Consider the following 70,480-nt stretch of genomic DNA (forward strand, 5'->3'; position numbering starts at 1 on the left):
CTTTCTCTATAGTATACTTTTCTTACCTTGATTGGGAAGCATTGGTTCTGGTGAATTAAAAAGTTTAGTATTTACACAAGTCTCTTTATATATGAAACTGAAACATTGAATTTAAGGCTGAAGTTCTATTTGATATTTCTTTGTTCCCTACCTCCTTAAAGATAACCTTTTTAGTTATTTTATTGTGCATTTACAAGCATGTCTATGTACCTATAGAAATTAGGTAGTATCGATTGTGTTAAAAGAAATTATTTTTAAATAAATGAGATCATAGTGTGGAAAAAAAAAAGAAAGGGACTGGTGACAAGAACTCATTTTGAATAAGTAAATTTGATGATAATTTTTGGGGTTCTTAAGCACGTATGCCATCAGGTGAGCAGACCAACCACCAATGTACCAATCCCCTTGATAAAGGACTCAGAATATATACAAAATGAATGAAATTTGTGAGGATTCTTTCCATGGCTTTACAAAATAAACCTAGATAGAGTAACAAAAGTAGAAGGGAAAAGTAGAAGCCTGAAAACTTTAAAAAGAAGAGAGAGATTCATGTATTTTTAAATATATAACCATGAGAAATTAGGAACGGCTTATAAAGAGCTTTCTGACTTTTAGAAACCTGTTCTGCTTTATTTTTGCCCCCGCAGACTTCACCATATACAAATCTATGGGTCCTCTTGGGGAAGTCTCAGGGGTGGGTCAGAATGACAACAGGAGCAAGAAGGAAAATAGTGGCGCTAAATATCATGAGATTTGGGGCAAAGTTTCTAGCTGCGTATCTTTTAGTGGGAAATATTTACTGCTCAAGACATCTAGGGCAATCACAGTTTTTCAGCAATGATTTTAGGGGTTGGGATTTCCCTTCCCAAGACTAGGTATAGAGTATAATTTCAAAATTTCCATTGAGTATAGCATTTATTAACTGTATCTCTAGACTGCTTTAGGTATTTACAGAGAAAAATCCTCCACAGCTATTAACATGCCTTTTGTATTTCACTTGAGATGAAATTCTACAGCAAGTGTTTTCCAATGTTCCATATGAGGAAACAAGAACAGCAGGCAAATCAGTTACAAAGAGAGACAAGAGAGAAGGCAAGTATATGTCTCTAGAATTATAAGTGCACATATTTCTATAGGCCTATGTATTGAATTATATATACAGCACTCTCATTTTAGTATTTGTCAAAATGGCTACCTGTGTGGCATAGACAAATTGAGATATGAAGGAAAGGTTGTCTGAAAACCTCTCTATCACCTTCAAGTCTATGGTCTAAAATGTGTCTATTCTGTTTTGTGGGGAGGGGATCCTTGAAATTCATGTGTCAAGGAGATTCTTCCTTTCTGGAGACTGTTCAAAGGACAGGAACTGGAATTACAAGTAGTGGTTACTGTTCCTGACCACAGGAGCCCTGAGAAGTGTAATAACTTTGTACCGAACACACTTTATAGTTCCACGTGCATGATCTGGTTTGATACTTTGCTTAGCCCTTGGGGAGAACTAGTGCAATCAGCGTACCATTCAATGGGTAAGACCCAGGCTAAAGAATCACTTGCCCTAGGCACACCGGTGGAAATAATGAAAATGAAAAATACACTCTTCCGCAAAGCGGCTTTATATTATTATTTTTTAAGTAGCAGTTTAAGAATTAAGACAATTATTTGATCATAGGTCATAAAGATAGAATTTTATATCAGACTTACCTACAGGCAGCATTTGTGTACCAGCAGTAACAAAAGTGCCCTGGGCAGCAGAGAAATGAGCACTGTGTTGGAATTTTGCATACAGATGTGAATTCTAATTCCCAAGGTTTGTTTCCCATAACATCTGCCTGGGCTCCAGCCTCTGCAGTCAGCAACTAGCTGATGCCTGTCTGCATTGATATGCAAACTTTCAAATACACATTCTCAGTGTGGTTGGATCCTATATTAGCATTTAAACACTTAAAATATGGACCCAAAATGCTCATAATATGTGCTTATATAAATTTTTCTCTTCAATTTTTTCCCCCATGGATTTCATCAAAGGAGCCAGTGTTGCTGGGTATTCTACTGAACCAAGATTTCTCCTTGGCAGCATGGATAGAGTGTCCACTAATGGTAATGCAAATGGATATCATTGGAGTTGGGTTATAAGTAATACCTTTTCTTCCTTTGCCTGAGTTTAGAACCAAATGTGAGACTGAGCTAAGGATCCTACAGATGGAGCTCAGACTATCTTCTCAGGAAAACTTGGCTGGATAACATGGGTGCTTCACTTCGAATTAGCATGAGTGCCTAATCACTGGTGAGGGTTAGGATGCCCATGGTTCCCCCATAGCCCACCACGAGAGAGTTTGCTTCCGTAACATTCACAGCATAGAGGAGAAGATCAGAATGTTTGTTGTCTGCAGGCAGACAGATGCCAGAGAGAGAGAGAGAGAGAGACAGAGAGAGAAAGTGAGAGAGAGGGAGAGAGAGGAAGGAACTGACTGTAGGAACCTGATTCCTCCTCCCAAACTTAACAGTGAAGTCCCTTGTTCCCCCTGGATGTGGGGACTGGTGAGGGACTGAGCACATTCCTGAAGTGATACTCCAGAGGAGTTCTCTTCATCCCTGCCATGGGGAGTGTGGGAAAATGCTCCCCTTCAGCTGATGAGCAAAGGCTCATCTCACAGACCTGGTTATGGTGGGAGCAGACCAGCTCCCAAGACAGGAAGAACTATCATCTAATGAAGCATTTTTTTCTCTAGACAGATTTAAAGATTTAAGAGGAAAAATAGGCTAACTATGTCACTGTCAAAGCTGGCAAATATGTGGTCTTTCCTGGGCATAGGAATATGAACTAGGTCAGTGTTTCTCAACACTGACCATGAATCAACCATGGAGAGGAGGTTGAGACCTGGGAAGAGATTATAAACCCTTATTTCTGGAATCCACCAGGAGTTTCTAAAAGTGGAATCCAGGGTTCTGCACATTTTTGCATATTGTACCAGTGACTTGCCTACAGACAGCATTTGGAACCAATGACCTAGATGGGTTTTGGAGATTAATTTACCACAGAATTCTCTTTATTTATTTTTTTTAAGTTTATTTATTTTGAGAGACTGGGGGGGGGGTGGGGTGGGGAGGGTCAGAGAGAGAGCGAGGGAGAGAGAGAATCCCAACCAGGCTCCAGTGGAGCCTGATGTGGGGCTCAAACTCATGAACTGTAAGACATGACCTGAGCTGAAATCAAGAGTCAGATGCTTAACCTATTGAGCCACCCAGGCACCCCCACAGAATTCTCTTTAAAATGAATACTTATAATATTCCTGAATCTTAATTTTGTGAAATCATAAATTAAATACAGTCGAGCATCTCTTTGGTACCTGGGTCTACACTGGGAGAAGTGAAAGGCTGACTTTATACTGAGAACCACACATGGGCTACAATGATTTCATCAATACAGTCCACATCATGTCATTTTTTCACTAAAAATGATGACATCATTTAAAAAAAATTTTTTTTTAACATTTATTTATTTTTGAGACAGAGAGAGACAGAGCATGAACAGGGGAGGGTCAGAGAGAGGGAGACACAGAATCTGAAACAGGCTCCAGGCTCTGAGCTGTCAGCACAGAGCCCGACGCGGGGCTCGAACTCACGGACTGCGAGATCATGACCTGAGCCAAAGTCGGCTGCTTAACCGACTGAGCCACCCAGGCGCCCCCATGACATCATTTATTAAAAAGTCCACTTTTGCTCCAGTGATCTGAGACACCCTCTTTATCTTATACTAAATTCCCATATGTCCTGGGTCTATGGCTGGACTTTCTATCCTAACCACTAGCCTACTGGCTTCTATACAACAGTACTGTACTGTTTTCATTACAGAGGCTGGAATACTATGTTTTAATGCCTTATGGGACTAGTCCCTATTTTGTAGTTTTTGTTTTTTCGGTGTTTTCCTGGTGACTTTTGCATGTTTGTTTTTGCACATGAATTTTAGTATCAACTTGTGTAACTTCATTAGGGCCTGTTGATATTTTTATTAGCATTGTATTAAATTTATAATATAATATTCACTTTGGGAAAACTGATGGTAAGTCATTCTGTGTTGGAAATGGGAATGTCTTTCCATTTCTTCAAGTTACTTTTGGCTCTTTCAGTATGTGATTTTTCTCCCTAATAGGAGCTTGACTCAGTGCTTGGCCACCTTCTAAGTACAAAATGGATTTATTTTCCTGTATCTTCCCAGACCCCCAAGGTATATAATGGCCAGTCTACACTAAGTTTGGAGGCCTTTCCTTTTATTTATTTATTAAAAAAAATTTTTTTTTAACGTTTATTTATTTTTGAGACAGAGAGAGACAGAGCATGAACGGGGGAGGAGCAGAGAGAGAGGGAGACACAGAATTGGAAGCAGACTCCAGGCTCTGGGCCATCAGCCCAGAGCCCGACGCGGGGCTTGAACTCACGGACCGTGAGATCGTGACCTGAGCTGAAGTCGGACGCTTAACTAACTGAGCCACCCAGGGGCCCCTCCTTTTATTTTTTTAAGTTTATTTATTTATTTGGAGAGAGAGAGCACACACTGGGGGTGGGTCGCAGAGAGAGAGGGAGAGAGGGAGAATCCCAAGCAGGCTCTGCACTGTCAGCTCTGAGCCTGATCCAGGACCTGAGCCTAGAAACCATGAGATCTTGACCTGGGCAGAAACCAAGAGTTGGATGCCCAACTGACTGAGCCACCCACGTGCCCCTCCTTTTTTTTTTTTTAATGTATATATACACAGAGGATCACATTATAAATTGATCATTACACTCATCTAGATAATCTATGATGTTGGGTTTCTAGGAGCCTCACAATTAGAAGAAACATGTAGGTTAGAAAACTTCCCTTGGGACTATAATGTCAGGTTGAATAATTTGAATGCACTGTTTCTTTGTAGATCAAAAATAGTTAAATATTGGGATACCTGGGTGACTCAGTTGGTTGAGCGTACGACTCTTAGTTTTGACTCAGGTCATGATCTCACAGTTTGTGAGTTTGAGTTTGAACCCCACATTGGGCTCTGCACTGATAGCATGGAGCCTGCTTGGGATTCTCTCTCTCCCTCTCTCTCTGCCTCTCTCTCTCTCTCTCTCTCAAAATAAAATAAACTTTAAAAAATATTTTTAAAAATGGTCAAATATCTCCAATTTCGTATGGTTCAACCTCAACCAATTTCATATGGTTCAATCATTCAGGGGTCTCTGCTTAATGGTGTGGGTCATAAACCTGAGTCCAGGCTTCCTGCAGAGTGTAGATGCCTTTGTAAGGATGTCACTTCTCTCCATTCACAAAACCGGAGGCAGCTGATTAAAAAGTCCTTATGTTTATGTGGACATAAGCAAATGTTTCCTTTGTTCAGCTGTCTTCTTTGGAATTTCATTTCTTACTGTGGTTTTAAAATAGGTCCTCAAATTCTTTGATAGCCTTCCCTTTGAAAGGTGGGGCTTAATCCCCCACCCCTTGTGTGTGGGCGGGCTGGACTTAATGACTTGCTTCTAATGAGTAGAACGTGACAGAAATGATGGTGTGCTACTTCATAGATTAGGTCATAAAAGACATTGTGGTTTCTGCCCGGCTATCTCTTGAATTGCTCACTCTGGGGAAAGTCAGTTGCCATGTTGTGAGGACATTCCAGCAGTGTCCACTCACTTAAGGAGAGGCCCTTGTGGTGAGAAACTGAGCCCTCCTGCCCACAGCCAGTGAGGAGGTGAGGCCTTCTCACTCAGCTGTGAGTGAGCCATCGTGGAAGCAGACCCTTTGGTGCCAGTCAGTCGTCAAATGACTACAATCTTGGATGACAGATCAGGCTTAGTTGGGTGGTTCTGGCTCAGAGTCTCTCATGAAGTTGTAGTCAAGAGTCTTCAAGATTCCTTCTCTCACTCAAGACCTAGTTATTGATCTCCTACCCAGTGAGAGGTGCTGTGCCAGGAGAAGAGAGTTGAAAAAGGCATTTGTGTTCTCCAAGTGCTCACCACTAATAGGAAGTCAGTGTCATCAGTAATTATTAGCTATAAATATACTAAAATGGAAAGTACTTAAAAAGTGCTTCAGGTTGTATTTGCATGGAGCTTTGGGACGACAAAAGAGAGGCAGATCTGCTTACTAAGGTTTTTGAGTAGAGAGAGTGAATTGAGAAGAGACCCAAGAAACCCCTGCAGACATAGTGAAGGTCCCATCACACCAGAAAAGGAGGCTGACGAGGCCCCTCTTCAGAGGCCAGGAGCTGCTCTGATGCTGTTCTGCTGGACTAAGAAATCCAGACCACACAAATTTTCCTTAGCAAAAGGGACCATTCCCCCTAAAAATTAATGGTAAAAAGGGTTGGGTAGGAAGAGGGGTGACGAAATGATTTTTTTGAGAAGTAAAGTCTTGTAAAAAGTGTGCACAGGTGTGCAGCAAGTTCAAGCTACCATGGATGTTAGCTCTGCTGAAAGGAACCTAGTTCTTGGTTAGCAGTGCAACACTAAGGTGCTATTAATAGAACCAATCAAAGTCTCATTTCAATGCTGGGGAGAGAGAGAGAGAGAGAGAGAGAGAGAGAGAGAGAGAGAGAGAGAGAGATTATAATTTAAAACTTCAACTTTTCCCTGAACACAAAGCCAAAATTTATTGGTTTTGGGCTTATCAAACACAACTTTACCAGGCCCAGGATGTGACTGATTGGCACTGGGATTGAATCTGCATCATGGATGTGGGGATTTGCTTTCTCCCGTAATGGGCTGCTGTTTCTCTCATAGTTAATGGCTTTCTACAGTTGAAATGAAGTTTGGAAACTGACTGTATTTGACAAAACATGGTGATTGTGCTTATTTTGTCCTGCAGAAAAAAAAAATCCAACAAATGATCAAAATCATAACCCATATTGATGATAAGTGTAGACAGTGGTTCTTAATTATGGTTTTGGTTTTTGTGGAACAGAGACAAGGAAAGTAAAAATTTGTGTTTAAGTGATAAGTCTATCTTTTTTACACCTTTATGAAAGAGCAAAAGGCGAATTCAATCCATTCAATCACTAACTCTATATTGTCCAGAGTTTTCTGTGTGTCTGTGGTTGTTTATCTCTTGACTCTGATTTGACAGCCTAACATTTCCAAAGTCAAGTAATTATGACTCATGTTAAGTTGGGAACTTTTTCTCTTTTCTAAGCCAGATTGAATAAGGAACAAATTTCTCTCTTTCCCCAGAAATAATTAAGACCTCAATAGGCTGTTATCACACACCCTGCCAGTGTTAACCACTTTGCCTCATTCCCACTTCTTTGAGAACTAGGCTAAGGCAGATTCACCAATCTCAAGTCAAAAATGCCTCTCAGGTCAAAGGCATCTGGGCCTGGGAGGCCCCAGCCTTGAAGACTTCTGGGGACAACAGGGTTTGTTACTTCTCACTCTTCCTCATTCCCTTTTTAATAGCCCTACTTTCTAAGTGCTAAACTGTTAGTCTCCATATGTCTTTGGAGCTCCTACCCATTGGTTCTGCCTTGCTCCTGGAACCTCTCAGAACATCTCCTAACCCCTTTCCAGGGCCATTCTTGTATTGGGCAAAGACAGCTCTCCCAGTTTCCTAGTCCTCTCCATGCTAAACTCACTCAGGCCCTTTGACAAGGTCTCATATGCAAATGAGTCAAAGATAGCCAACGGCAGAGTTAGCATGCTAATATTTCTGATTTTCAATGCTGCCTGTTTCTACTAAACTTTTCTTCAGCCCCTCTCCCAATAAATGCATATTTCAGTGTAGTTCATTTTTCTGTCTTGCCCTTGCAATTTAAGAAACATTTTTATAGTATTTGGTGGTTTATAAACTGTTTCCATGAACATTGTGCTGTCTGTGAGGTAGGTCTTATTTCTATCTTATGCTAGTGGGAAACTTGAGTCAGAGGGGTCAGCAACTGACTGAAAGATTCTCTCGTTCTCTAAGGTGGTCCCTGACCAGCAGCATCAGTGTTACTTTGGGTGGGGCGGGGAGGGGGGGGGGTGTCTGTGAGAAATTCACATTCTCAGGCCTCCTCAGACTTACTGATTCAGAAACTCAAGGGTGGGACCGAATGATTGATCTCTCAAGGTCTCCTGGTGATTTGGATGCACACTCATGTGTGAGAACCATGGCCTCAGTCTACGGGTGGGTCACCCAGGAATTTGTCAGATTTAAAAAATAATAACAAAACACTGATATACGTTTGGACTTTTCTCCAAAATTCTTCCTAACTCCTCACTTTGATTCTAGAGGAAGTTATTTTATTTATTTAGTTTTATTTATTTTTGAGAGAGAGAGAGAGAACAAGCCTGGGACAGGGCAGAGGGCAGAGGGAGAGAGAGAATCCCAAGCAGGCTCCACACCCAGTGTAGAGACTGATGTGGAACTCGATCCCACAACCCTGGGATCATGACCTGAGCCAAAATCAAGAATCAGACTCTCAACTGACTGAGCCTCTAGTGGGAGTTGTTTTTATCATAAAAATAGAACTAATCAGGGGAACCTGGCTGGCTCAGTCAGTAGAGCACGAAGGTCTTGATATCAGGGTTGTGAGTTTGAGCCCCATGTTGAGCATAAAGATTACTTAAAAATAAAATCTTAAGAGGGTGCCTGGGTGGCTCAGTCAGTTGAGTGTCCAACTCTTGATTTTGGCTCACGTCATGATCCCAGGGTCGTGGTATTGAGCCCCACATTGAGCTCCATGCTAAGCATGAAGCCTGCTTAAGATTGTCTCTCTCTTTCTGCTCCTCTTCCCTGCTCACATTTCTCTCTCTCTCTAAAATAAATCGAATCAAATCAAATCAAATCAAATCAAATCAAATCAAATCTTAGGGGCACCTGAATGTCTCAGTTGGTTAAGTGTCTGACTCTTGATCTCAACTCAGGTCTTGATCTCAGGGTCATGAGTTCAAGCCCCACACTGGGCTCCATTCCATGCTGAGTGTGAAACCTACTTTAAAAACATAGAAAAATAAAAAATTAAAATCTTTTTTTAATTGAAAAAACATTTTAACGTTTATTTATTTTTGAGAGACAGAGAGAGACAGAGCACAAGCAGGGGAGGGTCAGAGAGAGACACAGAATCTGAAGCAAGCTCCAGGCTCTGAGCTGTCAGCACAGAGCCTGATGCGGGGTTCAAACCCACGAACTGTGAGATCATGACCTGAGCCAAAGTCGGCCGCTTAACCAACTGAGCCACCCAGGTGCCCCCAAAACAAAATCTTAAAAAAAAGAACTAATCACAGGCCATTGGCTATTTTTAGATGAACACATTTTGTTTTCTGTCCTTCTGTAGGTCACGTTTCAGAGAAGAGGAATAGAAAATCCTTTCTATTCAGCAGGGATATAAATGAGCAATTTAGTACTGAAGATAATGAAACACTTCCAGAAGCAGTGAGGACAGGTAATAATCTATATAGTGTAAGCTAAATAAGATACTTAAATACAGATAACCTCAGAATGCATCTGTTTGCCTTTCATGGTATTTTAACAGAGTAGATGTCAGCATACCTTTAATTTTCCCACAAAAGCATACAATCTGCCATGAAAAAATATGAATTAAACTAACTCTGGGAATTTTACCACCCTTGCAAGAAGATGCTACTTTTATGTTGCTCATTTGTAACATGGACATCATCTTCTGAGCCTCTGCCATTACTGCACACAGAGGCTTTCTAATAAGCAGGAGGGATGAAAGCCAAATATTAACCTAGCCCCTAATATTCAGCCTTGGATAACCTGGGCCCATTCAGTACAGGTAGAAACTTGCCTGTCATGGGGCGCCTGGGTGGCTCAGTCGGTTAGGCGTCCGACTTCGGCTCAGGTCATGATCTCGCGGTCCGTGAGTTCAAGCCCCGCTTCGGGCTCTGTGCTGACAGCTCAGAGCCTGGAGCCTGTTTCAGATTCTGTGTCTCCCTCTCTCTCTGACCTTCCCCCATTCATGCTCTGTCTCTCTCTGTCTCAAAAAATGAATAAACGTTAAAAAAATGTTAAAAAAAAAAAAAAAAGAAACTTGCCTGTCATGACAATTGCAGGTACCAAGCCCACACTCCCTCCATGTAGCTTCCTGTTATCAAAAGTATACCTGGTTGTCACTTTCTAACTCAAAGAAATTAAATGCTGACTTATTCCAGCAGAGTCCTTAGCGTTCCTTGGTGGTGCTGCCTCTTGCTGTAGCATACACGGAAGTGGGAAGTTGGACATTTCCAATTTTCTCCCCATAACCCAAGATGGCCCTTGACCAGCATCTCCCTGCCTGCATTGCTGGGCCCCCCTCAGTGGTTCTCCACACTAAACCATCCCCGTCCTGTCATGGAGCCTCAGTACCCCATTTCCCTGATTCCATTTTTGGTCACATTACAAATGGAGTGGAGGAGCTTTAGGAGTCCCTGATGTCAGCTATGGTCTCAGCTAAGATTGCCTTGTGCTTCCAAGCCCACAGTCAGTGGCATTCTGAATCTACCTTCAAGATTTCTGCAAGTCCCTAGATGCCATAAGAAGTCAAGATCATCTCTGGCATCATGTTTACCTTGTGCATGAAATTCCCCCAAACCTACTCACATGAGGTGGATTATATATATGGGAGAACTTCCTGAAGGTGGGAGGGTAGGGCGATGGGGGCAACTTCAAACTGAATATTTGACTCCATTGTTCTTAACGGCCATCACAGTAGAACTTTCCATCCCTTCCATCTGACCTCTCCTCTATTATTCTCACCTCCTGAAATCTGTGCTTAGTCATTCCTTCTTTTTGGTTGCTTTGCTGCTTGCCAGCTCATAGCCTCGGCATCTCACCTCCACCACCAAACAGCATCTCATGTCACTGGCAAGAAGCTTATGAGTGTATTTTCCTAAACAAAGCCAGCTTCTTCCCCAAGAGGACTTCTGGAGCCAGCAGCTAAGTTGCTAAGGTTTTCATTTCTGCTAAAAGCAGAACTAACAAGTTGTCCCTGCAGTTCTGTATGGGGTTGTCTCTTTCTATTTACTCTGCCATTTGTCTTTTCATTTAGATACACAAAATAAGGATGTACCATGCGCGCAGCTTCTGGACTTCCTCCAGAGGAACATCATCATTGCTGCTGCCTCGGTGGCGGGAATCCTCGTGGTCACAGTGTTGTTGTTGCTGGTGTTGACTGCATGCATCAGGAGGAAAAAGCCATTGTGAGCGGCTCTTCAGTCCCACCTTCCTACCCATGAAGAACTCATGGGTATTTGTATGAGGTTGCCCCAGATCTTCCTGCTGATCCTGGAGTTAGGAGGAAGGCAGGGACTCCTAAGCCTGGTTGTGTATTCATAGAATACAGACGACCCAGGCTGTCAGTTTTTAACACTGCCTTGGTGGTTCTGATGCACAGCTAAGTATTGCAATTCCTGGCTTGGACCACGCTCACCTCTAAAGACTCCTGTAGGTTAGGCCACACCTACTGAGAAAATGGTACAAAGACTGGCTGAAAGACTGGAAAATAGGCATATGAAGGCAGGGAGGGATGAAGCCATGGAGGAGATGAGCACAGGGCTGATACTTGGCTGTTACACTGGTTGTTAGGTTGTTAGAATATTGAAAGATCCCTCTGTTGGTTGGTAAACAGCACCTTCCCAGAACCTCCCACAGACTTTCCAGTCTTCCCCATGATCCTGCAAATGAAGGGTTAATGTCTGGCCCAGCAGTGGCCCTCCAGGGCTCCATTCTGATGGTGGCCACTTTGACTAGTCAGTGGCTGTCTGTACCACTTGTTAAAAATGTCTATTATCCCTTGGATGAGAGGGTTCCAGCACAGTGGCCATAACCCTGAGTAGGCATGAGACAGTAAATGGCTTATAAGATTATGCATTTTCAGGAACTGCATCTTGAAATTTTGTGTGTTCATCTGCATCCCTTGAGACACACTTCTTCATCACAGGGAAAACAGCTTCCCAAGACCTCTCAGGTCCTGCCTAACACTGTGTTGTGTTTGCAGCTTGACCACAGAGAAAGGGGGCTGTGGCATGCCATGGAGGGTGAAGTTTCCATCCCTCTGCCCATGCCTTCCCCCTAACTCTGAGTCTGTGGTACTTAAATTTACCCACAAGAGTGACATTGCTTTCCTTAAAGGGGTTCTTTTAAGTTTATTTGTTTTGAGGGAGGGAGGGAGGGAGGGAGGGAGAGAGAGAACATGAGTTGGGTAAGGGCAGAGAGAGAGGGGGAGAGAATTCCAAGCAGGCTCTGTGCTATCAGCACAGAACCTGATGTGGCGTTTGAACTCACAAACCATGAGATCAGGACCTGAGCTGAAATCAAGAGCTGGAGGCTTAACCAACTGAACCACTCAGGCACCCCTAAAGGGGTTCTTTTAAAAGCCAACATTCTTGGGACTGGTAAACCATTTAGGGCAGCCACTATCACCTCACATCCAGCTTTCTCCTCTGAGACAGGAGTGGGTCCCATGAAGTGAAAGGGGGGCCTGGAATGTGGCAGAAGTTAGAGATGGAAGATTTAAAGAGCTTCTGGAAATGAGGTTGACCCATCTCACAATTCTGACTGGGGCTTATCCATTGGATTTGTCATTTCCCTTCTGTGCCTCTTGGAGGTATAGGAAGAAGTGGTCAAGACTGTGGCTCCATCCCATAAAGGTGAATTAAAGCTGCCAAGAGCCTGTGTTAGTTATCAGAAAGTGAAGGGAAAGGAATTTCCCAGAGGCTTTCTGGGTGTCCAGAGACAAAATGAATTTCACACATGAGAAGCCTTCCTTTTTTTTTTTTAAGTTTATTTTGAGAGAGAGAGACAGAGACAGAGAGAGAGAGAGAGAGAGAGAGAGCACAAGCAGGGGAGGGGCAGACAGAGAGGGAGAGAGAGAGTCCCAAGCAGGCTCTGCACTGTCAGCACAGAGCCCAATGCAGAGCTTGATCTCATGAACCCTGAGATCATGACCTGAGCTGAAATCAGTAGTCAGACACTTAATCGACTGAGCCCCCAGGTACCCCAAGCCTTTCTGAAAGAGAAGTAGAATCCCCACCCTGCAGAAACATCAGCCTCTACCACCACCCAACGAGTAGACAGTAGGAATTCCTACTCATGTAATCGTGCAATAAGGTTTTCTGCATTTTGTTTTAGATATCCTCCAGCAAACATGACATATAATATTTTTATACTGAGTGGGAAGACTTGGTGGCAAAAGTATCAAGAAAAGAACCCCAGAAAACAAAAGGGAAAACAGAAACAGTTGAAGTCCAAGTCCTGCGTCTAAGCCAGGTGGTGGGGCCACCAAACCAGGACTTAACGCTGCAATGCCAGGCAGTTCTCAATCCAAACACCATGGAGAGGCATTTGGATTTCTGGCTGTGAGATGTGCTCTGCAAAATGTTTACCTTCTCGTCTCAATTTTGAATGGACCAAGAAACAAATGTTCACCACAGGATGCTCACAGTGTGGTATGGCACTAATGGCTAGTGTGGGAGACTTAGCACATTTGCCCAAAGACAAACCCTTTCAAGCTATGGATGTATTTATTTATTAAAGCATTGATTCTCTGATTCAGCCATTCATTGAACAGATATTAATTGAACACCAAATACATAGACAATATCAAAATACATGAGGCAAGCAAAGATATTGGAAGCAGGCCTGGTCCTCGCCGGTTTCTGAGGACAGGGCAGGCAGCCGGCTGAAGCTCTTCGGTAGTGGATTGAGGCCTCTACACTCTGATTGCTAACGGGGTCCAGGGGGGAGAGGGGTTGGGGGGGCGGCACCTGGTGTTGCAGGAGTGAGGCTGCCAGTGTAGCTCAGGCAACCTACGTTGGCAGGCGAGGTCAGGAGAGAGGGGATGATCTCATGGTTCGTGGGTTTGAGACCCACATCAATCTCTGTGCTGACAGCATGGAGCCTCTCTCTCTTCCTCTCTCTCTGCTTCTCCCCTGCTCTTGCTCTCTCTCTCTCTCTCCCTCAAAAAACAAAAACAAAAACAAAAAGCCCTTAAAAAAAAACGCCCCAAACAAAAAGCATGCTATTTTTTTCTTTGAACCAAACTCTTCCAAGCTCTGAGGACTTGGACTTGGGCCATTGACTATAGGAAGGGACCCTTCTAAACACAGACTGTGAGAGATGCCTGCTCACGTCAGGTTTGGTGGGGGGCAGCTGATGGGGCTGTCTGAGGGCACATGTAGCTCAGATGCCCAAAGGTGGCTGCCGGTCCTGTGTGGGCAAGGAGTCCTAGGGCTCTGAGAGCCCTGGGCCTGTCTTGTGCTGGCAGGGCAACATCCTCCCAAGCCCCCAACAGTGTCACCACTGAGCATGGAGGGAGGGAGGGGCTTCACAGCTCCAGATATTTCCCACACATGGTCCCCTGGGAAGCTGGGCCCAGCTGGACTCCAGTACTGGTCCTGCCTTGACCTTCTCTGAGCCTCAGTTTCCTCAAATTTGCCATGGGGGTTGGAATTTACCTCCTTTACAGTGCTGTAGGTGGTTCATTCAGCAAGGACCATTTATGGAGCACCTGCTGTATGCCAGGCACTGTGCTGGGTGCTGGGGACATGATGGAGATCAGGTAGAGCAGTCTTCCCTGTAGTAGGTTGCTGGTGTCCTCTTGAGCTTGGAAGGAGGGAGATGAGGCTGTCAGCGCTTAGGTATACAGCAGGCACACCATAAATACCAGATTCTTCCTTGAGCTACTGATAGATTGCACCCCCACCCTCATCCTGTCCTCATCCCAACCTCTTAGGACCCTAGAACGGAGAGGCAGCCCACCCCCCTGTTGACCTCCCACCCCCACCTCAGGCTTCCATGTGAGGCACAAGTTAGGGTCAGCCACCTCTAGCTTCTGCCAGTGGTCTCCTCATTGCCTGTGGGCCCACTGGGAGCCTTCCTTTTCATTTACCTCTTTCTCTATGAGAGAAGTGTTCTTAGTCTGCTCTCATGCTGGGGACTTCCGCCTTCAGCTCAGTGGTTGGTTTAGCCAACCTGAACCCTGGCTTGATGAGGGGCGGGCACCAGACAGCACAGGGGATTTCACAGTTGAGTTCTGTGGAGGCTCTGGGCTCCCAGAGTAGTAGCCAGCTCTACTAGCTGCGAAATCTCAAGCCTCAGTTTCCTCTTGGCCTCAATTTCTCTATCTGTAAAATGGGGCTAACCTACTCTGTGGGGTGGTTGTGAGCATTGCATCTTTACTGGGGCCAAGACACAGCAGTGCTTAATAGGAATAAGTGAATCTTAGCTATTATGATTATTCTGCAAAACTTTGGCTCTTTGCCTGCCCAGCATCCTTTCTCCTCCTTCGAGCCATAGCTCCTGACTTCCCTTGGGTTCTTCTCCCCCATCTCAATGTGGTGGGTGTGAGGTATGTTACCTTGTCCTAAGCCTCTCTCACATCCCATCCACTGGCTTCAGGGACAGGTTTGGGGATGGACATGTGATCTCACTCAGCCAATGAACTGTGTTGGAGTTTTTGCTGGGTAAATTGAGAGATAGATTCTTTATCCTCCTCCTCCTTTTTTCAATAAATGGTATATATATTTATATATATATACATTTCCATCCGTCATCTGTTTGCTCTTTCCTCTGAACATTCAAAAGACCCACCTACCTCTCTTGACTCCCTTTTGGCGAAACACATGGCCTTATCTGCAAGCCAATCTCAAACGGAGTCTGAGCACCGCAGGGCCTCTGTAGTTTCAGAAAGCAACCTCTAGGACCCACAAGGGGCTAGGAGGGTGGCTGAACCAGTGCCACACAGGGACTAGGAGTCCTCTTCTCAGGCCTGATGTTCCCAGAGTCTGGAGGCCCCAAATGCTGCTGCCTTGCAGGTTCTCTGCGTGTAGCCTGCTCACCTTCTAGTCTTTTCCTTCTCCTGTGTCCACCAGTGGGTGGTCTATGGGCCCAGACTGCCTGGGCTTCACTCCTGCCTGGCCATTTGGCCTCTCTGGGCTTCTCTCAACTCATTTGGAAAATGGATTAAATGGGTTATATGGATTAAATTGTAAACTGCTTGCGATGTCGTCTGGCACGTAGTAAAGGACTCAGTAAGTGCTATTATCACTGCAGATTGTGTGATTCTGATGCCATTATTTCTCCTCTCCTCACTCTGCTGGGGCATTCTTCTCTCCCTCCAGAAAGGATTATCCAGTGTGGAAGCAGATTTTTTTTTCTGCATCCTGAGTTTCACGGTGCCTGTGGGGGAAGATAAATTTTCTAACAAAAACAGTTTGGGGGGAATCCATGTAGGAGAAAAGTATCCCAGCCTGGAACCCAGAAACAAAGATTTCTTGAGTGGGGAGAGGGGGATTTAGGGAACTGGGGGGGACAGTAGGGACTGGAGAGAGGTCCTCAGGAAAGAAGGCCTGGGGTGGAGCATTGAGGAACCATCAGGCAGGTTGTGGGGCTGGGCGCACACCCCCCAGGGTGGCAGGACCCAGAGAAGAAATGTTCTTGGGGTCTCTTGTGGGTCTAGGATGGCCCCACACCATCCCTGAGGCCATGCTTGTGGACAAGCCACTGAAGACATCCCCATGCATCCAAGAGGGCAAGGAAGTGGTGGGGGAGAGAGCCCCCTGAGGCCTTGCAGCCCCTGGAGGGAGAGAAGAGACGTGGACACCAAGCATGGGCAGTGGCCATGCAGCAGGGAGTAGATGTGAGGTGTGGCCACTCAGTCATCATGGGTGTGGATGAGTGGGAGGGAAGGGAGGAAAAGAGAATGAGGAGGAGGTTGTGGCCAGAGCAGGAGGTGGTGATCAGCCAGGTGCAGTGTGTGGGGAAGGTTCGAGGTGGGGTGGGCTGGGAGCAGGTGGGCATTGGGAGACACAGTCTCTGTGTCTTGGTGAAATGACTGATCCCTCTCTGAATCCTTCTGACACCACCCATGTGCGTTGGGGCTCCTCTGAATACACATAGTGCCCAGGCTTCCACCGCCCCAGACCTGATCTCCCTGTTGACTCAGCTGCCTCCTCTTCCAGCCTGTGACCCATTTAGGGCAGGGACAGGGTTGTCATTGCTGTCCCAATGCCTGGCACACAGTAGAGGTGCTCTGAACTTTTGAGGTATGGCTCTACTTAGCAAATTTCTCCTCTCTCCAGCTTTCACCTGCCTGTGAAATAAATAAATCACTTTTAGGAGCAGTTCAGCGGGCAGGCCTTGGGTCCTTGCCACCTTGGGAGGGGGAAGTAGGGGCATTCCTGTTTCCCACGAGTCCTGGGGATCAGCCTCCCTCTGCCCCTGCTCTGCCCCCCCCCCCTTCTGTCACTCCCTGCCCCTGGCTTTGGGGGTGCTCTTGGAGTTGTCACTTTGCCTGCCGGTGCAACCCTACAGCTAGCCTCAGTTTCCCCCAGCAAGGGGCAGGCACTGCTCGGCGCAGGAAATACCCTGTGCCCTCCCTGGAGCATGTGACTTTTGATTTTCCTTGAACGCAGCACTTTGTGACTTTGGCGTAGACTTCAGACGCAGCCCCCTTTCCTGTCTTCACATGAAGGAAATAAGTTGAGTTTCGGAGAAACCAGCTGCTGAGAGCACACCAGGCCTTCCGGGCCTGGCCCCTGCCAGCTTGGGCCTTTGCGCTGCTGCTGGTGTGTCCAGGTGAGTGGCCGTTCTTCGGCCTTCTGCCCCTGTCCTGCCACTGCAGCCACACCCCAGGGGACTCAAGGCAGCTGGCAGAGGGTGAAGATCCCCTGGGGTGTGGCCTACTTACACTCGGCCTGGGCATGTGAGGGGGTGGTTAGCCGCAGGGCCTCACGCTGGGGGCTTGGACTGCACAGAGACCCATGTTAGTTTCTTGGGCCCTAATTCTTCATCTAGAGCCAGCTGTTGACGTTGGGGACCAGAGACCTTGCAGGCGGCCCGTTTGCCTCGATATCATCGACACAACTCCAGGTAAGTCATCCTGGACGGAACAGCACCCGCTCACCATTTCCACGGGGAGCCTTGGTCTGGTGGAGGAGGACAGAGTCAGGAGGCCACTGGGAATGACCGGGAGGGGCCGTCAGATTGGGATGATGGGTGGTGTCCAGCTGGAAAAGGAAGCAGACATGGCTTCCAGCCACCCTGAGGGAAACAGATTCCTTGCCAGAGTGTCAGCTGAGCGGTAGTGTCCAGGGGACACAGAGATGCCTGCTCAGTCCCTCACCTCCTCCTGGGCCCCCATCAGGGTGACACCCTTGGCTCCAGGAAGCAGAGAATCCTCTAGAGAAAGCAAACATGTTGTCTTCCCCCTCCCCCAACTCAGCCCTGTGAATATGAGGGTGGCTCAACAGGGCTGTGAACCTGAACAAAAAATTCCTCTCAGGGGACGCAGGGCAGGCTTGAGCCACTTGTAGGGGAGCTCAGGTTAGAGAGGGGCCCAGAGAAGCGAAGGAGAAAACAGTCTGAATCCTACTCAACTGCGGTGTGTCGGCAAGTTGGGTGGACTTTCTGAGCAAACTGAGGTTTGCACGTCTGTTAAATGCAGGTGCAAATATGGGCACCTTGCAGGCGCCTGGCTCTTGTGTCTTGGGTGAGAGGTTGGGAAAAATGTCCAAGGCAGGGGTTCCTATGGTAAACAACTCAAGGTGAGTTTCGTTACTCTTATCTCAGCCAGGATGGCGAGCACACAGGAGGTACTTAATGAGGCTTTGCTGAGAGATTAGGGCCAGGGACTCCCGGGATGAAAAAAATCTTTGCCGCGTCTGAAGGCTCTTCTCCAGTGCAGCGTCTCTTCTTCCTTTTCACACCTGTCCTCCTGCCTCATGCACATGGCACCGGCCAGGACACAGGGCAGGCAGGCGGCCTGGATAGCGGGACGTGCACACTCTGGAGCCAGGCGGTCTAGACCTGCGTCCTGGCCCTGCCACCTGCTGTGTGTGCTGTGGGACCTCAGGCAAGTCACTGCACCTCTGTGTGCATCAGGTCCTGGCTCCATAAATCCTTCACTCACAAGGTTCTTGTGAGGATTAGGGGAACTAATATAGTTGGCCCTGGAACAGCATGGGGGTTAAAGGTGCCGAAACCCAGATGCAGTTGAAAATCTGCACAGAACTTTTGACTGCCCCCAAATTAGCTACTAATAGCCTACTGTTGACTGGAAACCTTCCAATAATATAGACAGTGTAACACGTATTTTGTATGTTACATGTGGTACTACTGTATTCTTACAGTAAAGTAACCTAGACAAAATGAAATAGTATGGAGAAATTCACAAGAAATTCACAAGCTAATTATCATTATTAGCTCTGGGCGGTCAGGCTCTGGACTTTGCAGCTTCTGGAGACTCTCCCAGGGGCTGCAGCAGTCAGACCTCTCCATGATGACCACTCCCTTCCCCAAAGCATAGGTCAAGGCTGTGGTTCTCAAAGGGAGCCAATTTTGGCACCCCTTTTGCCCCCCAGGGACATTTGACAATGTCTGGAGACATTTTTGGTTATGACTCAGGGGCTGTTGCTGGCATCTAGTAGATACAGGCTAGGAAAGATGCTAAACACCCTGCAATCCCACAGTGCACAGGACAGCACCCCCCTGTCCCCATGTCTCTATAGGCTCTGTCCTCCCGACTCATCATCTCACCTCTCCCACCCCCTAAGCCTTTCCTTGTCTCCCTTTCACAGCCACAGAGCCTGACATCCAGAGAGGGAAAGCTCCTTGCTGAGGTCACACAGCCCTTAAAACCAAGGCAGCAGAGGTTGAGGTGGGAGGGGAGGGGGAACTGCTCTTCTGGAATTGTCCAGTCGATCAACAGACACTTAGCGAATCTGCTGGATGCAAGGTCCTATCCCCAACCCCACAACAGCCTAGCACTCTGGGCCCTGACAGTCCCAGGCCAGCCTGGGGTGAAAGCCCCTAGAGATCTAGCTCAGAACAATGGATTCTGTCTCCTAAAGGACATTCACTGAAGTGGTGAGTGCAGATTGCTGGGTCTGAGACCTGCATTCAAATCGTGACTGCCACTTGCAGGTTCCATGATTTTGAACATGACATTAACCTCTTTGAGCCTCAGTTGCGTTAGCCGAGGAATGGGGGTAACAATTTCCATTTAATGGAGTTGAGGTGAGGTTTAGATTAAATGGATTATGCTCATAGTAAAGTCCCTGGCACTAACCTGTTTGACATGTACTTATTGGAAGGAAGCAGGGGCTGCGGGAGAAAACAAGATGGCCATAGGCTCTGCTTTGGGGAGCTCAGCTTGGTGAGAGGCAGAGGAGTCAACAGACTGTGGTCATACGTGGCTGTCAGGGCTGTGATGTGGGAGGATGGGCCCTGGGAAAACAATGGAGGTCTCTCACTCAGCCTGGAGAGGGTGGAGCAGAAATCATGGAACACTTCTAGGAGGGGACAATGGAGGGGACCTGAAGCATGTGGCCAGGAGAAGGGTATGGGCACCTATTATGTATGTACACCTTGCTGACATAGGCAGGGTAACAAGACAGAGTCTCCACTGTCATGGTGCTTACATTCAAGCAGGGGGCAAAGTCCTATGTCAACAAGTTGGTGGATAAACCACATTTTTGGTGGTGAAGAACAATAAAGCTGGGTCAGGGATAGAGAGAGAAGGGGAGGTGATTTTAGAGAGGGAGATCAGGGAAGAACTCTTGGAGGAGGAGGTGATATTTAGGCAGAGACTCAAATAAAGTGAGGGATTTTGAGGGAAGAGTGTCCAGGCAGAGGGAACAGACAGTGCAAAGGCCCCAAGGTTGGACCATGCCTGATTTGATCAATTGACCTGAACAAGTAACATAAGGAGGCCCATGTGGCTGGTGAGGAGTGAATGAGGACAAAGTGGTGTAGGAGCAGATTGTATAAGGACTTGGGGGCCACGGCGAGCACCTGGGCTTTAACCCTGAGTCAGGTGGGAGTCCTGGAAGGCTGAGAGCAAGAGAAGGACATGATAACACAATGGTGGGCCAGGTGCTGTGCTTGGTGCTCCATGAGTCTTATCTCAGGGAATCCCCACAATTTCCCAGTATTAGGCACCTTTGCTTCCACCATTTTACAGGTGGGGTCTGGCGAGCTTACCTCACGGCCCAGGGCCACACTACTGTGATACAGTAGATCTCTGATTCTATGGTTGGAATCTGATCCCCTGGTGTCAGGGAAAAGATATGAAAGAGCCTATTGCCACCTGTGGCACATTGACAACTGCTGTCATTATGACTTAGAACGTAACCACGGTAGCATTTTATTGGCTGAAATTGCCTGTGCTACCTCTGTTGGTAGGCAAAAGGGGAACCCCACCATGGCCTGCAGACTAGAGAGCAGGAAACTTCAGGGGGGACTTGGGGTCTCAGGCAGGGAACTGGGGTCAGCGAAAGGAGGCTTGGGCAGAAGGGTTGGGCCCCCATTTCAGCAGTGCCCTTGGTGGAGGCACTTCTGATGTCTGGCTGAGGATGGCATATGGAGCCCCCAGGCCTGGCTGGTGCCACTGCTACCCCCTCTCACCAAGTCCAGTTGGATGGGCTCGTTCCCTCTGTAGCCTGACTGCCTTAGTCTTCCCTCTGGATCTCCCGATGGACATCTAATTGGGGCTTTTGATGCTCAGAGTATGTTCTATGGAATAGTAGACCCTCAAGGCTCTGCTACTTAGGAGTGGGGATAAAACAAAACTAAACCATCCTTCCGTGCGGGTCTTCTCAGAGCCTTTAATATGCTAATATGCTTTCCACAGCTTCGGAAAATGTGTTTGACCTCTTGAGCCTTTTTTTTCCTTTGAAGTATGTTTGGAGTATCATGTCTTTCTGGAATAGATATAAGTGAACCCTACCTTTACCCAAGGAGGATCCTTGAATGGTTGAATTTCAGGTAGATCATTTTGACCAAGGACCACAGGTTTCCTCCTTTCCTCCCAGGGCCTGGGCTGTGAAAACAAGACTGGTGTCCCATCATCTCTCAGTTGAACTGAAAACTCTGGCTGGGAAGGCCAAATTAGGATCTCTGAACTCACAGCTCATGAGGCTAGACGGGGTCAGTCTAGGCAGGACTGGGGTGGGGAGTCTAATGGTGGGCTTGTCTCCTGGGAAAGCCACTGAGTCTGTGGGGACATAGCTCAGGAGAGAAACATCTGACCTTCCCATCCATGTCCTACCAGGAAGCTGCAGACTGGCCCAGCTCCTCTGAAAGCAAAGGCTCCATGCTGGGCTGGCTTGCAGTGGTGCTGCATGGACAAATATTCCAGCCTCCTGTCTACCTGGCTCACCATCTTCTGCCTCCTGCTGTCCACTTCCTCTGGCCTCCCCAGCATTTCTGACCCACAGGGTCACTGGAAAGTTGATCACTCCGACTCTCACCCCCTATTTTACTAGTGAGGACAGCCCAGAAAGGCATAGGGAGACAAAAGCAGACACAGGGCTGGGTAACCCCTGGACCCACCTGCCGTGCAGTGTCGTGTTATTATTACTGTTGTCATTATTGGCAGTGAGACAGGGAGGTTGTGATAAAGCTGAGAATGCACGGGTGATGGTCCTGCCTCTGGCATACCTTGGCCTTTGGTCTGAGGTGGCCAATCATGGCTTGTGGTCCTGAACTGGGCCCCAAGGGCCAGCCTCTCCCCACCCCCCTTCTGCCTTAATCTGTCTCTGGCTACCCACGTTGCACCTGTGGCCACTGTGGGGAGGAGCTTCTCAAACTGTGTTGCCGACAATTTCCTGCCACAGCTTCCTGCCCCAGAGACCAGCATCACTACCCCCACCACTCCCCACAGCTCCATGGACAAGCCCCCACCTTGCTGCCTGGTCCTGTGTCCTGTGTATAGGGAGTGACTATATGAGTCTTTGAGGCAGGGATGGCTGTCTTTGGGAGGATGGAGAGGAGTGGGGAGGGTGTACCCAGTGAAGAGCACTGCATGGATAAAAGTATGGAAGTGAATTTGAAAGAAGGCTAATAGCACAACCCAGGTGGAGCAGAGGAAGGGTTGAAGAATTTAGTTAGTTCAATGAAGTGAGCTGGAGGGAGCCACAGTAAGTTCTTGAGCAAGGGAGTCTTTGGGGGAAAAACTGCCGAGAAGCAACTCGCAGACCCTAGAGCTCAGCTCATGGGAAACAGACTGTGGGGTTTAGCCAACCACAAACACTATGTGAGTTAGATCTGGATCTCAGATTTTATTAATAGAAACAGCAGGTAGAGATCAAAGGAGGTGATGCCAGCACAAACAGAGAGGTCTGAACTAGACAGGTGAACATGGTGGCATGTTTATAGCCACAGACAGAATGGCCCAAGTAGGGCTACCAGGGCTGGGGGAGGAGAGGTGGCAGGAACCATCAGAGAGGGAGGAGGCATATCAGGGAGCCTGTGAAGGACCGAAGAGAGCCAAGAAGCTCAAGCAGGAGGAAAGGGTCACTTGTGTCCATCATTCAGGGGATCCAGCATTGAGGAGGGCTTGCCTGGTGCCCACCAGGTGGTGATATCAGTGTTTCCTCTCTGGCCTGGAGAGTATCCTGGTGGGGGTGGGGGGCAGACTGTGAGGCTGGATGAGGGGGTAGGAGTCAAGAAAGTAGAGCAGGGGTGTAGACAGCACTTTCTTTCCTATTTCAGTTATTATTTTTAGTGCCTGGTTTGTCTATAGTTTCCAACTCCTTTAGTTAAGAACCCAACAACTAAGGTATAATTTACATACAGTAAAATTCACCCATTTTAGTGAACACTTCCGTGAGATTTGACAAATACACATAGCCAAGAAACTATCATCTCAATTGAGATACTGACTATTCTCCCAAATTCCCTCATGTCTCTTCTAGTCAATCCTTCTCCTTGGCCCCCAGCCTCTGGCAACCGCTGATGCTTTGTTCTCCACTGATACAGTTTTGAATGGAATTATACAGTTTGTAGCCTTTGGAGTTTGGCTTCGTTCACTCAGCATGATGCCTTTGAGATTCATCCATGTGTTGTGGACATTTCCTTTCATTTTATTGCTGGGTAGTATCCCATGGTGGTGATGTACCATAGTTATCTATTCATCTGTTGAGATACATTTGTTTCCAAAATTTGGCAGTTGTGAGTAGAGCCGCTATAAACATTTCCTGTGTAGGTTTTTGTGTGAATACAAGTTTCCATTTCTCTAGGGTAAATACCCAGGAACCCTTTTTTGCTTCTTAAACACTCTGATGGAATGGTGACCTATATCTCCAGGTGGGACACAAATGCAGTCTCTGATTAATCACCTACCTGTAACTGTTGGGACATCCAGGAACCCTCTCAAGCCTGGCCTTCCCAAACCAAATGTCAGGAACCGTCTGGTTAGAATGCAGATTCTGGTTCCTCCTCTGGCTACCCTGACTCAGATCTCACCTGATTCCCATTCCAGTATCTTCCTTTCAGCCCCTGTGCCTATCCTTGCCTGTCCCTGGACACCCAGAGGTAAGGCAGCCTTTTCCAACCCACACAGGCCTTCTTTGCACCCCCTGCTTACTTTTGCTTAACTAAGAAAGGCACCCAAGGATCTTCCCCTGAATGTAACCTATGCCTGGGTGGTCTTGCTGGGCCCACCCTAGAGAAATGTTTGGAAATTGTTATAGGGAGATGAGTTTTTTCAATACTGTATAAAAACTTCCAAATATACAGCAAAATGGGAAGAATTATATACCCATTAACCATCCCATAGTTCTACAATTAATATTATTATATTCACTTTATCACATACAGTCTATCCTCATTATTAGGACGTTCTGTATTTAGCCTACTTGCTAAAATTTATTTATAACCCCCAAACTAATACTCAAGGCCCTTTCACAGTCATTCAAGAACATACCCAGAGAAGCAAGAAATTTGAGTCAACTGACATGCGCATTCCCACTGAGGTCAAACAAGGTGACAATTTTCTCTACCTTTTTGTTTTACTTCTCATACTGTAAACAAGTGTCCTTCTCTCTATTTGGTGCACATTTTTTTGTGCTTTTTGTTGGTGATTTCACTGTTTAAAGGGCAGTGCAGTGCTGAAGTGCTATCTTGTATTCCTACATGCAAGAAGGCTGTGATGTGCCTTACAGGAAAAGTCTGGGTTGTCAGATAATCTTAGCTATAGCACTATTGGTTGAGCATTCAATGTTAATGAATCAACAGTATATATCAAATAAAGTGTCTTTAAGCAGAAACAAGGTTAAGTACTGATCAGTTGATGAAAATATTGACCAGAGAGTGGGGGGGCTTAGGCTGGCTCAGTTGGTAGAACATGTGAGTCTTAATCTTGGGGTCATGAGTTCAAGTCACGTTGAGTGTGGAGCCTACTTAAAAAATTTTTAAGTTATGGGGTGCCTGGCTGGCTCAGTCAGAAGAGCATGCAACTCTTGATCATGGGGTGGTGAGTTTGAGCCCCACATTGGGTGCAGAGATAACTGAAAAAAAAAAAAAAAAAGAAAGAAAAGAAAAAAGAAAAAGAGAAAAAAGAAAAAAGAAAAAAGAAAGTGTTGTGACCAGAAACTTGAAGGAACCTAACCCTGGATTCCTCTAGGAGCGATCATTTAGTATTTGCTAATTAAGTGTTTGCAATGACTTTACAGAACTACTCTGAATAATAAGACTTATCTGTTCACCTGTTTATCCATCAATCAATGTTATTTTTTCTGGATGCCTTTCAAAGTAAATTACAGCCATCAGAGGTAAATATTTCCACATACAGATCATTAACTAGCGTTCAATATTTTCTTTTCTTTTTTTTAAAATGAGGGGTCCAAATATAATGAAATGAACAAATTTTAGCACATTCTTAGAGGAATTGAGACACTTGTATAACCCAAAGCTTATCAAGATATCAGCCATTGTACCATCACCCCAGAAAATTAAAAGCAGGTAATTTTAGGTTATCTGCCTTACCAGATAGTTATCTAAATATCCTTAATTCCTTCCCCCTCTCCCCCTCCCCCATCACACATCTCATTTTATTTAGTGGCTGTATCAAAGTTCACGTTGGAGTTAAACCCTAATGTATTTAGCCAATATCCTATTGATGGATATTCAAATTAATTTATGCTTTCTAGAAATTTGTCCGTGAAGGCAGAGGGGGCAGGGTAAAGCGTAATTCCTAAGGCCAGGGGGACTCAGTGGAAAGGAAGAAGGGAAGGTTAATAGAGAAAGGTTCTTTTGAAGAACAAAACTTGTTCCAGCTTTGTTCCCTCTGCCTGATGTTCTCTCTTCCACGATTTTTGAAAAGCTGGTTCATCCTCATCCTTCAGATCTCAATTCAAATGCTACTACCTCAGACAAGGCGACCTTCCCAGCTACAGTGGCCTCTTCTCTCTCCTAATAGCACTCTATTTCCTTTATAACACTGGTCTCAGTCTGTAATTACTATTTTTGCCTGTTTCCTTGTTTAATGTATCTCTCCCCCCCCCCCCCCCCCCTCAGATTTTTCAGTATTCAGGAGGGCAGGGCCTGTCTTATTCACTCATATCCAGCGCTGAGCTGAAACACAATAATTCAACACGTGTTTGGGAAATGAATGAATGGTTCCAGGTTCTGGTGTGTGTGGGCCCGTGGGGGTGTCTGGGCGTTCCACACAAAGTCTCCGAAAAGTCAGAGGAGGATTGGGGATCCTCCGATCTGAGCCCAGCCGGCGGGGGCTCCTCTCCAAGTTTATTCTGGCATAAAGAGGCTCTGCACTATGACACTGATGCCCCTCAATGCGTCCTCTCTCCCACTATCTCTGGGCCCAGTGGACTGAGTTCAAGAAGGCAAGCCGAGACCCTGACGTGCCCTCCATCTTGTTCTGAACCCGCAGGGTCTGGCGAAGCACAGGGGCGGCGGCGGCGATGCCGGACCCCGCGGCGCACCTGCCCTTCTTCTATGGCAGCATCTCGCGCGCCGAGGCGGAGGAGCACCTGAAGCTGGCGGGCATGGCCGACGGGCTCTTCCTGCTGCGCCAGTGCCTGCGCTCGCTGGGCGGCTACGTGCTCTCGCTCGTGCACGATGTGCGTTTCCACCACTTCCCCATCGAGCGCCAGCTCAACGGCACTTACGCCATCGCTGGCGGTAAGGCGCACTGCGGCCCCGCCGAGCTCTGCGAGTTCTACTCGCGCGATCCCGACGGTCTGCCCTGCAACCTGCGCAAGCCGTGCAACCGGCCGTCCGGGCTCGAGCCTCAGCCCGGGGTCTTCGATTGCCTGCGCGACGCCATGGTGCGCGACTACGTGCGCCAGACGTGGAAGCTGGAGGTGAGAGCGCGGGCCCGAGGGGGCGGGGCCGGGGAGAACAGGCCCTTGAGGGCGAGAGAGCCTTGGGGACTGGGGAGAGCGATTGCATTCTTCAGCCTGCGCTTTGCTGTGCTTCGTCAGATTTGGAAGCTGGAGGGGTGGATGCGGTCCTGGTTGGGGGCAGGACCTAAGAGGTGGCCTCGTAGGGAGGGCGCTGAGTGACGCCTTGGTGCAAGCCTATGCCAGACAGCTGTTGAAGGTTGCCCTGGGCCTGGGCTGGGGGCGGGCCAGGACCATAGGGGCGCTGCCAGCGCGGGCCCAGGCTGTGGTCTTCAACAGCCTGCAATACCCGACAACCAGTGTCAGATCTTCGAGCTGAAGATGAGCTTGGACCGCCTGTAAGGCGGGGTCTGGGGCGTGGCCCTAGATGGGCGGGAGGTTGGAGAAGGACCTTGGAGATGGCGGGGGCGGGGGCAGGGGCGGGGGTAGGAGGGGGGGTGTCTGGAGAGGGGGGCTGTCCTCAACAACCTGAAGGACTCACTCTAGGTGGGTCTAGGGTGAAGGGTCTCATAGGGACAGAGGAAATTAGGAAGGTCCAGAGGAGGGAAGAGGGTTCCTGTGGTCATGCCCCTGGTGACAGTTATCAGTCTCCTGGCTCCTCCATCCTCCCTTCCCTAGGGTGAGGCCCTGGAGCAGGCCATCATCAGCCAGGCTCCCCAGGTGGAGAAGCTCATTGCCACAACAGCTCACGAGAGGATGCCCTGGTACCACAGCAGCCTGACTCGAGAGGAGGCAGAGCGCAAACTCTATTCGGGCTCGCAGACCGACGGCAAGTTCCTGTATGTGGGGCTTGAGGCCTGGGACTTTAGGGCGGTGAGGCTGGGGCTTGTTGGCCAGAATCCTGGAGGCTGGGGCAGACCTCAGTGTGCAGTGTGCAGGGAGGGCTGCGCCTGTGCTAACACGTGCAAGTGGCTAGTGTGTTTCTGAGTGTGTGGTAGGGACATTATATGAGAAAGGATCTGTAGTGGTTAGGACTCCAGAGCTGGACTGTCTGGGTGGGAATCCAGGCTCTGCTATTTATCAGCTCAGGTCGCTGGGCAAGTAGCTGAACTTCTGCCTGCTTCAATTTCCTCTCCTTCATTCAGCAAATATTTACTGAACATCTACTATGTGCCAGGCATGTTTCAGGCACTGAGGACATAGCAGTGAACAAAACGGACACAAATCCCTGTCCTTGTGGAGCAGGAAGACACAAAACAAATCCAGGGAACCCAGGCTGTGCTACCTGCCAGCTGCTGTCCCCACCCTAGCTCAGCTTTGACCTCTTTCATATCTTAAGCTTCCATGGAAGATGTTTGACAACGAATTCCTCTGCCCCAAGGAAAAGTCTGCAAACTTTCTGCAGAGTTTATGACAATTAATTGGTCTACTGAGGTTAGAGGAGTCTCAGGAGAGCCTAGGCCAAGGGCTTTGACCAGCTATGGGTGCCTTGGATATCAAACTTGAAGTCACAGAGGCAGGTAGGGTCAACATGAGCCATGGGACACTGAGGCTGAGGGAACAAGGATCAGGTACAATATAGAGACTGAACTGGCACTGAGGTTCAGAACCAGGTAGAGCAGTGACAGTATCAAGGACAGTGACTTAACACTGGGCAATGTCAGGAGACCAGAAGCAGCTACTTTGAGCCAGGCTATTGGAAAATTAGGCAAGGCATGCTTTGGACAGAAGCTATTGTAGATTGCTTTTGTGGTTCCTGCAGTCAATAACTGCTTTCTCAATATGGGGATAGTTAGGGTCTGAAGGTCAAAGCTACAGGGGATAGTTAGGGGCCAAGGGTCAAAGCTGTAGGCATAGAACCTTGCATGGGGCTGGGAGGAGGGGAACACCCCTGGTGGGTCATGATGCCTGGCACAAGCCCAGAACTGGTCCAGTTCTGAGATAAGGGTGTAGAGTATGATAGGAAGATGCATGTTACTCAGGCCTGGAATTAAAACCAGGGCCACGCTTAACTATTGACCACAGGTCAGAGCTGCTGAAGAATGGATGGAATTGTACCTCATGCTGTTTGTTGCCAAAGCTTTCTTTATAATCTCAGGGTTTATGGAGTGGTTGATTCAACTTGAAAAGAAACCTGACCTCTGGAAAGGGCCTTTAAGATTATATTGTTAAGTGTTTCCTAACCTCTTCTGGATCACAGACCCTTGTGGGAATCTTACCAAAGCTGAACCCCTTTCTCGACCCCAAACATGTTTACTCCAGAGATTTTGCACACAAGAAGCTACAGAAGATCGTAGTTGAACCTAAGCCTCATTCTTGGAACCCTTTTTGGGTTAAGAACCTCTGATTTAGTTCAACTGTCTCATTTTACATGTGAGGAAACTGAGAGGATAAGTGACTTTCTCAGGGTGGCACAGATAATCGTGTGACAGAGCTGGCTGTCAGTCCTATTAGCAATTAATTGATTGGAATTGATTTGAATCCTGGCTCGACTTCTAACCAGTTGTGCAATCTAATACCTCAGTTTCCTCATCTGCAAAATGGGGACAATAATAGTACCTACCTTGTGGGGAATGCTGTGAAGGTCAAATGGCAACTATGTGAAGAATTTAGAACCAGTATCTCAATAAATGGTAGCTCTTATATTACTGTTACCAGGTTCTGTATATTCGGAAGTAGAGATACACATTGATTTCTTAGCTGGCACTTCTAGCTTAAGTTAAGTTTGAACTGCAGAGGCAAAGAACTGCGACCACCTACTGGGTTTTTTTGGTAAATAAAGTAGAATTTGTGGCATTGAAATATACATGGTGACCACATCAATGTCTTTGGCCTATGTGGTTATTATGTGGGAATTGGTCGCTGTTCTTTTATGAATTCACATATCTCTTTCCAAAGAGAGTGTTATCAGTTAGCCTTTGCTATGTAACAAGCCGTCCTAAAATATCATGGCTTAAAACAACATTATTTATTCCCCCCTTGATTCAGGGGGTCGGCAGTGTGGGCTTAGTTCAACTGGGTGATTCTTGTACTGGTTTCCTTTGAGCTCGCTCATGTGGCTGCAGTTAGACGTGGTGGGGTGTGGACTGGGGCTGAATGGTCTAGGATGGCCTCACTTACATGTCCGGCAGTTGGCAGCCTGGCGTGCCTGGGTTCTCCTTCCTGGGGCTTCTCCAACAGGCTAACCTGGACTCATTCCAATGGTGGCAGGGTTGCCAGGACAAGCAAGAGAGGGCAAGCGAGCCCACTGCTTGACCACTTTCCAAGCCTCACCTTGTGTCATGTTTGCTAATGTCTTATTGGCCCAAGCGAGTCATGTGATAAGGCCCGGATGCAGGAGATACAGAATGAGACTTCTTCTATGTTTTTTTTCTTTTAAGTTTATTTATTTTGAGAGAGAGAGAGAGAGAGAGAGAGAGAGAGAGAGAGAGAGTGTGTGTGTGCATGCACACATGAGGGAAGGGCAGAGAGAGAGGGAGAGTGAGAATCCCAAGCAGTCTCTACACTGTCAGTGCAGAGCCAGATGCGGGGGGCTCCATCATGACCTGAGCCAAAATCAAGAGTCAGCCACTTGACCGACTGAGCCGCCCAGGTGCCCTGAGACTCCATCTGTTGATGGGAAGGAATGCCTCATATTGTGGTGGTGTTTTCAATTTTACATATACGTTTGCTGGTGAGCGCTGGGTGTTGAGTTTCTGCTGTTAGTTCAAAACTTAAGATGTGGACCTGAGGGAGGTCTTTTTTACTACTCAAAAGAAGAGAACTAGTAATTAGAAACCATAACCTCCAAGCTACCCCACCAGTCTAGTTATGGAAGTGCTTTCCTTTCTGTGGGACATTTGCATTTTAGTTTGTTGTGGGTTCTCTTCTCTGCCCTTGAGGCTCCCCTATCACCCTGTACCCTGGTTTCCTATCTCTTCAGGCATCCCTAGTTCTGGGCCAGCCTAGGAATCATATCTTGCTTCATTGCATTGTTCTCCTGGGAACTTGCTGCCCTTCTGTCCCAGTCTCAGGTTTTGCCATGGCAATTTAGAGGATATTTTCCCCATCCCTTTGACCTAAGGGAGGGCTTGATTACAAGGTGGGCTCACATCTCTCTTGTTTACTACTGTATCTCTGCCCTTAGAACAGTGCCTGAGACATGGTTAACATTCAGTAAACATTTATCTGTGGGCCAAAGCCCTGTCAGAGAGTTTACACCACCTGCAGGCCATCCTGATGCCTACTTCCTGCTGCCTGCCAACAACCAGCTCTTCTGCAACGTAATACAATTCCTCAGATTATGGGTCAGCTGCCTACAACTTCTTGTACAAGACTTGAGACCCCCAGGACCAGTTGGTGTCCATCCTCCATTGGAAATTTACACTTAACTCTGGAGTAGAACCTTGTGCCAGTGACTCGAAACAAAATTGTTTTGTGGGAGGTGTTGGTTGGTTTCACTGTGGGATGAGGGGGTGCAGGCATCTGGCTCTAAGTTGGCCTGTGTGTGTGTGTGTGTGTGTGTGTGTGTGTGTGGACAAGGTCTTACCACACAAAGCCCCCATTCTTTGAGGGGCTTAATTCCCATTCATAGACTAGGAAGATTTGTGTACTTATTTTGGCAAATTTCCAGCAGAGGACAATCAAAGTTCTCACTCTGTCAAAGGTCAGTCTTTACAGTAACTAGCGGGTCTGTTGTGATGACAAGGTGACCTACTCTGATTTGTACAAAGGTGCCCCAGGAGCGAGCCATGGAGTTGTGCTTACCTCTGTGGCTCTTCATGGAAAAGTGGCTTTCTCTCCCCAAGAGAATATTTTAAGTCTACCTGCAGAGACATCTGTGGCCTCTGTGGGTGGCTGAGTGTCTACCATAGATAGCTCGATATCCTGTGGATGGCCAAGTATCCCCGGTGAATGGCTGAGTGTCTCCTAAGGAAGGCCACAGACTCTGCTGTGGAGGACCCGGTGTCTGCTTGTGGCTGGTTCAGTGTTCTCCCCTGGATGGCCACGTGTTCAGCCGTGTGAGCCTCAGGCTATTCTGGGCTGAGTGTCCACCGTGGGAGGCCCAGTATTCCCCCGTGGATGGTCACATATTGGCCGTTGGACAGCTGTGTCTCCCTGTGGACACTGCCATTCTCCTCTCATTTCCCTCCCCGACTCCACCCTACCACCTGTTACCAGTAGGTCTGGAGGTTGAGTCGTGCCTGACCTTGGCTCCCCTAGTCCCTGACACTTCTCTGTGAGACTGTCAGGGTCAGAGCCCATGTGTGTGTGTGTGTGTGTGTGTGTGTGTGTGTGTGTGTGTGTGTGAGATCTGGGGCCCGGCAGGGGGTCACCACAGGAGAACTCAGGTGGTTATAGGAGTGATACCCTCTCCTTCCCCCTGCCAGGCTGAGGCCCCGGAAGGAGCAGGGCACGTACGCACTGTCCCTGATCTACGGGAAAACCGTATACCACTACCTCATCAGCCAGGACAAGGCAGGCAAATACTGTATTCCTGAGGGGACCAAGTTTGACACGCTCTGGCAGGTAAGCTGCCCATCTACCTTGCTGTTGAGGGGATGTGGTGGGGGGTTGCTTGGGGTTCTGGGGGAGGGAAGAGCCCAGGCCCTGATGCCGCCTCCTGCAGCTGGTAGAGTACCTGAAGCTGAAGGCTGATGGGCTCATCTACTGCCTGAAGGATGCCTGCCCCAACTCCAGCGCCAGCGCCAGCTCAGGTGAGTGGGGCTGTGGGGAACGGGGGCGGGGTGAGCGAAGACCCCGTGCCCCACCCCCTCACTATCACTTCTGCTCCCCCAGAGGCTGCTGCTCCCACACTCCCAGCTCACCCATCCACTTTCACCCATGTGAGTTAGCTGGCATCTCAAAGTTGGGTCGTGAGGGATGGAGCTGGGCGGGTGGGTGATGGGTCCTTTTCCCAGGGCGAGGCTGGGATGGAGAGTGGGGCTGCCATGGACCAGAAGAGGGTACCCCCCAGAACCGTCCCTGGGAGTCCTCAGAGAATATGGGTCTCAGGGGCTGGGTGCCCCCAGCTCAGGTCCTGCTGACCCTTGTTGACCCCATGACCTTTAGGCTCAGAGACGGATTGATACCCTTAACTCAGATGGATATACCCCTGAACCAGGTGAGCTGACAAAGCTGGAGGTGTATGTGTGGGGTTCCTGCCAGGCTGTGATCAAGGTCCCTGGCTGGGCTCCAGGGTGTGGCAGGGGAGGGATGTGGGCCAGGCCTGACTTGTGACTGCAGACGTCCACGTGGGTGCACATCCATCACGCCTGCCTATGTGCTTGTGCATGGGGTGCATGCAGACACGCAGGGGAGTACATCTGGCTGTGCCTGAGCCACAGACACACATGTGTTCAGTACCTACAATGTGCCAGTCACGCCCCATGCTCGTGTGTGTCTGAGCTTGTCGAATGCTTCTGATGTGCCATATTAGTCATGCCAGTTAGTCATGATGATTATTGTCAGTTTACAGATGAGAAAGGAGGGCAAGTAACTTAATAAGGTCCTGCGGTTAGGCAATAGTGGAACTGGGATTTGAACCCAGGCAGGCAGGCTCTGGAGCCCCTGTTTTTAAAATGCCTGGCTGCAGATGCTAATGTGTTTGATGTGTAGATGCAAGCCCATCCCGTGTGCATGCACAGAGAAAATACAGGATTGCGTGTGCACACAGAGGCTCACCTTTGGAGCCCTTGTAAACATGGCTGTGTGGTGCATGCAGAGACATGGGCAGACATGGACATAGGTGCACACACACGCACAGAGGTCTTCCTGTAGCCGGCACACTAACAGTTTCTCATGCAGATGTGCCTTTGGACCCCCATCACACACAGACGTGGGTGCAAGTATACGTGGGTGCGTTTGTGTGAATGCATGGGCACACGTGGTTACATGTGCACATAGTCTCATACGCCTTTAGAGCCCATTGGATGTGGCTTTCCAGTCCCCCCCAGAGGGGACCAGGAGTGTACACAAGTGCACGCATGCACACGAGCACACACGTGTACCCACGTGCCTGTGCATGCTCTGGATGGTGCACCGTTGTCTGGGGTGTGTGCTTTGCGGGTGCCAAGGCTGCTGTGCCCTCCCTGTCCCTTGTCCCACTCCCTCATCCTGACTTGGGAGCACACACGTGTGTGTATGCCCAGCACGCCTAGTGTCCACAGAGAAGCCAAGGCCAATGCCCATGGACACAAGTGTGTACGAGAGCCCCTACAGTGACCCTGAGGAGCTCAAGGACAAGAAGCTCTTCCTGAAGCGTGAGAACCTCCTCATCGCTGACATAGAACTTGGCTGTGGCAACTTTGGCTCAGTGCGCCAGGGCGTCTATCGCATGCGCAAGTATGGCTGCTCCTGCCGTGGTCTGGGGCATCACCGTGGTGGGGGGACAGAGGAGGGAGTGGCCTCACCAGGCCTTGGGGGTTGGGGCCAGGATGCGATATCAGTTTGCCAGGGAGACAGACCCTGGGCCAGAAAAGTACATGCTAGGGGGTTACCTGGGAGGGCTCGGGTCAGCACCTGAGAGGGTGTGGGAGAAGCAGGCTGGGACAGGGAGAGGGTGGGCTGAGCCGCAGTTGCAACAGAGGCCTTAACCGACCCAGGGGAGCTGCAGAGGGGCCCCCCTTTGTAGCCTTGCTACTGGATACAGGCAGCCCCTGGGGGCGGGTGTAGCTTTGAGGTGTTTTTTTTCAGCGAGGGGCAGTTCTCGGTGAGGGACTTGGGAGCGAGCTGTCCCTGGCCGACACTCCTGGCACCTGAGCAAGTGGGTGCCTGGACCCTGAAGGGAGATCCAGGTGGCAACCCACGGTGTCCACCACACATGGCCAGAGAGAAGAGAGGCGGGTTGGGTGGGCACAAGGGGCCGAGCGGGGCCCGTGCTGACCAGGTGCACGTCATGGCAGGAAGCAGATTGACGTCGCCATCAAGGTGTTGAAGCACAGCACGGAGAAGACAGACAAGGATGAGATGATGCGCGAGGCGCAGATTATGCACCAGCTGGACAACCCCTACATCGTGCGGCTCATCGGCGTCTGCCAGGCCGAGGCCCTCATGCTCGTCATGGAGATGGCGGGCGGCGGGCCCCTGCACAAGTTCCTGCTTGGGAAGAAGTGAGCTCCGGGCGGGCTGGGCACTTGGAACTTGTGGGCCCAGCAGGCTCATCCGTCCTTATGGGTGTGCTCCAGCCACGAGGGCACACTTGTTTTCACACGACTGTAGACACACTCACTCCTGCCGCCCTGCGCGCCCACACTCACACCCATGGGGCGGAGCTGTTACCAGCACAGCCGTCAGAGTCTGACCTCCAGATCTGAACTGCAGCCCTGCCACTGACTAGTGTGACCCCGGGCAGGTCTCTCAGTTTGTCTGTGCCTCAGTTTCCTCACTCGTACCACAGTGCTGATCACAGTATTTACCTCAGGGGGCTCTTGTGAGGCTCACATGAGTTGATATTTGTAAAGTGCTTAGAACAGTGTCTGGCCCTGCTTGTAAGAGCTTTAGAAATTTTGCCCTCGTGAGATTGTCCATAGTCGATTGTCTTTGACCTAAGACACTGTCAGCAAACTGCAGCCCACAGTGTTGTTTGGTACTGCATGGCTTGGCATTTTTAAAGGGTTGTAAAAGAAAAAAAGAAGCAGAAGAGTATGTGGTAGAGACCACACGTGGCCTGCAAAGGCTAAAATATTTACTATCTGGCCCTTTACTGAAAAAATTTGCTGACCCTCAATCTAAAGAAACTGTGATTTCGTTTGTTTTCTCGTGCCTCAAACTCTTACCCTCATAGACATGGTCTTTTACACTCACTGAGGCGTGTGACCATCAACTCATATTCTCACTGGTGCATGTACATTCACAGCGTACCCCAGCTCGTGCGTGCGTTTGTGCTGACTCATACATGCAGTTATTCCACAGGTTTTGCTGGGCAATTTCTCTGTAATCGGGACTGTTACTAGCATTTGGGATTCATCGGTGAACAAAAGGGACAAAGGTCTCTGTCCTATATTCTGGTTGGGAAAAAAGAGGCTTTCAGTGATAATTATAATACAATGTAGAATATGTTGGAAGAGAAATACTATAGAAAAGAGGATTGGGAGTGTCACGGTGGGAGGTGAAAAGTGAGAAGGCGAGGTCTGTGCAAACTGAGGGAGGCAGCCAAGTGCAGCTGTGGGGGAAGAAGCCAGTGCAAAGGCCCTGAGGTGTGCCTGTGCTCACTGTGGTGAGAGAACTGTGAGGAAGGTCCCATGGCTGCGACAGAGTGAATGAAGAGGAGAGGGGGAGCCGATAAGGGTAGGGAAGTGATGGGGCAGGTCATGCAGGACCTTGTGAGCCATGGGGAGACCTTGGACTTCCACCCCAAGTGTGGTGGGAGCCCTGGGAGGCTCTAAACAGGGGGAGTGGCAGGACTGGGCTTCTGTGCTCAGGGAGGATGGGCGATGGGGAATGAGGGTGGTGGTGCCTGTTCGTTCTGGTCCAGGCTTACAATGATGAAGGCTGGACTGGGGTGGCAGAAGCAGAGGTGGAGAGAAGTAGAAGGATTCTGGAAGGATTCTGAAGGCAGAGCTGCCGGGGTGTGTTGACAGATTAGAAGCCAGGTGTGAGAAAGAGGAGCTGAGGGTGAGGCTGGTGCTTCTGGCCCAAGTCAATGAAAGGATGTGGTTGTTGGAGAAGAAAGGGACAGTGGGGGGAGCTGGGTATGTGTGTGAACAACCAGGAACTTAGCTTTATCTTTATTTTTATTATTTTCAAGTTTATTTATTTATTTTGAGAGAGACAAGAGTAGGAGAGGGGCAGAGAGAGAGAGAATCCCAAGCAGACCCAAGCCCAGCACAGAGCCTGACATAGGGCTCGATCCCACAACCCTGGGATCATGACCTGAGCTGAAATCAAGAGTCAGATGCTTAACTGACTGAGCCACCCGGGTGCCTCTGTCTTTATTATTTTTGAGATGCCCATGAGACACCCCCCCCCCCCCACCAGGGGCACATAGAGGATTCAGGTAAATGTGTAAGTTTGGGAATCATAGTATGTGGGAGACATTGAAAGTCTTGAGACCAGAGGAGGACAGAGGGTTTTGCCTCTTCTGTTCACACCTGCCCTCCTTCCTGTATCTCCAGCCCTGTGCCTGGGCACACAATAAGCACCTGCTGACTACATGCTCAGCTGGGTCAGAGGTGTGGGCTTTGCTCCCTTAGGAACTGGGGCTGTCCCCTCCCACCTGACCCTGCTTTCCCCTGCACCCCAGGGAGGAGATCCCCATCAGCAACGTGGCGGAGCTGCTGCACCAGGTGTCCATGGGGATGAAGTACCTGGAGGAGAAAAATTTTGTGCACCGTGACCTGGCAGCCCGCAACGTCCTGCTGGTCAACCGGCACTATGCCAAGATCAGCGACTTCGGTCTCTCCAAGGCACTGGGTGCCGACGACAGCTACTATACTGTGAGCCCCCACCCCTTTGGTGCCCAGGTGGATGAGGTTGGTGGGTGGAGGGTCCCTGAGCCCTGCCCTGGCAACATCTCCCCCTTTTCAGGCCCGCTCGGCAGGGAAGTGGCCGCTCAAGTGGTATGCGCCCGAGTGTTTCAACTTCCGCAAGTTCTCCAGCCGCAGTGATGTTTGGAGCTATGGGGTCACCATGTGGGAGGCCTTCTCCTATGGCCAGAAGCCCTACAAGGCAGGCGTGGGCAGAGGCGGGTGGGCAGGTGGCTGGGTGAGAAGCGGGGTGAGGGTGAGGTGGCCTTGGTTACTCATGTTGCACTTGGTTCTGGCTCGAGCAGAAGATGAAGGGCCCTGAAGTCATAGCCTTCATCGAGCAGGGCAAGAGGATGGAGTGCCCGCCAGACTGTCCACCTGAAATGTACACACTCATGAGTGACTGCTGGATCTACAAGTGAGTGCCAGTGGGTGGGAAGGGTACCCAGCTGAGCCGACACTGGGCCGGGGACCAGAGGTCATGGTGACCAATAGTCCAAAACTCATCCCGCCCAAGACCCACCCAGTTCACAGTCTTTCTCACACGCAGTAGCTTTACTCTCTGCACCTATGCTAAATACCTCAACACATGGACCCTATAGTGCTCCAATGGGCCAACACCCCAACACTCTACCTGTAAACACCTAGTGCTCCAGCATCTAAAACCTCAGGCCCCCACCAGCCAACACTCAACACGTTGATCCTGCAATACTCAAACAAGGCAGTACTCTTTTACCCAAAATATAGAACCAATGGTCAGGACATGTGATAATACTCCACTCTCATTCCTCAGTCCCCCGCTGTCCAACATTCAACACCTATTTATCCTGACAAGCCAATACTACAGCACCCAAATACTCAATATATTCAAAACCTCCACCTCTGTCCAGTGTTCAAGCTCAACACTTGAACAGCCCAACTTTTAACACCATCAGCATTTCAACTTCCCATCAGAAAATAGGCAACACACACCCAAACAAGATATTGTCCTACACTGAGCCACTGTCATCCACTGAGCATGGATATTCCAACATTTGATACCTTTTCTACCCGGACATCCATTATTCCATTGGCCAGCACCTATGACATTGACACCTAAACACCCAAGCAACCCGATGTATAGATACCCTATTTATGATAAATAATACATGATCAGTCCATCCAACATGTGTTGACCTGGTCTCCATTGGGAAGTACTCAGTACACCAACACCCCAATACCGAAAGAGGCTCGCATCCAATGCTATACATGGATATTTCACACACAGTACCATTCATAGCCCAACTCTTCACTAACTGAACCCACCATCAATGCTCCAATGTTCTGCTAGACTAGGGGCAGCATACTTGCACCCATAAAAGCCCGCACCTGGCATCCAAATACACTGGCCCTTGGCACATGTGCAGTACCTCAGCCTTCAATATCCCAGGCCCCCTTCGTTGATAGTTGTAACCCCGACACTCAGTGAATTCAGTTCCCTAAATCTTCACCAGTTAACCCTCAACAGATGGTTCCCCCAACCTCCTGTATGTCGGCAGCTCTTCTATTACATGGTACAGAACCACCCGAATTCTAGTACTCACATCCAAGAGACGTCTCCATTTCCCAAAAACTCTACCACCCTGACAGCCCCACTGATTTTATTTTTTTTAATGTTTATTTATTTCGAGAGAGACAAAGCCAAGCGGGGGAGGGGCAGAGAGGGAGAGAGAGAGAGAGAATCTCAGTGCAGAGCCTGACATGGGGCTTGATCTCACCAACCGTGAGATCGTGACCTGAGCTGAAACCAAGAGCTGTATGCTTGACTGAGCCACCCAGGTGCCTCCCCGCCACACACTGATTTTTTGAGCCCCATGCATGTCTGCCCTCCAGCTGAAGCTGGGTTCTGGGGATATGGTCAGTGGCCTGGATCTACCTGAACCCCCACAGGTGGGAAGACCGCCCAGACTTCCTGGCTGTGGAGCAGCGCATGCGGACCTACTATTACAGCTTGGCGAGCAAGACTGAGGACCCCCCGGGGCCTGGAAAGGGAACCGAGACTGCTTTTGCCTGAGCTCCAGCCAGCCTGGGGCCTGCAAGCCACGATGCCCCAGCTTCAGCCCCATCCTAGGACCTCCAGTTTGGCTGGCTTCACTTCAGCTTTTCTGCCCAAACCAGCTGGGCTGTATAAGGCAGGCAGCTGAAGCCTCAGTTTAATACTGATCTAGTTTTCCCCACTTGGTCACCTGTCCCCTCTGGCTGGGGGAGGAGGGAGGCCCTGGGAGGGTGGGGTTGCATAGCCTGCTCTTGGGCTGGTATCTACCGGGGAGCCCTGAACTGAGGGAACATTACTTACAGTAAGGACCCTCCTTCCTCTGAAGCCCAAAGGGGAAGACTTGGAATTCTCAGGTGGCAAGACCTCAATCGTTTAAATAAACTCAGCTTCTTTCTTATTTGAGTCTCTCATCTTTTCTGCCATGGGTGGGGGTTGGGCAGGACAGGGGGTGGGTCATTGGAAGGGGTCAATGAGAAGTGCCTGAGCACAGCTTTTCTTGCGTGGGCCTGGATGTGGCCCCCAGGGTCTGAGTATCTGGCTTTCCCACTTCTCTGCCCTGGGGACATCTTTGTGTGAGTGAGGAGCTGTGGCAGAGTGGGGGAACTGAGGCAGGTGTGCTGCTGGGCCTCAGCTTCCCTGTCTTTGTGGGTGGCGTGAGAAGTGTGCTTTCCATGCTGGCTGCCTGTTAGTATCACCTGGCGCGATTTTAACAAACGCCAACCCCCTCTCCTCCACACCTCAACATTGGTGCGTTTTAAAGTGCCTTCAGGTGATTCTATCACCTAACACCCTACTCAACTGCCCCACCTTCCTCCCTGGACACAGTCACAGCTGGGACCTTCACCTTGTGTCCCAAGTGCCGGCTCAGTCCTGCTGAGAAGTCCTGTCCCTGAGCTCTTGCTGCCTCAGTTTCCCCATGTGGAAAATTGGGATGTTGGAGCACAGAACCCAACAGGTCAGGTGAAATGGAGCCAGGCTTCTGCCTTTCTTTTCTGAACTTGCTCCCCTTTCCTCAGCTATGATTGGCCCCACCCCCAGTTCCCAGCCATTGCCTCATTCTCTTGGCTTGGCCCTCTAAAGCAACTGGCTCAAGGGCAGCCATGAAACCCACTCAGAGCCAGGGAGAGGCAAGGAGATTTTCTGCAGCTTCTGGGAAGGCAAGTTTTCTTTTGTTTTGTGACTGTTTTGTGGAACTGTGGGGGCAGGACGGGGGTTTTATCTGCTGTGTGGGGTAGGAGAATGAGGCCAGAGGTGGTTGACCATGGTGAGGAGATCCCAGAGCTAGGAAATTGACGTTGAAATTATTAACTTAGGTACAGACTTTACTCTTATTTCACCATTTAATATTGAATTTTAAAAATTTATATCTAAGCCTCATATTAGCATATTCTTATATGAACTTTGTACTCTATTTGGAATTAGTTGAGAGAACCCTCGGTTGTGCCGTCAACCTGGGTACACCAAGAATCTCAGTTATGTACATTCATTTGCAGAGTAAACCTGTAATGGTTTGGAATTGTTTGAAGGCCTCCAAGCCATGGGAGACAATATCTTCCTGCATTGAGATTCAAAATAGACAAACACTGATTGTAAAGATAAACACAGGAGCTTGAATTGCTTCCATTTTGTCATTCTGGGTGACCATTTGAAGATTTCGTGCTTACAATTTCAAACAGTGGAGGCTTGAAAACCACGACATGAAAGACTTTTAGTTTTAGTTGGTAAACGTACATATTAGTTCATAGGTGAGCTATAATAACTGAATTTGAATAACACCATTAAGATTCAAGCATTGTTTTTCAATTGTTTTAAAACCAACGAACAAATCAAGAAAATATTATATCAGTGATGAGGTTTTGTGGCTTCCCGAATTGTAGTGTTTGCAGATATTTCAGTTTTATTAAAATTTGCTTAGTTACTGGACAATCATTTACATTATTACATAAAGTGTTTTTGAAGAAGGGAAATACATTTTCACCGTCTGCACTTCTTTTATGGTCATCATAACGATTTTATTATTATTGCTGAAAATTATTTTATAGGAAGGAGGTATCAAAAATGATCCCCTCTGAGTGTCAGATACACTGGGAACCACCTTACGTGTGCTGGCAATTAATGTTGAATGAACCGATGAAAGAAGGTGCGATTCCACACAGTTACCACCAGGTGCCGCTGTTCTCCAAGCCAACGTCTCCGTTCCAAATCTGGTCCTAGCTCCTGTCCAGCGTTTGGCCATTTCTTCCCAGGCTCCACCCTGGTCTCGAGGCCCCTACTCCCGTCCCCTGCAATCCACTCACTCCAGAACCACTTGCAGGATCTTTCCTACCAGCGGCTCTGACCAAGTCCCTCCACCCTCTTCCAGGGTTCCCCAAACATATCTATGCTGACTCTCACCTCTGGGCTTTTGCATTTACTGTCTCCTCTGCCTGAGATTCTTTTCTTCTTCATTAAAAAAATTAATTATTTGGGGCGCCTGGGTGGCTCAGTCGGTTGAGCGTCTGACTTAGGCTCAGGTCATGATCTCAGAGCTCGTGAGTTCGAGCCCCACCTCTGGCTCTGTGCTGACAGCTCAGAGCCTGGAGCCTGCTTCGGATTCTGTGTCTCCCTCTCTCTGCCCCTTCCCCACTCGCATTCTGTCTCCGTCTCTCTCAAAAATAAATAAACATTAACAAAAATTTTTAAAATTATTTGGTAAGTTTGAAATGCTATAATTTGTAAATTTAAGGTGTAGAGCATGTTACTTTGGTGTGTGTGTGTGTGCATATATATATGTGTGTGTATATATATATGTATGAATATGATTGCCATTGAAACAATGTTTATCACATTACATCATAGTACAGTGTTACTATATTCATTATACTGTGCATTAGGTATCTATGGCTATTTCAGTACTTATTGCAATTTTATACTCTTAAAGACCATCAGTCATTTTCCTCTGCACCCTCATTCTCTGGAAATCACCATTTTATTCTGTTCTTTACAGGTTTTTTCCCTAGATTTTACATATAAGTGACATCATTAGTACTTGTCTTTCTCTGTCTGAATTATCTTGCTTAACATGATGTGCTCAAGGTCCATCCATGCTGTCACAAATGGTGTCTTGGGTGTAGTTAGTGGAGTTCAGCTTCCCTACATCTTTCTGTCTCCACTGCTTGTTCTCCCTGTTTTGTTCACTGTTGATGTTTGTTGGTTTCTACCTGGCTCTCTCCATCTGTACTTCTCCTTTCTTGTTCCTCCAGACTTCACTTCCATTCAAACATGTATTGAGCACTTACTGGGAGGACTGGCCTCAGCGTAGGCTCCCCGGGTGTGAAGGGGAAGGACTGAGGAAGGTAGTTTCTGATATTTGCTTGCTTACCTTCCTATGATGAGCAGCTCATCACCTACCAAGGAAGCTCAAGCTGGTTAGTGAGGTAGCATTCTTTCAAGTGCTGACCCCAAACTGCATCTCCACCCCTTTCTCCATGGTCCCAAGACTACATAGACCTCACCTCTTTCTCCAAAAAGAGATTTCACCTTTCCTTTATAATGCTGCACTGTGCCTATTCTGGAAATGTGTATCAAGGAGAACATAGACCACTGAATAACCACTGCTGTGATGGTGGAAGCCCACAGGGCTCTGGGTGTTCAGCAGAGGCTGAGGGGGGGTCAGTCTGGTGGGCTTCCTGTAGAAGGCAACATATAAGCTGAGTCCCTGTAGGGTGAGTGAGATGTGGTTGGGGAAAAGGTGAGGAAAGTGTTCCATGCAGCAGGAGGCAGAGGTGAGAGAACGTACTTTTGGGAACCAAAATTGTTTTGAGTGGCTTTAGAACGTTGTGTTTGAGTGAGGCTGCTGTGGTCAATAAAGGGATAATGGAAACCCTGGAGCAGTGACCCCTGTGGGAGACAAGGGGCACCTTTTTCTTTTGTATTTCCTAGTGGTTTGCTGGGAGGCCATTTATACTGTCTCTCCCTCTCCTTGCCCGCCCCTGTTTCCAGGTACGTGGCTGCATTCTTCCAAGCATAGGGGTTTTTTTGTTTTTTGTTTTTTTAAGTTCTTTTATTTGAGTGTAGTTGACATACAGTGTTACATTAGTTTCAGGTGTACAACATGGTGATTTGACAAGTTTATATGTTATGCTATGCTCATCACGAGTACGGCTGCCATCTGTCACCATACAATACTATTGCAGTATCATTGACTATATTACTTATGCTGTGCCTTTTATTCCTGTGACTTATTAGTTCCATAACTGGAAGCCTGTATCTCCCGCTCCCCTTCACCCATTTTGCCCAGCTCCTACCCTCCTCCTCTCTGGCAACCATCAGTTCTCTGTGTTTACAGGTCTGCTGCTGCTTTTTGTTGTCGTTGTTTTGATTTGTGTGTGTGTGTTTTTTAAAGATTCCACATTTGAGTGAAATCATATGGTATTTGTCTTTCTTAGTCTGACTTATTTCATTTAGCATAATACCCTCTAGCTTCATCCATGTTGCCACAAATGACATGATCTCATCCTTTTTTATGTCTGTGCAATATTCCTCTGTGTGTGTGTGTGTGTGTGTGTGTGTGTGTGTGTGTGTGACATCTTCCTTATCCATTTTTTCTATTGATGGACATTTAGATTGCTTCCATATCTTGGCTATTGTAAATAATGCTGAAATAAACACAGAGTGCATTTATCTATCTTTTTGGATTAGTATTTTCATTTTCTTTGAGTAAATCCCCAGTGTAATTATTGGATCATATAGTATTTCTATTTTTAATTTTTGGGGGGAAACCACTATACTGTGTTCTATAGTAGTTGTACAAATTTACATTCCTACCAACAATGAATGACAGCTTCCTTTTCTCCACATTCTCACCAACATGGTTATTTCTTGTCATTTTGATTTTAGCTATTTTGACAAGCGTAAGGTGATATCTCACTGTGGTTTTGATGTACATATCCCTGATGATTAGTGATGTTGAGCATCGTTTCATGTGTCTGTTGTCTTTTCATGTGTATGTTCAGGTCCTTTGCCCATTTTAAAATCAGATTGTGGATACAATTAGGGGAAGATGGTGGCATAGGAGGACACTGGGCTCACCTCATCCTGCTGATCAGTTAGATTCCACCCATATTGGCCTAAATAACTCAGAAAACCACTAGAAGAATAGCAGAATGGAGTCTACAGAGCCAAGCATAGACAAGAGGCCCACAGAAGGAAGGGTGGAGAGGCAGTGCGCGCTACATGGACTGGCGGGAGGGATCCAGGGCGGTGGAGGGGCAGCCCGCCCGGCAAGGCAGAGCCCCCAAGTCTGGCCTGCAAAAGTGGAGGGGCCAGACTGCGTGAGTTCTGACAGCCAATGGGACTTAACATCTGGAATGTTAAAAGTCAACAGCTCTGCTCTCATAGAGCAGGGAGGGTGAGAGGACTCCTCTAAGAAGACTGGGACACAGAGCCCGCGGGGATACCGGCTGGAACCACTTTTTGAAAAACGCCTGGGGCCTACTGGAGGGAGAGTTGTTGAGTCCCTGGAAGGACAGAGCTCCATGGGGGAACAAAGGCGCTGGCAAGCGCCATTTCCCTCTCCCATCCCCCAGCCGAAATTCCAAAGGGATTTGGAATTCGGTTCCCACCACCGAACTTGCTTGCACTGTGCAAACACCCAATGCTGTGCTTCTGTGGATCCATCCCTCTGACAGGTCTGCCTCCCTCCCAGTGCTGCAAGGCCCCTCCTGCAGGGGACCACTGATGGCAAAGCTAGCTAAGGCCGCCCCTCCCACCCCTGTGCACTTTGAGGATCCACCCCGTCTAATACGCCCTTGGCCAGATCCCATCAAAGCGGCACCACAAGCCTGGCAGTGTGCAAGTAGCCCAGACAGGGGCCACACTACTCCACAGTGAGTCCTGCCCCTGGAAGAGGGGAAGATAAGGTACACACCAGTCTGACTGTGGCCCAGCAGTGGTCTGGGGGCAGACATCAGGTCTGGCCCCGCCCACCAACACAAGTTTCTCCAGACAGCACAGGGGAAGTGCCCTGCAGTTTGGAGCTACCGCAGGGTCAGAAAACTAGCCAAAATGATGAAACGGAAGAATTCTCCTCAAAAGAAACTCCAGGAAGTAGCAACAACTAACGAATTGATCCAAACTGATTTAAGCAATATAACTGAACAAGAATTTAGAATAATAGTCATAAAATTAATCGCTGGTTTGAGAAAAGCACCGAGGACAGCAGAGAATCTATTGCTACAAAGATCAAGGGACTAAAAAATAGTCATGATGAATTAAAAAATGCTATAAATGAGGTGCAAAATAAAATGGAGGTGGCCAGAGCACGGATTGAAGAGGCAGAGGAGAGAATAGGTGAATTAGAAGATAAATTATGGAAAAAGAGGAAGCTGAGAAAAAGAGAGATAAAAAAAATCCAGGAGTATGAGGGGAGAATTAGAGAACTAAGTGATGCAATCAAATGGAACAATATCTGTATCATAGGAATTCCAGAAGAAGAAGAGAAAGATGCTGAAGGTGTACTTGAACAAATCATAGCTGAGAACTTCCCTGATCTGGGGAAGGAAAAGGGCATTGAAATCCAAGAGGCACAGAGAATTCCCATCGGATGTAACTTGAATCAATCTTCCACACGATATATCATAGTGAAACTGGAAAATACAAGGATAAAGAGAGAATTAAATGGGCCCTAACATACAAAGGTAGACACATAAGGGTAGTATCAGACCTATTTACTGAAACTTGGCAGGCCAGAAAGGAATGGCAGGAAATCTTCAATGTGATGAACAGAAAAAAAATATACAGCCGAGAATCCTTTATCCAGCAAGCCTGTCATTCAGAATAGGAGGAGAGAAAAAGGTCTTCCCAAACAAAAACTGAAAGAACTCACCACCACTAAACCAGCCCTACAAGAGATCCTAAGGGGGACTCTGAAAGTGAAATGTTGCAAGGATCACAAAGTACCAGAGACATCACTACAAGCATGAAACCTACAGATACCACAATGACTAAACCCATATCTTTCAATAATAACACTGAATGTAAATGGGCTAAATGCTCCAACCAAAAGACATAGGGTATCGGAATGGATAAAAAAACAAGACCCATCTATTTGCTGTCTACAAGAGACTCATTTTAGACCTGAGGACACCTTCAGATTGAAAGTGAAGGGATGGAGAACTATCTATCATGCTACTGGAAGTCAAAAGAAAGCTGGAGTAGCCATACTTATATCAGACAAACTAGACTTTATATTAAATGCTGTAACAAGATGAAGAAGGGCATTATATAATAATTACAGGGTCTATCCATCAGGAAGAGCTAACAAATATAAATGTCTATGAACCAAATATGGGAGCCCCCAAATATATAAAACAATCACAAACATAAGTAATGTTATTGATAAGAATGTGGTAATTGCAGGAGACTTTAATACTCCACTTACAACAATGGACAGATCATATAGACAGAGAATCAATAAAGAAACAAGGGCTCTGAATGATATACTAGACCAGATGGACTTGACAGATACATTCAGAACTTTTCATCCTAAAGCAGCAGAATATACTTTATTCTCGAGTGCACATGGAACATTCTCCAAGATAGATCACATACTGGGTCACAAAACAGCCCTTAAGTAGTATAAAAGAATTGAGATCAGACTTTCAGACCACAGTGCTATGAAACTTGAAATCAACCACAGGAAAAAGTCTGGAAAACCTCCAAAAGCATGGAGGTTAAAGAACACCCTACTAAAGAATGAATGGGTCAACCAGGCAATTAGAGAAGAAATTTAAAAATATATGGAAACAAATGACAATGGAAATACAACAATCCAAACGCTTTGGGATGCAGTGAAGGCAGTCCTGAGAGGAAAATACATTGCAATCCAGGCCTATCTCAAGAAATAAGAAAAATCCTAAATACAAAATCTAACAGCACACCTAAAGGAAATGGAAGCAGAACAGCAAAGATACCCCAAGCCCAGCAGAAGAAGAGAAATAATAAAAATCAGAGCAGAAATAAACAATATAGAATATAAAAAAAACTGTAGAACAGATCAATGAAACCAAGAGTTGGTTTTTTAAAAAAAATAAACAAAATTGATAAACCTCTAGCCAGGCTTCTCAAAAAGAGAGTGCTGGTCTGGAGGAGCTGTCCGTCTGGTTCCACAGCGTCTATCCCGCTCCAGTAGACATGGAACTACCCTGTGTGGAGGGGCGTGGTTTAGTGTATGCTGATCCTGCATTCACTGTGGGCCCCTAGAGGGATCCCTGAGACCCGACCTTGCTGGTGGTGGGAGAAAAATGGCGACCCCCCCCCCCCCCCCCCATCTCTTCTTTACAACCTGGTGTCCCAAATCACTCCTTTGGAGCCGTCCTCACTGTGCCTCGGGTGTAGACAAGGCTTGTCTGTCTCACTTGGCTGACTCCTTTGCCCCGGTGCTTGGATGGGAATTAAACTCCTGTTCCATGTAACCTGGTACTGGGGAAGTGCCTCCCAGTATGAGGTCCCAGCTTTTTTTTCCCTGTGCTGCAGCCCTTCAGAGGAGGGTACCTGTTTCTCCTGCTGTGGACTGCGCCCCTGATCTGCCACTGAACCCCGGGGGGTGGCTCCCCTCCTACCCAGGTGTGTGAACAGGGCAGCTGGCCCCAGTCCAAAGATGGGATCTGCAGTTAGAGATCCTCTAACCTACAGTTAGAGATGGGATCCCTCTCCGTCCTGGTTGGAGGTTTTTTCTCTTGTCCAGATACAGTCCTATGCTTCCGCAGCACTCTTTCTCTTCCCTTTGTCTCTCGGCAGAAGGGGATCTTTCCGCTTTGTGCGTATACAGCTCATTTTATCTCCCCTAGTTTGCAGTCACCCACCTATGGTCCCTCAGGTTGCCCGGTTTCTCCCTGGTAGACTTAGTCTATTTTTCCTCCCAGACTCTTGGGGTTCAAAGTCCTTTGGCTTCAGCACTTCTTTGTTTGAGAGACGCAGGAAGTATGGATCCCCCTACTTCTCTGCCATGTTGGCCCCTCTCTGAAATTATTTTTTAGGGGACACCTGGGTGGCTCAGTTGGTTAAGCGTTCAACTTTGGCTCAGGTCAGGATCTCATGGTTTGTGGGTTTGAGCCCTGCATTGGGCTCTGTGCTGATAGTTCAGAGCCTGGAGCCTGCTTCAGATTCTGTTTCTCCCTCTCTCTCTGTCTCTCTCTCTCAAAGATAAAATAAAAATAAAATAAATAAATAAAATTGTTTTTTAGTCTCTATGTCATTGATTTCTGCTTCAATCCTTATTATTTTCTTCCTTCTACTCACCTTAGACTTTGTTCTTCTTTTTCTGCTTTGCTTAGGTTTAAGTTTAGTTATTTATTTGAGCTTTTTTTGTTTGTTTCTTGAGGTAAGGCTGCATTATTATATATTTTCCTCAATTGCTTTTCCTGAGTCCCAAAGAATTTGGATCATTGTGCTTTTATTTTCATTTGTCTCTGTGTATTTTTTTTTATTTATTCTTTGATTGTTTCATTGACATATTGGTTGTTTAATGTCATGTTGTTTAGCCTTTACATATTTGTGTCTTTTCTAGTTTTTTTTTGTTGTGATTGATATCTAGTTTCATACTGCTGTGGTCAGAAAAGATGTATGGTATGATTTCAGTCTTCTTAAATTTATTGATACTTGTCTTGTGGCCGACCATGTGATCTATCTTGGAGAATGTTCCATGTACACTTGAAAAGAATGTGTATTCTTATTTGGAATGGAATGTTCTTTAAATACCTGTTATATCCATAGAGTCTAATGTTTCATTCAAAGACACTGTTTCCTATTGATTTTTCTGCATGGATGATCTATCCATTGACATAAGTGTACTAGGGGTGTTAAAGTCCCCTACTATTTTATTACCATCAGTTTCTCTCTTTATGTCTGTTACTATTTATTTGGGTATTCCAGTGTTGGGTGCATAGATATTTACAACTTTTATATCCTCTTATTGGATTGATCTCTTTATCATTATGTAATGCCCTTCTTTGTCTCTTGATATAAGTATTTCTACCCTGGCTTTTTTTTCCACTTCCATTTGCATGGGAAACATTTTTCTATCCATTCATTTTCAGCCTGTATGTGTCTTTAGGTATGAGATGAGTCTCTTGTAGGCAGAATATAGCTGGGTCTTTTTTTCTTAAATCCATTCTGCCACTTTGTGTCTTTTGATTGGAGCATTTGGGTCACTTGCATTTAAAGTAATTATTGATAGGTATGTACTTATTGTCATTTTGTTATTTGTTTTCTGTTTATTTTTTGTAGGTGTTCTCTGTTCCTTATTCTCTTGCTCTCTTTGTGATTAATGAGCTTCTGTAGTGTTATGTTTGGCTTTCTATTTTTTGTGTGTCTATTATAGGTTTGGGTTTGTAGTTCCCATGAGGTTCTTATAGAACATCCTAAGTATGCAACAGTCTAATTAATTTGATGGTCATTTAAGTTCAAACACATTAAAAAAAATAAACTTCTTTCTTTTTTTCCCTCTCTTCCACATTTTATGTATATGCTATCATATTTTACATATTTTTATTCATAATTTTCTTATATCTAATTGTGGCCATTTTCTTTTCCACTTGAAGTCCTTTTAATGTTTCTTGTAAGACCAGTTAAGTGATGATAAACTCTTTTATCTTTTGTTTCTCTGGGAAACTATATCTCTTTTGAATATGAATGATAAGCTTGCTGGGTAGAGTATTCCTGGTTTTAGGTTTTTTCCTTTCAGCACTTTGAGGATAGGCCACTCTCTTCTGGCTTGCAATGTTTCTGCTAAAAATCAGCTGATAGCCTTATTTTCCCTTGTAAGTAATTTTTTGCCTGTCTCTTGCTGCCTTAAAAATTCTCTCTTTCATCTTTGATGCTTTAATTATTATGTGTCTTGGTGTGGGCCTCCTTGGGTTCATCTCGTTGGGAACTCTCTGTACTTCTTGGACCTGGATGTTTATTTCCTTCTCTATTTAGGGAAGTTTTCAGCTATTATTTATTTTCTTTCTTTTTTATTTTTTTTAATGTTTATCTATTTTTGAGAGAGAGACAGAGACAGAGCATGAGTGGGAGAGGGGCAGAGAGCAAGGGAGACACAGAATTCAAAGCAGGCTCCAGGCTCTGAGCTGTCAACACAGAGTCTGACGTGGGGATTGAACTCAAGAACCGCGAGATCATGACCTGAACTGAAGTTGGATGTTTAACCAACTGAGCCACCCAGGTGCCCCTCAGCTATTATTTCTGCAAATAAGTTTTCTTTTCCCTTTCTCTCTTTATTCTTCTGAGACCCCAATAATGCAAATGTTTATTGATTTGATGTTGTCCAAGAGATCCTTTAAACTATCATTTAAAAAAATCAATATCCCAGGGTGCGTAAATGGCTCAGTCAGTTAAGTGTCCAACTTTGGCTCAGGTCATGATATCATGGTTTGTGAGTTTGAGCCCTGCATTGGGATCTGTGCTGACAGCTCAGAGCCTGGAGCCTGCTTCGGATTCTGTCTCTCCAGCTCTCTCTGCCCCTACCCCACTCACACACACTCTCTCTCTCTCTCAAAAATAAATAAACATTAAAAAAAAGTTAAAAAAATCATCTCCCTACCTCCTATTTATTTATTTGTTTGTTTGCTTATTTTTGAGAAAGACAAAGTGTGAGTGGGGAAGGGGCAGAGAGAAAAGGGAGACAGAGTATCTGAAGCAGGCTCTGCACTTATGTGGGGCTTGAACTCATGAACCATGAGATCATAACCTGAGCCAAAGTTGGACACTTAGCAAACTAAGCCACCCAGGTGCCTGTCTGTCTCCCTTCCCCTTCCCCTCTCCCTCCCCTGTTCAGCTTGAGTGCTTTCCATCACCCTGTCTTCTAGATCACTGATTCATTCTTCTGCATCCACTAGTGTATTGTTGATTCCATCTTGTGTGTTTTTTATTTCAGTTATTGTATTCTTCAACTCTGGTTCCTTTTTATATTTTCCATCTCTTTATTGAAAGTCTCTCTCAGTTCTTTCATTCTTCTCTCCAGCTCAGTGAGTATCTTTATGATCATAACTTTAAATTCTTTATCAGGCAAATTGCTTATCTCTGTTTCATTTAGTTTTTCTGAGGTTTTGTCTTGTTTCTTTTGGAGAATATTCCCATTTTGCTTGACTTTCTGTGTTTGTTTCTATGGATTAGGTGGAACAGCTACTTCTATAAATGGAGGAATAGTCTTGTGTATGGTTGTCCTCTATGCATACTGTGTATGGTTGGTGACTTTGCTGGTTGACTGGAGCTGTGGCTGCTGTGGGCTGGGGGTCCTGGGGTTTTCCAAACAGTGGACACTGTTTCAGGAGAGCTAAAGGTGAAATGGATGCAGGTCAGGGTGTCCCAGTTTTCTATGTGTTGAGGACACACTGGCAGGTAGCCGAAGCTGAAATGGCTGCAAACTGGGGCACTCCAGGATGCCCTGGCAAGGTGGCTGGAGCTGAGGGGGTATGTGGATCAGGAGGTCCTTGAGCTCTCTGTGCAAGGGGTACTCTGGCAGGATAGATGAAACTAAAGTGGGTGCATGCTGGAGGGACCTGGGGCTCTATGTACAGAGGGCACCTTGGCAGGATAGCTGAAGCTGAAGTGGATATAAACTGGGGTATTCCAGAGTCTTGGCACAAAGGGTACCCTGAAGAGGTGGCTGGAACTTAGGCGGGGTACAGATTGGGGGGTTCTTGGGGCTTTCTGCACAGGATAGCTGGTAGGGCAGCTAAAGCTAAAATGAGTGTGGCTCAGTTTGGTCTCTGGGCTCTTTGCACAAAATGTGTCCTGGAAGGACAGCTGAAGCTTAATTGCGTGCAAGCTGTGGTGTCCCAAGGTAGTCACCACAGTGGACGTTTTGGCCCAATGACTGGAACTGAGGCCAGTGTAGGTGGGGGTGTAGCAGGGTGCTTCACACAGTGGGCACCTAACATAGCATCTGGATATGAAGCAAATGTCAACAGAGAGGTTCTGGAGCACTCTGTACTGGGGGTGCCCTAGCAAGCTGTCTGAAGCCAAAGTGGTGTGGCCTTGGAATGTTCCGGAGGGCTTTGTGCCCCTGTATCACTTTGGCACAAAGGCTGGGGTTGCAATGAACGCTAACCAGGGATATCCTTGTGTGCACCACCCTGTGGACACCTTGGTGGGGTAGCTGGGCTGGTGCGGGCTATAGATCCAGGGTTCTCTGAGGCAAAAAGCTGGTTAGACTGTCCAGACTGCTCATTAGTCTGTGCTTTCAAGATAGGGGGTAGTGTAGACCATGTCTGTCGGCCCTGCCATACACAGAGCGTTACAGCAGATCCTCCCCACCATTTGGTGGAGTTCACACTGGCTCTTTTAAATGCTAATTGATCTTGTAAACTACAGCTTTTTTTCTGTGCCCAAGGACAGAGGTACCTGTTCCTGGTCCCTTAGTACTATTCTTCCCCACTGCAGTTTGAAGTGTTGGGGGTGGGGATTCCCTTTGTTACCATGTCTTCATGTCTCTTACTGTTCTCTCTGTGTTCTATCTTTTGTTGTGTAGAGAAACTGTTTTATAAATAGGTGTAATTTGATGGAAGAGGTGAGTTCAGGGTCTTCTTATATCGATACCATCTTGGACCAGAACCCCTAGCATTGTGTTTTATCGTTTAAAAAATCTTTTCAAATGTCAGTGGGAAAAATAATATTTCATTGTGTAAATGAAAAGAAATTAGCATTTCCCTTGTAAGTGGCATGGTTGGACAACGTTTTCAGATATGCCTGTGCATATTATGAGGCTTCTCACCCAGTGGAGAATATAGATCATCTTGGGAACAAAAGAAAAGCTCTATCCTCTGTCCATGTGGGTGGGAAGTGATGTAGTGGTTTTCCTTCTCTCCTTTGATTTATCTGTTTTCCCTCTCCTTTTATGTCCTTTCACAGTTTTAAATTTCTCTCTTCTCTGTTGGAGGCCGGGGTCCCATGTGCCTATTGCTTTGTCCTTATCTGGGGCTGCCTTTGGACTCAAAGGACAGGGCTGTGAAACCCCAGGAAGGTATTTCATGTGAGAAAATTCTGATGTGCTACATAAATTTCCCATTTTAATTCTCAAAACATCTGCCTATGGTGGGGGATGAAATTTGAAGTGAGGTTGGTGAGCAAATGACTAAGAAAGAATTCTGAGACATTTTTGGTGCAAAAAGGTGATTTCATTATAGCACGGGAGTAGGAGCTGTGGGCAGAAAGAGCTGCGTTGGAGTTGTGAGGAGTGACATTATATACCTTTAAGTCTGGGGAAAGAGAGGGGAGAGAGATAAAGTCAGTTTCTAAGAAATTTCTGTCTGCGGAGAGCAGGGTCTTACAGGACCCTGAAGATTTAGCTATTGTCAAGATAAGGTGGCTTTTAGTTTTTAATAAAATGTAAACATTAAGGCATTAAGGCAGCCATAAACTCCTTGAGGAATGTTACACTGATTCATCTTTTGCTTCCTCTAGTCTACTATTTATTCTATCTAGTGTATTTTAAATTTCATTTATTGTGTTTTTCATGTCTGATTACTTCCTTTTTATCTCTTTGTTAAGTATCTCACTGATGTCTCACTGATGTCTTAAGTCCAATGAGTATCATTATGATTAGTACTTTAAATTCTCTATCAGGCATTGTACTAATTTCCATTTTGCTTACGTTTCTTGCTGTTATTTTGTCCTGTTCTTTCATTTGGGACATATTCCTCTGTCTCCTTCTTTTGTCTAACTTTCTGTGTATGTTTCTCTGTAAGGAATGTCAGCTACGTCATCTGATCTTGAAGATAATGGCTTTACAAAGAAGAGGTCCTGTAGTGGCCTGCAGTGCAGTGTCCCCTGCACACAGAACCCGGCACTTGAGGGGTGTCTCCTATGCCTGATGTGTGTACCCTGTTTTAGCTGAGCCACTTTTTCCTTTAGTCCAGTCATCTGCAATGGCCTTCCCTGACTGTTGTGGGCAGTGTTTGGTCCTTTTGTTGTTAGTGGGCCAGTCTGGGGTTGCCTTGGGCTTGCGTTGAGGCAGACCAGGCATTTTCCAGAGATACAGTAGCACTAAGCTGCAGGGTGCTTTCCCTGTTTTGTCCCCTGAGAAGCTTTCACTGGTGGGTGGGGTCTGCAGTCAGACCAGTTGACTGCCTCCAGCCCACTGCTGGCACCACAGTGACTAATGTGTGTGGTTATCTTTCTCTCTTGGGCAGGAGTCACTCTGGAGTGGGGGGCCTGTTGGGGCTGTTTGCACACTCCAGGCTTATGGCACTGCTTTGGATGGACTCAGGCCCAGAGCATACTGGGGGTGGGGGGTGGTGTGGTGTGGTGGGCCATGGCATTAGCAAGTTTGCATGCCACGGGTCTGCTGTGGGAGCGGCCTTGCAGCACTATGATGGAGGCAAGTCCGTCTGGAGAGGGTAGATCTGCCAAAAGTGACCTGGAGGGGCGGAGTGGCAGGAGGCTGTGTTAGCCAGTTAGGTAGCAAGTGTTGGCATATTGCTGGTTCCTACAGGTGGATATGTGTTTATGCTGGGGGACAAAGAGGGGGATGGTAACTGCCAGTTTCTTCCTTCCTGTAGGCGGCTTCCTGTGATCTCTGTTCCTCCAGGACATGCTCTAAGATTAGCAAGTAACTCTCCCTCCTATATGCCCAGGCATTTTTTAAAACTGCTGCTTCTGCACTGTATCTCCATGAGCTGTTTGTTGTGCTGTCTCTTTAAGGGTGGGGATTCAATTTCCTCTTGCCCTCCTAGTTCTCCCAGAGTTGAGCCTTCTTGTTTTTTAAATTCCAGGTTTTAAATCCTGGTTGTACAAACTCTTGAATTGAGGCCCCTCTGGTCTTCAAAGCCAAATGTTATGGGGATTCATCTTCCCCATGCAGGCTCCCTGGTATGAGGGCATGTTTCTCTCCTTTCTCTATGCCTGCAAGTGTCTCTCCCTCCTTGGTATGGTCTGTAGGTTCTTTTTGCTCCTGACTGCACTTCTGCTTTTCCTGCCCTCTTCGATGTGGCCTCTTCTCTACATTTAATTTTGGAGTTTTTTTCTGCTAGTCTTTTCTTCTTTTTTCTGGTAGTCTGTTTTCTGGGTTATTTACACTGACTGTGAGTATTATCTAGTTGTATCCATGGGACAAGGTGAGCTTAGGATCCATCTTTCCTGGAAGTCCCCAGTACCATAGTGTTTTGATTATTACAACTTCGTAGTATATTTCAAAATCTGGGATTGTGATACCCCTAGAATTTTCTTTCTCAAGATTGCTTTGGCTATTTGGGATCTTTTGTGGCGCCATACAAATTTTAGGACTATTTCTTCTATTTCTTCTATTTAGGACTAGTTCTGTGAAAAATGCTCTTGGTATTTTGATAGGGATTACATTAAATCTATAGATTTCTTTGGATAGTATGGATATTTTAGCAATACTGGTCCTCTGATACATGAGCCTGGAATATCTTCCCATTTGTTTGTGTTGTCTTCAGTTTCTTTCACCAATGTTTTATAGTTTTCAGAGTATAGGTCATTCATTTCCTGGTTAAGTTTATTCCTAGGTATTTTATTATTTTTGGTACAATTGTAAGTGGGATTTTTTTTCTTAATTTCTCTTCCAGCTACTTTACTATTAATGTATAGAAATGCAACAGGTTCATGTATATTGACTTCTATCCTGCAACTTTACAGAATTTGTTTATCATTATAGCAGTTTTTTGATACAGCCTTTAGGGTTTTCTATATATATTATCATGTCACCTACAAATAATGAAAGTATTACCTCTTCCTTACCAATTTAGGTGTCACTATTAGTCTTCACAATAGGTCTCAAAGCCAAGGGCCTACATTTTATTTATTTATTTATTTATTTATTTATTTATTTATTTATTTATTTATTTTCAATAAATGAAATTTATTGTCAAATTGGTTTCCATACAACACCCAGTGCTCATCCCAGAAGGTGCCCTCCTCAGTACCCATCACCCAACCTCCCCTCCCTCCCACCCCCCATCAACCCTCAGTTTGTTCTCAGTTTTTAAGAATCTCTTATGCTTTGAAGGGCCTACATTTTAAAACCCAGGTATGGAAAACAGCGAGAGAAGTTTCCAAATTAATGGGTAGCCAGCATTTGGAGAGGGCAATAAAGGAATAGGTATGTGACCTCTCCTCAATTCTCTACTTCCATGTGATGTAAAATAATCTACGGTGGGCCCACGTGCCTTACTTTTTGATAATATTAATACAGGGGAAATGGCTATATGAGGAATATTTGTTCATGAGATTCATGATGGGGCTCATTCTACCCCAGTCATGGTGGGGAATCAGTTTCTTATAACTGATGTGTTAGTGCAGTATTTTTAATAATTGATGAAAACCTGCTACTTTTTGGCAAGTTTAAAGTAGGTTTTATTTGATCAAAAGAGGCTTTTTTTTTTTTTAAGTCATCAAAAAGAATGAGATCTCGCCATTTGCAACAACATGGTTGGATCTAGAAGGTATAATGCTAAGTGAAATAAGTCAGAGCAAGACATATACTATATGATTTCATTCTTATGTGTAATTTAGGAAACAAAACAAATAAACAGACAAAAGAAGAAACAAATGAAAAACCAGACTCTTAAATACAGAGAACAAGCTGGTGGTTGCCAGAGGGGAGGTGGGTAGAAGGATGGGTGAAATAGGTGAAGGGATTAAGAGTACGCTTGTGATGAGCACTGAGTAATGTATAGAATTGTTAAATTATTATATTTTACTGTGTGAAGCCAATGTAACACTGTATGTTAACTATATTTCAATAAAAAATTAAAATTGAAAAAACGTTCATGACACTTTCTTCTTCTCTAATTTCTTCTTGTTCTGATTTTCCTCAGGTGAGAAGGAAAGAGGAAAAGAACTAAGAAAACGTGATTGTGATCGTGAAAAGTCAGTAGTGTTTTCCACCCTACCACTGGGCTGGTCTAGCGAACTGCCTGCATAGTGTCTCTGCAGCAGAAATACCAGGGTCCTTTTCTAATTGATGATCATACTAGACTGACCCCTGGTGGCTGCTGTGTCTGGCACAAGACATTCTGCAGGTTCTTACAGCTGGTTTTCCCAGCCCTGTCCATTTCTATAACCTAGTTCAGTGGAATTTCCTCATAAGGATGTTCTCAATATCCAATATGTTCTTTCCAGATTTCATGCCACTTCTAAAATAAATTTTTGATTCCAATTTTATAAAATGTACAGATTTGTAGCACTGTTGGGCCACATTTTCTATGATTTGCTTCATATAAAATTTCTCCTGAAAATAGAACCACAGTTTCCCCTCCCCCATCCCCCCAGGAGACCATGAGAATACAGATTGTGATCTCATTTGTTCTCGTTAGGTTGACTGATGTGTCTCTGATGGTTTAGTTTAGGAGTGCATTTGTAAAGGAAGTATTTCTTATGGTGACTGTACATTTCCTATTAAAAGCAGAGGGTTAGAAGAGAATGTGCAGTAACCCATCTTTAGGGGGTGGGGAAAGGGGCATGGAGTTGGGGTGGAGGTGAGGGTGTGCTTTTCTCAAAAGGACAGTTATAGGGCAAGGAGAAAGGAATGATGGAAGACAGTGGGTCTTTCTCAGCAGCAGCAAGCCATTCTGCCCTGGGGTTTTGGGTGGGGCATGCACTGTCAAGGGCTCAGGTCTGCAGATATTTTCAATAGCGGCAGTAAAGGCATGCCTGCAAACACAAGTTCAGAAATGAGAGGGTGACTCAGGGTAAAAGAATTAAGTTACAGAAGGATGCTGGATGTGTTAAAATTTGCAAGCCCCCACTAGCTAACAGGAAAAGAAGGTGGGAGTTTGTGGGCATAGAAAGCTGATGCAGCCTTTTCTTTCCAGAAACAAAAGGGTGGTGGGTATGGGTCAGGAAGATCCCTCAGACTATGTATGGTAAGATACCTTACCCAAACCGATTCCTCTAAGAAATTTGCCCTGGGTTTGCTGTCACAGGGTTTTCTGGTAGGGACTGAAGTAAGAGCCATCCAGTGTCTACTGTGGGCCCAGGTGTGTGGTGAAGAATGGGCAAGTTCAGGGGGCAGGGCCAAGTGAGGTGGAAAGGAGCTCAGGGCACCCCAGGTCTGTGGTCCATTCCCCCTGCCAGTATTGGTTAAATCCCCTAGAAAGTTTGCATTTCAAAGACTTAACACTTGACATGTCCTTGGAATAATTTATCACAGTGGCCAATAAAAATAGGAAGTGCTGCCATTTACTTATTTATTTTGAAAAATGTAGTTGAAATATAATTGACATAAAATATATTAGTTTCAGGTGTACAACATAATGATTTGATATTTGTATATATCACAGAATGATCACAATAAGTCTCATTAATGTCCATCACCATATTTTTTGCCTTGTAAATAAGAACATTTAAGATTTGCTCTCTCAGCCACTCTCAGATATGTATTACAGTATTGTTTACTATAGTCACCCTATTGTACATCACATCCAGTGTTGTTTATTTTGACCCCCTTCACTGATTTCACCCTCCAACCACCAGTCAATTCTCTTTATCTATGAGTTGATTTTTTGTTTTATTAAAACATTTTTAAAATTATTTTTATTCAAGTAAAATTAATATACAGTGTTATATTAGTTTCAGGTACAAAAATAATGATTTAACAATCCTACACATTTATCAATGTTCATCAACAAATGTATTTTTAATCCCCTTTATATCATTAATCCTCCCACCAACCTCCCCTCTGGCAACCACCAATGTGTTCTCTGTATTTAAGAGTCTGTTCCCTTGTTTGTCCCTTTTTTTTTATTTCTTGTTTTGTTTCTTAAATTCCACAAATGAGTGAAATCATGTGGAATTTGTCTTTCTCTGACTTTCTTCTGTTAGCATTACACCCTCTAAGTCACCATGTTGTTGCAAATGGTAAGATTTCCTTCCTTTTGTGGCTGAATAGTATGCCGTGTGTGTGTGTATAAATGTTTATCTTTATCCATTCATCTATCAGTGGACACTTGGGCTGTTTCCATATCTTGGGTATTGTAAATAATGCTACAATAAACATAGCAGTGCATATAGCTTTTTGAATTAATATTTTCAATTTCGTTGGGTAAATACCCAGCAGTGGAATTATAGGATTATATGGTAATTCTATTTTTAACTTTTTGAGAAATTTTCATACTGTTTTCCACAGTGGCTTCACCAATTTATATTCCCACCAACAGTGCATGAGGGTTCCCTTTTCTCCATATCCTTGCCAACACTTATTTCTTATGTTTTTGATTTTATCCATTCTGATGGGTGTAAAGTGATAGCATATCTATTGTGGTTTTAATTTTCATTTCCTTGATGCTTAGTGATGTTGAGCATCTTTTCATGTATGTTGGCCATGTGTATGTCTTCTTTAGAAAAAAGTATGTTCATGTCTTCTGCTCATTTTAAAATTAGATTTTTTGTTTTTGTTTTTTTTTTTTGGTGTTGAGTTGTATAAGTTCTTTAAATATTTTGGATATTAACCTCTTATCAGATATTCCATTTGCAAATATCTTCTCCCATTCAATAGGTTGCCTTTTAGTTTTGCTGATTATTTCCTTTTCTGTGCAAAAGATTTTTATTTTGATGTAGTCCCAATAGTTTAATTTTGCTTTTATTTCCCTTGTCTGAGGAAACATATCCAGAAAAATGTTTCTATGGCTGATGTAAAAAGATTTCTGTCTATGTTTTCTTCTAGAAATTTTATGCTCTCAGGTCTTGCATTTAGGTCATTAATCCATTTTGACTTTGTTTTTGTGTATGGCATAAGAAAGTGGTCCAGTTTCATTTTTTAGCATGTAGTCCAGTTTTCCCAACACCATTTGTTGAAGAGACTGTCTTTTCCCCACTGCATATCATTGCCTCCTTTGTCATAGTTTAATTAACTATATACTAAACTATATTAACTGTATTAATATAAGTATGGGTTTATTTCTGGACTCTCTAGTCTATTCCATTGACCTATGTGTCTATTTTTGTTTCAGTGCCATACTATTTTAATTGTCACAGCTTTGTAGTATGTGTTGAAATCTGGGATTGTGATACCTCCAACTTTGTTGTTCTTTCTCAAGATTCTTTGGCTATTTGGGGTCTTTTGTGGTTTCATACAAATTTTAGGATTGTTTGTTCTAGTTCTGTGAAAACTGTTGGTAATTTGATAGGAATTATGTTAAATTTGTAGTGTGCTTTGGGAAGTATTTTAACAATACCAGTTCTTCCAATCCATGAACATGGTATATCTTCCCATTTGTCTCATCTTTGATTTCTTTCATCAATGTTTTATAGTTTTTGGAGTACAGGTCTTTCAGCTCCTTGGTTAAACTTATTCATAGGCATTTTATTGTTGGGGTTTTTTTTGGTGCAATTATAAATGGGATTATAATTTCTTAATCTCTCTTTCTTAATTTCTCTTTCTGCTACTTCATTATCAGTGTATTGAAATGTAAGAGATTTCTGTATATTAATTTTGTATCCTGTAACTTTACTGAATTCATTTATCAATTCTAGTAGTTTTTGGTGGAGTCTTTCAGGTTTTTTCTATATAGTATCATGTCATCTGCAAATAGTGCAAGTTTTACTTCTTTACCAAGTTGGATCATTTATTCCTTTTTTTGTCTGATTGCTGTGGCTAGGACTTCTAGTACTGTGTTAAATAAAAGTGGTGAGAGTGAACATTCTTGTCTTATTCCTGATCTTGGGGAAAAGCTCTCAGTTTTTCACCATTGAGTATGATGTTAGCTGTGGGTTTTTTGTACCTGGATTGTCATAGACTGTAAGTCTTAAGTTCTCTTTTGACCAGCAAAAGAGCAGGATGCAGGATGAAAAGCAAGAGATGGCTAATGTCTGCGAAAAGACAAGAGCCCCATATAAGTGTCCTTGCCCTGTATTTAGTAAGATCAGAAGGTTTACAAACGTGATGGGCATGCACAAAGAGACAAACTGGGAACGTTAACTTGGGGATGTGAGGGAAAAGTGGTTTTGAAGATACACGGGCTTTGGGTCAACATAAAACAAAATCTTAGCACCAGGCAGATGGGCAGATGGTTGTTAACAGCAGACAGGAGGTGCTGTGTTTGTTCATCTTAGCTAGCCTACGAGATAAGGCAGGGAAAATGTTAATGAGATACATTTTCTTTTGTTAACCATCTCTGCTTTGGCTGCATCACTTGCAGTGCAGCAGTCTATAGCTCAATTTACCTGTTTACCTAACTTGGTCCTTCCTTCCTGTGAAAGCAGCTTTCTTTTATAGTACTAAACTGGGGGGCGCTTCTGCCCTGAATGCCTAATCTTGCTTACCTCATATATCTTTGTATTGGGTGCCTTTGCACCCCTCTCTTCTGGGGCCTTTGCCCCTCCCTCTCTATTCTGGGGGCTCTGCACTCCCTCTCTATTTTGGGGTGCCTTTGCACCTCCCCATTCTTGGGGTGCTAATCTTGTTTACCCAAACTCAGGTCTGAGCATCCTATGCTTTATACTTCTTTATGCCTTGTTTTAAAAAAATTTTTTTTTAAATGTTTATTTATTTTTGAGAGAGAGACAGAATACGAGTGGGTTAGGGGCAGAGAGAGAGGGAGACTCAGAATCTGAAGCAGGCTCGAGGCTCCGAGTTGTCAGCACAGAGCCCGACGTAGGGTTCGAACTCACGAGCTGTGAGATCATGACCTGAGCCGGTCAGTTGCTCAACCGACTGAGCAACCCAGGCACCCCTCTTTATGCCTTGTTAACTCATTGGTGTAAGCCCAGGGAAGTCCTAAGCTTACTCCCCACACTGGCCTTTATTAAGTTGAAGTATGTTCCCTCTACCACTATTTGGTTGAGAGTTTTTATTGTGAACGATGTTGTGCTTTGCTAAGTGATTTTTCTGCATCTATTGAGATGATTATATGGTTTTTATCCTTTTTCTTGTAAATGTGATGTATCATATTGATTGGTTTGTCAATACTGAACCACCCTTGCATCCCTGGAATAAATCCTACTTGATAGTGGTGAATGATTTTTTAAAATGTATTGTTGGATATGGTTTGCTAATATTTTGTTGAGAATTTTTGCATTTATGTTCATCAGATATTGGCCTGTAGTTCAGTTTTAAATGTTTTTTAATGTTTATTTTTAGAGCAAGACAGAGTGTGAGTTGGGGTAGGAGCAGAGAGAGAGGCACAGAATCTGAAGCAGGCTCCAGATTCTGAGCTTGTCAGCACAGAGCCCGATGTGGGCTCGAACTCATGGAGTGCAAGATCATGAGCTGAAGTCAGACACTTAACCGACTGAGCTACCCAGTAGCCCCTGTAGTTCTCTTTTTGTGTAATATCTTTATTTTGTTTTGGTATCAGTGTCATGGGAGCCTTGTAGAATGAATTTGGAAGCTTCTTTTCCTAATTTTTGGAATACTTTGAGAAGAATAGGTATTAACTCTTCTTTAAATGTTTAGTAGAATTAGCCATCTGGTCCAGGACTTTTATTTGTTGGGAACTTTTTCATTACTGATTCAGTTTTATTGCTAGTAATCAGTATGTTAAAATTTTCTATTTCTTCCTGATTTAGTTTTTGAAGGTTCTATGTCTCTAAGAACTTATCGATTTCTTCTAGGTTGTTCAATTTGTTGGCATATACTTTTTCATAATGTTGTCTTAAAATAATTTGTATTTCTGTGGTGTCAGTTGTCATTTTTCCTCCTTTTTTTCTTCTGATTTTGAGTCCTCTCTTCTTCCCTTCCCCCTGCCATGAGTCTAGCTATAGATTTATCAATTTTGTTGATATTTTCAAAGAACCATCTTCTCATTTCATTGATCTTATTCTATTGTGTTTTTAAAAAATTTTTAAAATATTTATTTGTTTGTTTGTTTGTTTATTTATTTATTTATTTATTTTGAGAGAGAGAGAGAGCGAGCACACACATGGGAGAGGGGCAGAGACAGAGGGAGAGAGAGAACCCCAAGCAGGCTCCAGCTGTCAGTACAGAGCCCAATGTAGGGCTCAGTCCCATAAACCATGAAATCATGACCTGAGCCAAAATCAAGAGTCAGATGCTTACTGACTGAGGGAGCCACCCAGGTGCCCCTGTATTGTTTTTTTTTTTTAAGTCTCTCTTTCATTGATTTCTGCTCTAATATTTATTATTTTCTTCCCTCTACTGGCCTTAGGTTTTATGCTACTTTTTCTAGCTTAATTAGGTGTAATGTTAGGTATTTTGAGAGTTTCCTTGCTTCTTTCATCTGTCAGGCGTGCAGTGACCCTGAACTGCAGGTGTCTTTCCACATGCTGCTCCCTGAGAGGCTATTGTTGGTGGGTGGGGCTAGCCAGCAAACCTGATGTCTGTCCTCAGTCCATCTGCTGGGGCTGTAGTTGAACTGGTGTGTGTGGTTATCTTCCCCTCTCCCCAGGGTAGGACTCACTTTGGAGTGACACCAGTCTCTTCCCAGGCTGCTTACAGGGTGTGTTGCATCAGGAACCACTTTGAAGGGATGCCTACTGAGTGGGGTAGGTTAGATGGGGCGGATCTGCAGGAGAACTCAAGGGCAGGGTGAGTGTTGTTGGCAAGGTAGGTACAGAATGTTCTCGCTGGTTCCTTCAAGTGTCTGGCTATCTAGGCTGGTGTGTATGGGGTTATAAATGGTGGCTTCTGGCTCTTTTGTTCTTGGATAAGTCTCTTAAAGATCCCTGCCCATTCAGTGCATGTTCTGAATTAGCAAATCTGCATGTATACCCCAGGCACTTTTCAAACTGTTGCTTTAATGCTGTATCTCTGCTGAGTTGTTTGTTATGCTCTCTTTAAGGAATCTGTTTCCTATTGCCCTCTGACTCTCCCAGAACTAAGCCCACTGATTTTTAAAGTACAGGTAGTAAGCCCTGTGGATGGTAAATTCTTGCAAAGTTAAGCCTCACTGGTTTTCAAAGCTAAATGTTATGGGGGCTTGCCCTCCCAGTGTAGGTGCCCTGTGTCAGTGGTACCTGATGTGGGGTCTGCTCCTCTCCCTTCTCTGTGCTTGTGGTTCCCTCCCAACTGTGGTTAATCTTGCTGGTAGTTTGTTTCCCAACCATGTCTCCACCCCTCCCACCCTTTTCTATATGTCCTCTCTGTGATTAACTGTAGAATCTGTTCTGTCAGTCTTTGGGTCATTTTCTGGGTTAGTTCACAGATGTGGCTATTATCCAGGTGTGCCCTTGGGATGAGGTGAGCCTAGGATCTTCCTACTCTGTCTTCTTTCCAGAAGTCTAAACTGTGACTTTTTTCTTTGCCCCAGGGCAGATGAATCTGCTCAGCATTCCTGAGTACTATCCCTTCCCACTGCAATTGACAGCATTGGGAGGGGAGTTCCCTTCATTACTGTGTCTCCATCTCTCTTGCTCTTCTCTATGTGGTCTCTATCTTTTGTTGTCCACAGCTGTTCAGTCAGCCCCCAGTTTTTCTTTGGAGGAACTGCTCTATAAATAGGTGTAGATTTGCTGTGTCTGTGGTGGGGGTGAGTTCAGGGTCTTCCTATACTGCCATGTTGTACTTTTCTTTAATTATTGATAGGTATGTACTTATTTCCATTTTGTTGTTTTTCTTTAGCTATTTTGTGATTGCTTTGTTCTTCTTGTTTACTTCCTTTTTGATCTGATGATTTTCTGTAGTTTTATGCTTAGATTTCTTTCTCTTTTATGTATCTAAATGCTTTTGCTTTGTCATTTACTTTGAGGTTTACATAAAACAACTTATAACTGTCTATTTTAAGTTGAAATAACCTCGGTTTGAATACATTCAAAACCTCTACATTTTTTTGGGCAGCTGGGAGGCTCAGTGGGTTAAGTGTCTGATTCTTGGTTTTGGCTCAGGTCACGATCTCTTGGTTAGTGGGTTTGAGCCCACTCTGTGCTGACAGTGTGGAACCTGCTTCGGATTCTCTCTCTGTGTGCCTCCCCATTCTCTCAAAATAAACAAATAATCTTTAGGAAAAAAAAAGCTCTACAAGATTTTTATTCCTCCTCCCCACTTTTTGTGATTTTGAATCCACAAATTATATCTTTTAGCTCATGTATCCATTAACAAATTATTGCAGTTTTAGTTAATTTTAGTACTTTTGTTTTTAGCCTTTAGGCTAGCTTTATAAGGGATTAACCCACCACATTTACAATATTAGATTATTCTGAAATTTACTACATATTTATCTTTACCAGTGAGGTTTATACTTAATCTTAAGTTTTCCTGGTACTAATTAGTGCCCATTTGTTTTCTTTTAGAGAAACATTTAACATTTCTTTTTAAAATTTTTTTAAAAAAAACCTTATTGATTTTTGAGAGAGAGGGAGAGACACAGCGTGAATAGGGGAGGGGGCAGAGAGAGAGGGAGACATAGAATCTGAAGCAGGCTGTCAACACAGAGCCTGACATGGCGCTTGAACTCACGGGCAGCGAGATCATGACCTGAGCTGAAGTCAGATGCTCAACTGACTGAGCCACCCAGGCGCCCCACATTTAACATTTCTTACTAGGCCTGTCTACTGGTGATGAACTACTTAGCTTTTGCTTGTCTGGAAAACTCCTTATTTCTCTTTCAATTCTGAAGGACAACTTTGCTGTGCAGAGTATTCTTGGTTGGTGGTTTTTTCCTTTTAGCGGTTTTAATATATTGTGCCACTTCCTTCTGGCCTACAGAGTTTGTGCTGAAAAATCTAATAGGCTTATGTATGTTTCCTCATATCTAGCAAGTTGTTTTTCTCTTGTTGCTTTTTTTTCTTAAAAATTTTTTAATATTTATTTTTAAAGGAGAGAAAAAGCATGAGTGGGGGAAGGGCAGAGACAGAGGGAGACAGAGACTCCTTGGCAGGCTTCAGGTTCTGAGCTGTCAGTACAGAGCCTGATGCAGGGCTCGAACTCGTGAAGAGTTGTGAGATCATGACCTGAGCCAAAGCTGGGCACTCAACCAACTGAGCCACCCAGGCACACCTATCTTTGTTGCTGTTAAGATTCTTTTCCTCTCTTTAATTTTGATACTATAATTATAATGCATCTTATTGTGAGTCTTGGGTTAATCTTATTTGGAATTCTCTGGGCTTCCTAGATCTGGATGTGTCTATACTCAGATTAAGAAAGTTTCAGCCATTATTTTCTCACATAATTTTATTGGCCCTTTCTCTCTCTCTCCTCTCTTTCTGGGACTCTTATAATGTAAATGTTGGTCTGTTTGATGTTGTCCCATATGTCTCTTAGGCTATCTTCAATCTTTTTCATCCTTTCAAAATTTTGCTTCTCTGGTAAGTTCCACTGCCTTGTGTTCAGATTCAGTGACCCATTCTTTGCCTTTTCTATTCTGCTGTTGAACACTTCTATAGTGTTTCTCAGTTAATTATTGTATTCTTCAGCTCTGTGACTTTTATTTGGTACTTTCTTATATTTTCTAGCTCTTTGTTGAAATTCTTACTTTGTTTATTCATCCTTCCCCTGAGATCAGTGAGCATCTTTATGACCATTATTTTGAACTCTTTATCAGGTAAATAATTTATCTCTGGTCCATTACAGTATTTTTCTGAGGATTTATCTTGTTCTTTCAATTGGAACATATTATTCTTTTTCTTCATTTTCCTTGTCTCTCTGTATTGGTTTCTATGTGTTAGATAAAGGTCACCTTTTCCAGTCTTAAAACATAGCCTAAGTAGGAGATGGACTTTATTGTTCAACATTTCTTTAGCTCTTGCTGTCTCTCGAGACTTTGTGATTGTTCAAGCAGTCTACTTTACTTGTGGTGGCTCCCAGTAATTGAGGGTGTGCCAAGACCTGTTACTGTTCTAAAGGGGAGGAACTTAGCACCTAGAGTTAGTCTGATTGGAAGCCAGACAATCAGGCAGTAGCTTTTTCTTTTTAAATTTTTTTAACGTTTATTTATTATATTATTGAGAGAGAGAGAGAGAGAGAGAGAGAGAGAGAGAGAGAGAGAGAGAGGAAGGATATGAATGAGTGCGGGAGGGGCAGAGAAAGAGGGAGACACAGAATCTAAAGCAGGCTCTAGGCTCTGAGCTGTCAGCACAGAGCCCGACATGGGGTTCAAACTCACAAACCAGGAGATCATGACTGACCTGAAGTTGGACGCTTAACCGACTGAGCCACCCAGGTGCCTCTCAGGCAGCAGCTTTTAAAGTATGCAAGTATACTTCTTTCAGGGGAAGATTGGAAGCTAGGTGTTTCTGTTGGCTCCCTTTGCACAGAGCCCTGTTGTGATATCCAATTAAGAACTGTTTCTTTGCTACCATCCTGTTGAGCCTGTGAACACAAGCCCTGGCCATGAGAGCCAAGCTACCAAGGGAATTGTATTTTGGGTGGCAGGCAAAAAAGCAGGGCACCAGATACAAACACAAGCTCCTTTCTCAGAGACACTGACCACCTGGGGAAGGGCAGAGGGTGTCTGCCAGCATCCTAGTCTCTGCAGAGGACTGTAGTCAGCCCCTAAATGTGTGTTTAATAAGAAGACTGTCCTTCAGGCCGCAGCTATGAAGATAAGCTAATAGGCTTCTTTCACAGATACTGGTGACCTGATACTGGTAGAAGAGAGTGCAGAGGTGTCCTCTGGCTTATGTTCCCTGATAGCAACTTCATAGGCCCCTAGAGTGCCAAACCAGAGGCCTGCCCCTCAGAATGAAACTCTAAGACAAGCAAATAAGCTTCTTTCTCAGAAAGTCTGGAGGTGTGTTGTCTTTGCTGTGCCTTGGGGCGGTGGCCAACCAAGAACTGTCTGTTACAGTCCCATGAGACCCATGAAACAAGTCCCCTGGCCACCAGAGCGAGGTGATCAAGGGGCATTCCCTGGGTGGCAGGCATGAAAGCCAGAACACCAGACACATATACAGGGTCCCTTCCTGGAAATACTGGCAGTTTGAAGTACAGCAGAGGGAAAGTGTGAAGACAGTGTTCATCTTGTGAGGTCTCTGGAGAGGAGACATCCCCGACAATATCTCTAACATTACCCCATTTAATATTGGCAATTTATCTCTGCAATTATGGGTAATATCAAGAATCTTGTTAGACTCATTTTTTTTCTGTGTATGTGTATGTGTGTGTGTGATATAAGCTGGCTATACTAAGATGTAATGCACATCATAACTTTCCCCATTTTCTTTTGTCCTAATCAGGGGCTTATTCTGACAGTTAATAATAGCTTCTCTGAATTTCTCCAATTTTTGTTACCAGTGAGATGACACGAGTATTTCTCTAGGTTAACCTAGTTTCTTTAGAATAACAGCCCAAGAAATACCATTAGAGTCTAAGTCTTTGTGTTCTAATATTCATTGTTGTTATAGCTATTTTCTTAGATAGTACTTAAAACATATAAAATTGTCTTTGTCATTCAACTTTTATAGACTGTTGTCAAAGTCTTTAAAAGACTCTTTTGAGTTGAACAGTCACAATCTGTGTATAACTTTTGACTTCCCCCAAATGTGACTATGTACAGTACTGTAGCAGAATGAAGTATCACATGTATCATCATCCTCACTGGAAAAGTTGGATCCTGGAGTGACACCTGCTCCTTGACCTTCTACACAGGAATCAGCAAAATCTCCTTCCAACCAGAGTCCAGGGGAAGGCAGAACACCTTTACCTGTCTCTCTAGGCTACTTGCTCCACCTCACCCCCTTTATGTGGTTCTAATGAAGTTTCTGCCTGAGGGAAATGCTGATAAGTGGTGGTATTAGCTCCCAGACTTAAAGAGCTTTCAGCACCGAGGACAGCACCCCAGTTCGTTCCATGGTCCAGCTCTGGCCTCTATTTCCTGATCCCAACCCCATGTTCTCCCAGACCCTTCACCTAGGGGGGAGGGAGGTGGGGAAGCTAGTTATTCTTTGGTCCTTGGCCAGATCTGGCCAGTGACTGACCCCACCACGTCTGCAAGATCCCATCCCTCTCCCAACCTTGTTACTTTGTCTTTCAGTTCAAGGCCTCAACCCAATTCCACACAGCTAGGGCTGGGTGAGGAGGGCCAGGGGTGGGCCAGAATCGTGCAGTTGAAGCCTTCCTGGCGCCTTTCCTCCACCTTCCCTTTGCTTATAGTCATTTGGCAACTTCTACCTTACTTTTCAATCACAATATAAGATAAGTATTTATTAAAAAGAATCCACATATAAGTGTACCTGTGCAGTTCAAAATCATTCAAGGGTCAAATGTATATCATCATCTAAAAGTATCTGCCTATTTTGTGAATCTGACATTTAAGAAAGGGTAAATCAAAATTTTTTGTATCTTTTTTCTTTCTATAACAATGTACAACTATTTAAATATTTTAGGTCTAAATTTTTAAAGTTCATCACCAATCTAGACATTAAAATTTCAGTAACATATTAAATTTTCATGAATTGTAGTATCCTAAGAATTTTAGGGGTACCTGGGTGACTTAGTCATTTAAGCATCTCACTTTTTTTTTTAGTGTTTATTTTTGAGAGACACAGTACGAGCAAGGGAGGGTTAGAGAGAGGGAGACACAGAGTCCAAAGCAGGTTCCAGGCTCTGAGCTGTCAGCACAGACCCCGATATGGGGCTTGAACTCACGGACTGTGAGATCATGACCTGAGCCAAAGTCAGAGTCTTAACCGACTGAGCCACCCAGGTGCCCCTTAAGTGTCCCACTCTTGGTTTCGGCTCAGGTCATCGTCTCACAGTTTGTGAGATCGAGCCTTGCGTCAGGCTCTGTGCTGACAGCATGGACTGCCTGGGTCTCTGTCTCCCTCTTTCTTGCCCCTCCCCCACTCATTCTCTCTCTCAAAATAAATATAAATTTTTTTAAATAAAATTAAGCTATTTAAAAAGAAATTATTTAAATACTATATATGTGCACATATATATACTGTATATATATGTGTGTGTGTATAAATATATAAAGCTTTTACTTTTAAATTCAATTTTGCTTTTAAATTCAATTTTACTTTTAAATTCAATTTTAAATTAATCTAGTACAAACTATTGTGTTAAGTTTTTCACCACAAAGTGTTAGACTGAATCCCGTGAAGACTTTAGATTGGTATGTTGCCATACAAATACCTACTGTGAGAG

At 45.4% G+C, this 70,480-nt stretch overlaps 2 protein-coding genes and 1 long non-coding RNA gene across 5 annotated transcripts; 2 read left to right on the forward strand and 1 right to left on the reverse strand.

Annotated features, from left to right (window-relative positions):
* The first annotated feature begins 2,019 nt into the window (after positions 1-2,019).
* Positions 2,020-13,488, forward strand: C9H2orf92 (chromosome 9 C2orf92 homolog). The gene is made up of 4 exons (XM_058684340.1): positions 2,020-2,097; positions 9,276-9,383; positions 10,989-11,139; positions 13,070-13,488. Exons 1-4 carry the CDS (start codon positions 2,076-2,078, stop codon positions 13,200-13,202), a joined length of 414 nt encoding a protein of 137 aa, XP_058540323.1. The 5' UTR covers positions 2,020-2,075; the 3' UTR covers positions 13,203-13,488.
* Positions 13,489-13,529: 41 nt separating this feature from the next.
* On the reverse strand, positions 13,530-14,880 carry LOC131485209 (uncharacterized). The gene is made up of 3 exons (XR_009248706.1): positions 14,829-14,880; positions 14,395-14,542; positions 13,530-13,890 (listed from the first exon to the last, which is right to left on the reverse strand). It is a non-coding gene; the product is annotated as an uncharacterized LOC131485209 (long non-coding RNA).
* Positions 14,881-17,352: 2,472 nt separating this feature from the next.
* On the forward strand, positions 17,353-39,898 carry LOC131485207 (tyrosine-protein kinase ZAP-70). Of its 3 annotated transcripts, XM_058684337.1 has the most exons (14): positions 17,353-17,515; positions 17,735-17,809; positions 26,610-27,042; positions 27,700-27,860; positions 32,391-32,529; positions 32,630-32,717; positions 32,800-32,846; positions 33,073-33,124; positions 34,152-34,344; positions 34,905-35,111; positions 37,244-37,436; positions 37,528-37,668; positions 37,772-37,884; positions 39,396-39,898. In XM_058684337.1, exons 3-14 carry the CDS (start codon positions 26,641-26,643, stop codon positions 39,517-39,519), a joined length of 1,860 nt encoding a protein of 619 aa, XP_058540320.1. In that variant the 5' UTR covers positions 17,353-17,515; positions 17,735-17,809; positions 26,610-26,640; the 3' UTR covers positions 39,520-39,898. The 3 variants fall into 3 exon arrangements, with proteins under 3 accessions (XP_058540320.1, XP_058540321.1, XP_058540322.1); XM_058684338.1 differs by lacking the exon at positions 17,735-17,809; XM_058684339.1 differs by lacking the exons at positions 17,353-17,515; positions 17,735-17,809; positions 26,610-27,042 and adding an exon at positions 27,083-27,419.
* The last annotated feature ends 30,582 nt before the right edge of the window (positions 39,899-70,480 follow it).

This window comes from Neofelis nebulosa, chromosome 9, assembly GCF_028018385.1.
Source record: "Neofelis nebulosa isolate mNeoNeb1 chromosome 9, mNeoNeb1.pri, whole genome shotgun sequence".
In the NCBI taxonomy this organism is placed as follows: Eukaryota; Metazoa; Chordata; class Mammalia; order Carnivora; family Felidae; genus Neofelis; species Neofelis nebulosa.

Bases quoted from the DNA above. Each gene is read 5' to 3' on its own strand.
- LOC131485207 (XM_058684337.1), top strand. From the start codon at position 26,641: ATGCCGGACCCCGCGGCGCACCTGCCCTTCTTCTATGGCAGCATCTCG. The intron at 27,043-27,699 runs GTGAGAGCGCGG...TCCCTTCCCTAG, and splicing joins GCCAGACGTGGAAGCTGGAG to GGTGAGGCCCTGGAGCAGGC. The intron at 37,669-37,771 runs GCAGGCGTGGGC...TGGCTCGAGCAG, and splicing joins ATGGCCAGAAGCCCTACAAG to AAGATGAAGGGCCCTGAAGT.
- C9H2orf92 (XM_058684340.1), top strand. From the start codon at position 2,076: ATGGATAGAGTGTCCACTAATG. The intron at 9,384-10,988 runs GTAATAATCTAT...CTTTTCATTTAG, and splicing joins TCCAGAAGCAGTGAGGACAG to ATACACAAAATAAGGATGTA. The intron at 11,140-13,069 runs GTGAGCGGCTCT...ATTTTGTTTTAG, and splicing joins ATCAGGAGGAAAAAGCCATT to ATATCCTCCAGCAAACATGA.